Here is a 72,089-nt window from a genome sequence, read left to right on the forward strand (position 1 = left end):
AGGAGTGGATGTGCTAACACCTGGTATAGTATATGTAGCTTAACAATACATATCATTGCATTATTTACAGCTCATTTTATGGTATTCAATAGCAAACTGCAAATTAACCCTCCAAGAGCCAGGCAGGGAAAATGCCCTGCTAGGTATGAGATAGCCAATGAAGGCTTTTCGCCCCAGAAGAATTGTTAAGAGTACATCCATAACTGTATTCATAAACACGGAAGTATGTTCATTACAGCAGGGATGCCCACCAGAGCCAGCTAATTCCTCTCCCAGGAAATCTGTTTCATAATGATATCCCTTACCACACCACACTTGCACTTATGCTGATAACGCAGGTTGTAAAAAGGACTTAGGACAGGAGCAATTAATGTACGGGCTCCTTAACCTCCTTTATTAGAGTACACCAGGCACTGAAGGGACCCAGCGTTATGCTGCTGGTGATACCATTTCATGCCGTCTCAGCCCTGTCTTAGTTCACAGGCAGTCACATTCTGGTTTGACCTCTCTGGGCACTTATTCAGCTACAGGCAAGTAGAGGAGGGAGCTGGCAAAATGGCCACCAGCAAGGAAGCTTTCTCCCACCTGAGAAGAGAAATCAACATTACCACACTGGCCTCAGGACCAATGGTACCTTCTACTGACCCCTGCTGTCCTCAAAGACCTGATGCTAAAGATGCAAAGAAAGCTTAGTCACTCTGCCCATGAGGGGCAGGACCCAAACTGGAGAACCCAAATCAGAATTTTAGATTCCTAGATGGGGCCCCAACTCCATCTGAGTCAGTATTTCCACACAAAAGCCATCATTAACAAGAAATCATTAAAGATTGGTCTCTGAGAAGTAAAGCAATTACAGGATAAATATAAATAAATTCAAAAAGGAAAAGGGGAAAGAGGGAGAGAGGTAAAGGAGGAAGAGGTGGGATGGAGACTTTAGACTGACTGTCAATAGAAGTTTCAAGTAAGAGCCTTGCTAATCAGAAATATCTTCTCCCGCCTAACTCACGTGAATGGAGAAGTAAATGCATGTGTTGGACCAAAAGTGAGAACATTCTTACTAACCTGAAGTTTTCCAAAAGAGAGATACGATGTAATTTGAGAGCAGAAAAAATCCTATGCTACTTTGCTCCCCAAACACCAGGCTGTGTAGAAGAACCCCACAATGTCTCATGGCTCAATTAACCAGTAAACATTATTAGCAGGTTAGCTACATTCTGCTGGTAATTAACTTGATAAATTAAGATTTGTAATTGAAAACAAGACATTTTACTGTTCTCTAGGTTTTATTGATATTTTTCCTAAAGAGAAAATGCAGCTTTCTTTATAATACTCATTTCTGTTTCAAAGAGATGACAAACCCAAAGTTTGCTGAGTTTGGCTCTAGACAACAGGCTTCCTCAGATCCACTGGGCAAAATATCAAAGACCAACCATCCCTACTTCAAACATGTGGCATAAAATAACATTCAAATCCTAGGGCTGTGGACAGTGGCTTGTAGATAGAGGCTTTCACTATAATTCCCTCCTTCTCTGTTCTTTTCTACAATCATGGACCAAATGGGCTGTGGCTAAATATTATAAAAACTGGTGTGGTATAAAGACATGTGTCCATGACCATTCCACGGGCGCTCTGTGTATGAAGAATGCAAAAATAGCTGATTGGAAGCTGAGGTCTTTTTCATCAAAACTAGTCACAAACAAGGTGATTTCTTGGGGCTATTTCCCACCCAGGGGGTAGGGAAAGTTATTTTGAATGACCAGAGCCATTTCTGAAGGGTAAGAGCAAATCCCTATATGCAGGGACCCAACTGCTTGCTCTCTGAGGTCTGAAATGCCCCCAGAGCTCTCAGCCTTTCACAATGAGTGGAACCAAGGAAAAGTATCTTCCTCTGAAACCTGCTAAAAACATAGCAATTACCCGATGCAGAGGTGGCATTTCAAACTCCTATTCCAAAGCATTGTTTCAGGCATGATTTCCATTGTAGAAACTGTACTAATAGAAACATCCCCATCAATCTGAATGTGAGATATTTCATATAATGTATATCACCTTGCTGCTGCTTGCAACCTTCTGCCAGGTTTTTATTTTTTTCTTTCTTTTTAGGAGGTGCTTTGAGGAGACCATACCATGAGAACAATACACAGCTGCTGCTGTATAGAGATATCTAATTGTCAATATTGTAGAAATTCTACAGCTTATTACGTGCATTCAGTCTAATTCTGGGCAAATTGCCAGTCACTTCAGGGACAATCAAGTGAGCCACATCGCACGTGGTACAGCATCACAGCTTTAAGATACCCGGCTGTTTTGCCTCTGGCCAGAGTGTGTTTGTACCAGTGCTACCGAGTGAAGGGGGGTAACTACAGATAAAATAAAATTTGTATTTTTTTTCAAGTGGGCTACATTTCAAGCCCAGATGTTAGTAATGAAAGATTCAATTTAAGGATTTAAATTACAAATAAATAAAGTATGAAACAGATGTGATTTTTAAGGAAGTTCAAATTATCCAGGAAGAAAAATATCTCTGTGCATGACAAAGTAATAGGGATTGTGTTGAAGAGTCTGTTGAAAGCAATCTGCTAAGCGCAATTCACCCTTAGGACAGGATTGGTTTGGAATGGGAAGGACTGGTGGAGCTTGTCATTAAACAAAAATTGTGTTTAATAAAACTTTATAACCGTGATTAATCCTATGAGGCCCTAAAGGAGTTTGCAGTTTCTGATAAACACATTTTCCTTGTTTGCAATGGTAATGATATTTTGGAGTGAATGGAATAAGAACAAAAAAAAATTCTAAGGGGATAAAAATGGAGGGTTTGGCAGGTACCACCTAGGCAGAAATTCCAGGGACCCCTAAGAAACACAGACCACCCATTAGGAGACTACTTTAATAATTATGTGGCACATGCGCCATGAAGGGACATCAAAATAACAGAGAAACAAAGCTATCGAGCAAGCAGGAATGAAGCGCATCTTTATTTATACAAACTAATAAGGCTTCTTTCTTCCAAGCTGACAATTAGATTTGCCTATCAAAAGGATGACAGTGATTTAAGACATGGTATCTCAGAGTGGGAGATTCTTCCATGAAAATAAAACCATAAGGGTTCATTCAGAGCTTCACTGCCCAGTAGAGTGGCCATTAGTCATGAGTAGCTATTTAAATTTTAATTTTAATCTATTAAAATTAAATAAAATTAAGGATTACACTTTCCATCATGTTAGTCACAATTCAGTAACTTAATAGTCATGTGCAGCTAGGTGGCTACCATATTGGACAGGATAAATAAAGAATATTCCATCACCACCAAAACTTCTGCTGGCCAGCATCGTTATACAGTAATCAAAGATTAGATTTGGATATCAGGGAGTAAAATGTGATCTGCACTTGGTTATCCTTGATCATCCCAACTCTCACCCATACTAAATATGTAGACACACACCTCTATGTACTAATGCATGAATAGGATGATTAAAAAAAAAACAGCTGTTATAATAAACTTCTTGGGCCCACAAGAAAAAACAACCCCAGATCTCAACCCTGATGGCTTGAATGTCAATTATCTTGAACAGGTCACTGAGGGCAAATGTGTCCAGAATCTCTTCCTTGAAGTATAGACATTGCATACGAGTCCCCAGCACCAGAGATCAGTCCTCAGCTGATCAGAGGCCCCAGAAATAAACCATTTTGTAGGAACCTAGAGGTGAGGAAACCCAAACTTCAAAGCAATAGGCCTTTAAGAGAAGAACCAGTTCAGGGGGAAAAAGAAAAAGATTTGTCTTTCACCATGGCGACGTGTGGGGTGGAAATCTTGTCTCCTGGGCATCTTCCCCAGTGCCAGCTGAGCACCACACAAAGCTACCCGGAAGCACAGCACAGCTTCTTTGTGTGCAGGGCATCACCCGTGTGCCACATGAACTCTTCCTGACTCTGTGGAACTGCCAGCAGCTATTTCACTTGGATTCTGGCTGTGACAGAAGCAGCTCTGCCTCCCTGGCATCAGATGGGAAATGTAATTGTATAATACTCAAAAGTCAAAACCTCCAGTATGCGCCAGAGCCATTACTGAAAAACTTTCAGAGCCTTCAAATTGCAAAAGCAGTTACAAAATGCACACATTTTCTCCAGAGTAAAATAGGTATTCCTCTGCTGTTTCTCACACATGCCCTCTGATTCCCTGTTTACGAAAAATGTTTGTTTCATGAGTCATGCATTGTTCTCTGGTATTTTAGGGTAATGCAAATGTTAAAAACACTCCCAGGACTTTGAAGATGGGTGGGATTTTAATAAAAGATCATCTAGTCTAAAGGTCAGAACCTAGGATCTACAACCCCAAGGTGATTTATGAGAAGATAAGAATGATTTGACTCCTATCAAATATCAAACTTCAGGGCTGGTTTTCTGGAAAGTGGTCCACAGCTACTGCCAAATCATCAAAGACCAAAGAGATGAAGAAACATTCATCTAGATCTTTTTAAATAATAATATTGGATCTCGAAGAAACAAAGCAAGCTTACCCTAAAATCCCTGTGAGTCTATGACTCAACCCAGAAACTCCTCCTCTGCGGTCCTGATGTCTGTGGTCTCTGCTACTGCAGACTTCAAACAGCCCCTTTCTCCCGGGTGATGGGAAATCCACATGCAAAACTAAATGTGGCTTGTGAGAAAAGCGAAGCACACATGAAGGTTTGGGGCATGGAAGAATTCAGTTGTAGGAGCGTTGTGTTCCACATTCCTATTCTACAAATATCCACTTTCCTGGAGAATCCAGTGCTGTTTGTAAATGTAATACCTTTGTTTTCTCCAAAGTCTAGAACTATTTCATTTATATGATCCAGCACCAGTTACTTTCTACAGACATATTTGTTTTATTTTAAAATAAATCAATATGTTGTATTTTTCCATGTCTTGATTTGGGATATAAGGTGTATTAATTTTTAGGAAATATGTATGTTAACACTATTGCTCATCAGTGATTTTTTTTTTAAAGATTAAAGGGGAAGATAGTCATCTTATAGTTGAAGTTTTTAGTACAATGTAAATATATTTCTTCAACATAGTAATGGCTAAAGACTCCAGGGCAATACACACAAACTCATACAAGTTCCATGGCCTTGAACAAGTCAACTATCTTTCTCAAGTCCTAGCTTTCTCATTGATATACTCTCTTTTTAGCCCTCGAAGCCGGTGAATATGATCTGAATTGCAAAAAAGAAAAAGTATCTTTGCAAATCCAATTAAAGATCATTTTAAAAAGATTGTGTGTGTGTGTGTGTGTGTGTGTGTGTGTGTGTGTGTGTGTGTGTGTGTGTGTGTGTGTGTGTGTGAACATTCAGAGAAGCAAGGGACTGTGTTCTCTTATATGCAGGTGCCCACAGAAGCCAGAGGCCACACATCCCTTAGAGTGGGAATTACAAACAGTTGTGAGTTGTCTGTTACAAATGCTGGGAGCTCTGGAAGAGCTGTAGGCACTCTTAACTGCTGAGCCATCTCTCTAGTATTAGTTCTAGATCTTTCAGTTCTCTTATCTTGGCTTTATACATCACGAAATCCAATGGCAAGTGTCCTTTTATTACACACACAGAGAGACAGATGCATTGAGAAAGTAGAAAGAGCCAAACACAACCCAAAGAGCACCTGGGACTGGCAGAATCTGTGCAAGTCAAGAAAGGATCCTCCCTAGAGTCTTCAGGAGGGAGTATGGCCCACTGATACCTTGATGTTGGACTTCTGGTCTTTGTTACAGTGAAAACTACACTATGTTAAGTTTCAACTTGTGCTAACTTGTTATATATACTAGCCATAGGAAGCTAAATCATCCATAATGCTGATAAAATACACTACTGGATGTTGATAAACTCTTACATAATTTATTGTGGTTGGTTTTAATGTCAACCTGCTACAAATTACAAACATCTGATTAGGGAGCCTCACCTGAAGGGTCCATTCACCTCAGTTCATGTGGGAGGACTCACCCAATTGTGGGCGTCACCTTCTGGGAGCAGCCCAGATAAGTCTTTTGCTGCCTTGGTCTGCTCAGTGCTGAGTTGATCTGCTCTGGTGCTGCTGCTGATTCCCTCAGTGATATCAGAACCAGCAAGTCAAGCTTTCATCATGGACTAGGGACCAGTAACTCTCCAGGAACACTCTGGGTTTCCAGCATCAGACTGGGACTACTGAGGCATTCCACCATGTGGACTGATCAACAACTTGTTGTAACCTCCCCAGTGAGAGACAGCATGTGGGTAGACTTCAACTGTTGAGGCACACAACCTCCAGGACACAGTAACTACCCAGTCCTTGCTCTCAAGTGTGGCTCTGTTGCTGTTACTATTTTAAAACTGACTTAATCAATTCATTACTATATACATGCATATATACTAACCCCAGTACTTTTATCCTTTGGAGAATCCTGACTAATACACTATTACAACATAAAAATTAGGGTGATTCTTAAGCAGGTCTCACAATGTTAATTTAGAATTAATAAAACTGAGAAGAACATAATCCAAGGACTAGATGTCCTGGACAGCTTCCTTACTTTTAAGTCTACCTTTCTCTGGGATTGCACCAGGATTTCCACAGTCCACAGAAAGGACAAGGTCACTTCAAAAACCCACCCTGTACTCTCCCAGTTGGTGTTATCTTGTTCTTCAAAGGGTACAGATTTAGGGGAAGTCTCCCTCTCTCTGGTTTCCATAATAAAGAGGGGCTGAATACTGTCAGTCAAAGCCAGAGCAGCTCCCCAGTCAAGTAAAGCTGCAGCAAGCTGAGGAAAGAGTGGTCCAAAGGGGCTCGCACAAACTAAATCCAACAGAAGCACGTCCCTTTTGTGGGAGCTTAGAATACATTTTTTTAATCTATTTCACTGGGTTTCCAAGTAAGTTAAATAGTATCTTCAGGAATCTTTACAGGCCATAAAATGGCATCACTAATCATAGCCAGCAAAGCCAACCCAATAGCCTTTTCTACTGTCCCTCAGCTAAAGCCAAAAATGTGAAATGTCACATGCTGAGATAAAATAATGTCTGTGAAATGGTCAACACAGTTTTGTTACCTACTCTAAGGGTTAAAGAGCACTCAGAACCCCTTTGCTGAGCTTTGTGTGCAAGTCTTCCAGCTTCTGCACTATTAACTCCTGGCTTCTAATTAGTGTAGAGGACTGCTCTGTGACACTGGAACTGGTCCACCTTTGTGAAAAAGCTGGAAGCTTCAGGACATTTCTACTCTTGCCTCCCATCCCCTGCAGACACTTTTCATCTGGGGCCTACCTTTGTAAAAAATGTAATGTTCCTGAATCCAAAATCTAATTACCCTAGAAGCTCTTAGAATCTTACTAGAATGAGGAAGGTGATAGATAGATAGATAGATAGATAGATAGATAGATAGATAGATAGATAGACAGATAGACAGACAGAAAGACAGACACAAAGAGATTTGTCTTTGATGACATCAAGTTTCTTTCTTTCTTGGGAAAAACTCCTATTGAACAAAGCAATGAACGGATCCAAATAACTCAGTCTTAGCAAAGGGCACAAGTAAAACAACAGAAGAAGAAGAAAGAACTGTCTGTCCTCTACGGCTTGTAAACTACTCTGTATTAGTTACTTTTCTGTTCCTTTGATAAACAGTGTGACCAGGACAACTTGTGGAAGGAAGAGTACTTTTGGGTTTACAGTTCCAGAGGTTTAGAGTCCATCATTGCAGCATGGCTGCAGAGCTGGGAGCTCACATTTCAAACTACAAGCAAGAAGAAGAGAGAGCAGACAATATGACAGGAAGTCTTGAGACTCTTAAAGTCTAACACACTTCCTCCAGCAAGACCAAACTTCCAAAATAGTGCCATCAGCTGGGGACAAATGTCCGAACATCTCATTCAAACCACACATTTCAGAATTAGCCTCAGCACATTGCAGAAAGTAACCAGTTCTTGGCATTTGAACATTTAAAACTCTGAATTATGATCATTGGCCCCATTTTGTGCATGTATCACAATGTCACCAACTGATAATATCTATTCTAAAAAGGGGGAGATCTGATGGAACCTCCTAGAAGTCTGCCTCACTAAAAACAAAACAACAAAAACCCTGCAAGCACTTAGCTTGGTCTTTTTGCTTCTTGGTCAGTAAAAAACATGCAGAGAACCGGGCCTAAAGGAACACACCTGTAATCCTATCTTCAGGGAGGTGCTAAGACAGGAGATTCACAAGTTGTAGTTTGAGCTTCATAGTGAAGGACTGTCAAGAGAAAAAGCAAGAAAGAAAACAATTTAGCATGGTTTAATGAGGTAGGGAGTTGTCAGTATGGCCAAACAGCCAACTGGGGTAGAGTATATATAAATAATTTTGTGGAGCTTCTAGAAACACAAATAAAAGTATTTGTTAAAGCCCAGCAGTCCGAGTTTGATCCCTAGAATCTGTTCCACAAGCTTGTCCTCTGTCTGCCATGTGTGCTGCGTGTCATGTACCCACACACAGTACACACAACATGATAATAAATAAAAATTAAATTTAAAATGGTGTTTGTAAACCAGAAGCAACAGGAAATGTGAAATTTCCCTCATTGCTGCTAAACAAATATGAGTAACATTTGAAGCTTTGTGAAAATTCAGGGCTGTCCCAGGCCCCACACTGACACTGACCTAACCAAGAGTCCTCCTCTGCCTTCCTTCTTACTCCTGCCCCAGATCCCTGGAGCATCTCACCGGAAGGCATCTAGCCCCTGTGATTTGGGGGCCCTTTAAGTGGAAACTGGGGAGAAAGAAGAGAGAAGGGGGATGGAAAGAAGAGAAAGGTCATTGTTGGCTAGAGCTAGAGGGATTTCTACTGACCTCAAAAGCAAGCTTCTGGACCAAGTGTGAGAGAGGAGGGGTTCAAAAGAGACCCAGGCAGCTGGCTTTAGATACTGCTGATCCCACAATTCAAATAGAGAGCGGGATTCTTTTAATATTACTTTTGGCTTTGGAAATATAATTCTTGAACAAGATATGATTTCCAAACTGGGCCAGATGGGCCCCTGGATTTACAAGGGTTATTAAGTATAGCTGGCTGGACTGAGGAGTTGAGCTTATCAAGGTATAAACAGAAATTGTTTTATTTTTCTAACACTACCACCAACTGTATTCTGACAATCACCCACTTTATCTGCAGATTAGTGACACCTTTAGTTGTGGCTCAGCCTGGTGGCATAACTTCGCAGTCTCTCCCTCAACCCAGTTGTAAAATAGTCCTACCTGGGTTGTAGGAAGGTAGTCTTTATTTATGTTCAATCCATTTTTCATGCAGAGAAGTCCTGAGATGCTGATCATCTGTAAGGAATACTATCTGCTCTCTTTCTTATACGTCTTTCTTTCTGTTCTGTTCTTCTGTTTATTCTGCGTTGTTTCATCTTGAACTACTATAACAAATTGGCTGTCTTTTTGCTGGCCAAAAGCATAGGGGCTGTTCCTGGATGAGGTGGCTGATCTGTCTCCTGGACATGTGTCCTTGTGCCTTAGTGAGCCTGTAAGCAAGCTCCACCATCCCCACTAGTGAGGGACTCCATCCCCAATCCCCTTCATGCCCCTTGCCTATAACTTCTACTGATTCTCAGCAAATTCTATCTAGTACATGAGTCTCTTTGTCCTAGTCAGAAGAAGTCTCAAGACAAGGCATCCTTACTCTCATCCAACTCTGCACTTCCAATTATAGGACCTAGAAACATGATCCCACTTCAGCATTGCTGAGAAATTAGAAATTCAAGGGAAGGGCCTGTGATGATTTGAATGTCATTGGTCCCCATCAGCTCAAAGAGAGTACAACCATTAGGAGGTGTGGACTTGTTGGAGGAAGTTTGTCACTGTGGAGGTGGGCTTGGAGGTCTCATGTGTGCTCAAGCCATGCCCAGTGTCTCAAACCACTTCCTGTTACTTGCAAGTCAAGATCTAAGTATCAGCTGACCCTGCCTTTTGGCTGCCAGAAAACCACCTAAGCCTTCCTGCCAAAATGGTTATTAGTGCCATGCAAAGTTAGAGCCCCAACCAACTATGTGTCCCCAAAGGGAGCCAAAGGTCCGGCCCTCAAAATTTCCTTCCAAGAGTTAATATCTGCCATGTGATGCTCCCCACTCCCACCAAGCTTACCCCAGTTTCTGGTTCCCTGCCTCTTCTCTTCCCAGTAATTCTTGAATCCCACCCCAGAGATTCTTAATTAGTAGGTCTTGAGTACAGCTGGGCATCAGGATTTTTAAATACACTATTGTGCACCGAAGGCTAAAACACATGGCAGGAAAGCATTTTAGAAATAATGAAAAAGGTATTATGCATATCTATCCACATCTTACACCACCAGGTCACAAAGACCATCAGCACATTTGCAGAAATGTTGACCACAGGGAAGGTGGCAGAAGGATGGCTGTGTCATTAATCCTCAAAATCAGAAAGCAGCTGTCGAAATTCCGCATTAGCAGCACAAAGTCTGGCAGATGTTCTCCCTGATCATCAGGTGCTTCCATTTCATTAAGAAAGGAAGAGTAGCACTCATGTAAAAAGTAAAGAACAATACAGAGACAGCAAAAGAAAAAAGGCATACAAATGAAAATACAACAATTTGGGTTAGTGTTGAAAACAATTCTCTCTGCTTCTGCATGTCTGCTTCCACAGGTGAACACACTAGCCTCCACCTTTGAGCCCTGAACTAGACTGCAGATAGTCCAGTCAGAATCTCCAGGGTTGGGCTTATCTAAACTTTCCCAGCATAGCTCACTTTCAGTTAAATTTGAATAGCAGATAAATAGCAACGGTAAATGGTTAATGTACAAAGATATTGTAGCACAAATCTTAGAAGGTTTTATTAATAAAAACAAATCCAGGGCCAGATATTGGGATAAATGTGGAAGATCAAAGACACAGAACAAGCCACAGCTAACCTCACCTGGCCAACTTCTCAGCTGATCCTGTTTCCTCAAACTGGAAGCTTCTGAGTCCTCATTTAAATGGATCTCAGCTCAACTGCTGCTCAAAAGCCTAAAAGCTTAACCAGCCAAAAGTTTCTAGTTTCTGGTCCTCACGCCTTATATATCTTTCTGTTTTCTACCATCACTCCCTAGGATTAAAGGCTCACTTTCTGTGATTAAAGGATTGAGTCACCATGCTTGGCTGTTTCTAGTGTGGCCTTGAACTCACAAAGATCCAAGCAGATCTCTGCCTCTGGAACGCTAGGATTAAAGGTATGAGTGCCATCATTTTCTGGCCTCTATGTCTGTCTAGTGGATGTTCTGTTCTCTGACCCCAGATAAGTTTATTAGGGTGCACAATATTTTGGGAAACACAATATCACCACAAGACATGGTGCAATTTTGTGACATAACATACTAAAAGTTATGTAATTTATCTGAAGTTTTCATGTAACTGAGTAATACTGAATTTGATCAGTTCTTCTGAAGTCATACTGCAAACAAAAGACAGATCTAAATGAGATAGATTTTAACTTAGGCTTCTGTGATCCTGAAGTCCTACCTACTACATTCTCTCATTTAAAAATGTTTGTTTGCTTGTTCATTCGTTTTTAAAAACAGGTCACCTAATACAGACTAGTCTATCCTCACAAAAGCTATGGATGAGGAATCAGCATGATGGCCTTTGCCAAGAGTTTTGACTACACTCTGACACAGGGTACCAACTTATCAGAGGAACAAAAGTTCCTCCTGGACTGACAGTCCTACAGCTTTCATAAGCGTTAAATCAATTTAAAAATATAGAGTTCTCAATGGAATTACAGCCCTCTAATTCAGTTGCCTGTTACTTATTCTGTATTAATAATCCCATTCTATGGCCAGCCATTGGATAGAGACAGTTGATCTTATAAAATTTTAAACTAAACCTGTTTCATTCCCAGGAGGGCTCAGTGTGACAGAACATATTATAGAAGATTGACAAGAAAATATTTGGATAGCCAGGACATTCTCAGGAGCAGAATAAGAGATTTAAATGATTTACTTGGCATAGGTGATACTTCTAAGAATGGCTGGCATAGGAAACCCAGTCAGTGACTAAGACATCCCTCAACCCATCGTTTAGGGAACCTAACCGAAGCCATTGGTCTTTAACTTCATCAGCTCCCATTTAGATTTTCATTAGTGAATATGTTTCCTCACCATCATTTCCTGAAGATGAAGCTTATTATAAACCTGAAACCCTCAGGTCTTAGAAAGAGCAAGGCTGAGCTCTTATGCTACTTTTAAGGAACTTTGTGGTCCTAAGGGGTTTCTGGGTCTCTCTTAGGGTGCTCTAACCAGTGTCTTTAATAAATCACCAGCTCTCTGGGCAGTGGTGGTGCACGCCTTTGATCCCAGCACTCAAGAGGCAGAGCCAGGCTGTCAGTTCGAGGCCAGCCTGGGCTACCAAGTGAGTTCCAGGAAAGGCACAAAGCTACACAGAGAAACCCCGTCTCGAAAAACAAAATAATAATTATTAAAAATAATAATAATTATTAATAAATAAATCACCAGCTCTTTACACAGCCCTGGAGAGCTAGGACTGATGCACAGAAGACATTGGGAAGTTGTCCTGCAAGGAAATGAGAGTGGCGTGCTCATGAGGTGCCTCCCTTGAGAATGAGCCCTATCTTGCTCTATTTGTAGCACAAGAATTAGTTCCCCAGACATACTTTACTATGAAGACATTGTAGTCATTCTTCAAGGGAAATGACAGGTTCATAACCTTGCATGGACTGTGTTTTATTAATTCTTAGAGAATGTCTGTGCACACAGAAGGTGTGAGATCTTGGACATCTCTCCAGCTTACTTTTCCTTGAATTCTGAAAGTATATGCACGCACACACTCATACTTACCACATGGGTGTGTGCAGCCCAGTCATTGTTTCAAGAGGGGCATGTGACCAGAGATGAGCCAATTGGTGACACTCCTTAAGATGATTCTCATTGAAGACAGCAAGGGAGGCTGCAAGGACAGGAAAGCAGAGCTAATAGTGATTATATATGCAAATATATGGGGAGGGGATGAAGGGGGGGAGGAGAGATGAGGAGAGAGGAGGAGAGAGGAGGAGAGGAGAGGAGAGGGGAGGGGAGGGGAGGGGAGGGGAAAGGAGAAGAGAGGATGTCCTCTGGTTTAGTACCATGCTTCAAGGAGCCAGTTCCTCCAGCATCCTTCCTATAAACCCCTTCCTTATTTTAGCTGTTTTGAGCTCTCTCTCTCTCTCTCTCTCTCTCTCTCTCTCACTTGCAACAAGAGGAATCCAGACTTCCGCATAAAGAAAAAGTAGCATTTCCACTTTATACATAAGAAAACTTGAGGTACCAAAGGTTATATTATATGACTTTGTCATAACTTAAAACAGCATTAAATTGATTATGTTGCTCTCTACATGAAAGTCACTACACACTTTCCCCATAGCAGTAACTTCAGAAACTTGACAGGCCACTGGAAGAGTGCATTTATTGTGTGACCAAGTCTATATATATATGTCTATGAAACAAATTTCACATGCTACCACCTTATTAAGTGTGATGCACTCTTTTATTTTATATTCTATTTCATTCTTTCAAATGCTGTTTGTGGCCCACTAAATTCATTTCATCTCTCACTAAACTGATTTCATAAGCCACTAGTGGGTTCAAATTTGTAACTGTTTAAAAAAAAATGTACTATAGCCCCTTTCACAATATAGTGCTAATTAAATAACCCTTCTCCCCACTATAGATTTCCCTTAGGTGAAACTCTAGAATATGTAGATTTTCTTCTGTTCATATGTAAACTGCAAGTCACTCCTACCTGCAATGATTCTCGAGGTGAGGCCTGAGGGAGAAGAAAGAGGAGGAGGAAATGGATCACAAGCCTAAGGCAGAGGTTTCCCACCAAGCCACCAGACATAAGCAGGATGAGAGTCTATTATATCGACCTGATCTATGTCTATCCATTTTAACATGGAGCCAAAATTTAACTTGCACATTATCTTATTGAAATATTTTATGATTATTGTGTGTATACATATATAAGATCTTATAAGTGTCAGGTATGCGGCAGCATGTGTGTGGAGGTCAAGAGACAGCCCAGGGTTTTGTCATAGATATCTCTTTCCACTGTAGGTTCTGGTGATGAACTCAGGTCATCAGGCTTGCAAGGCTGCACTTTCACCCCACTAAGTCATCTTACTGGCCCTAACTTGGATAACACCTTTAAAACACTCAGGTTTTAAACTTTAAAGACATTATATGTTCAACAGTGTTTTTGGTTTTCTTTTTCTCTCTTTCTCTAAGCTTCTGAACTCACTATGGCATTACCATTGACTAGATATTCAGATTGAAAGACCACTCCCAATACCAGATGCTTACTTCAGAATGTATTCCAAACCTCACCAATGATGCCACTGGGAACACGCAGGGATCTCACTTTCCACTGGCCTTTACAAGAACCTCCTGTGTTCCCCTGTGCTACTATGGTCTAGTCTCTCACTACACGGTTGTCAATATAACCTTTGAAACTAACTCTGACAATGCCACTCCCCACTTGAATTACTACAGAGTGTTCCCTTCATCTCAGGAAAAAACCACCCCAATTAGCCCAACCCACTCAGACTCTTCTATCCCCTTCCCTTCGGTTACAGTAACTCTTGGTCTTCAGTTGATGATGCTGGTTTATGAAGGGGTAGATGTTGTAGATTATTATTTTAAGGTGTGTTACTTTTGTTTATATTGCATTTGTTTAACTCTGCGAAGCGTTGTTACTTTGCCTGTCTAAGATACCTAATGGTCTAATAAAGAATTGAACGGCCAATAGTGGGGCAGGAGGCAGAATAGGCGGGGCTGGCATGCAGAGACAATAAATAGAAGGAGAAATTTGGGAAGAAAAACAGGAAGATCGAGGAACAAGACAGGAAGGAAGAGGACTTTAGGGGCCAGCTACCTAGCCACCCAACCACCCAGCTACACAGCCAAACATGGAGTAAAAAGGAAGAAAAAGGTATACAGGAATAGAGAAAGATAAAAGCCCTGAGGTCAAAGACAGATGGGATAATTTAAAGTTAAGAAGAGCTGGCAAAAAACAAGCCCAGCTAAGGCCAGGCATTTACAAGTAAGACTAAGTATCCATGTGTGATTTATTTGGAAGCTGGGTGACAGGCCCCCCAAAAGAGAAAAAACAAGCAATTACAGGTAGAAATTTTAGAAGGTACAGTCTCCTTGGAGAAAACAGGTCACTGGGAGTGGGTCTTCAAAGGTTGTACCTACCCCAGCCACCCTGTTCTTATCTTTTTCTCTGATTCCAGCCCACCATGAGGTAAAAACCTTCACTGTGTATCCCCATGACCATCTTTTGTTTCAGTACATAAGGCCAAGCAAGTGTGGATGGAACCCCTCTAAAACCATGAGCCACAATAAATCCTTCCCCCTGTGTATTTTTCTTGTATGTTTAGTCACCGTAACATGCACCAGCTAACACAACCATCATCCATCGCTGCACTTACTTCTGTCTGAAATGATACACATACTTGTCTTGCTCATAATATTTCCTCTTCAATGGACTATAGCTTCTGTGATTGCAGACACTGACTATTACTCTTTGGAGGGGTCACCACTGCAGCTATTGGTCAAGCAAGGTCAAGTTTACTACATATTGTAGGAAGAGATCTAATGCCTAGTGAAGACTTAGTAACATGTCAGAAAAGAGAGGGAAGGATAGGATAAATTAAAAATTTCAAATTTAATACCAGGACATCAGCATAGGAGTTCTTACAAAAATGTTGAGCAGAGTTTCTGACAGATGGAATAGGGATAGTGGACACAGTGAATGAAGGTTTTGATTACTTTAAGAATAAGCGATCCTTTGATAACCTAGTCAAATAAAAATATGAAAATATTTACTTCCACTCTGATAAGATCTAGTTTACACGTTGTTATTTAATATAAAGAAAGAAGATTTTCAGATTGTCTAGCAAAACAAAAATGGTTTTTGCAAATTTATCTTTCTGGTTTTTAAAAAAAAAAAACTCTGGATTTTAATTAATTTGTTTTTAATCCTGTTAAGCTGTAAGCCCTATGAAGTTCTAAGTCTCACAAGACTCTTTTCTCTCTGAGATGATATTATAAAGTGTTTTACATAGTACCTAGCTCATAGTAGGTACTCAATAAATATTACTTGCTGTTTTTCTGTGATTGTTATTAGTAACCTGCTAGAAAGTCCAGGTGGTGCTCACAACACATGCTGAATTGATAAGTCCCATAAAGAAATAACAGCTAAGTCAACGATGAGAGAGTGCCTGTGCTCATTGTGGACTGTCACATGGAATCATTACGAGGAAGAATACTGGAAAGAATATCAAAGAAATTATTTTTAAACATCTTAAACATCCATGGAAGTGGGTTAAACGGCAAGTCTCAGTCCCTAACTCTTTCCCCACATCTGGCTATCCTTGTGTTATGACTGATAGTGGGACCCCATGATAAAATCAAAAGTTAAAAATGGAAAATGGCAAAAAAACAGAATTCTTTTTTAATTTTTTTTAATTTCATTTTTATACGCATTGGTATTTGACCTACATGTATGTCTGTGTGAGGGTGTCAGATCTCCTGAAACTGAAGTTACAGACAGTTGTGAGCTGCCAGGTGGGTGCTGGAAATTTAACTCAGGTCCTCTGGAAGAGCAGTCAGTGCTCTTAACCTCTGAGCCATCTCTCCAGTCCAATAGAATTCTTTGAAGGAAAATCAGATGTGAGGTGACCAGACCCTTCCATGGACCATAAAGCAACTTCCTACATGACTCATTAAAACTGCAGAAGAGAGAGACTGAATGTTTTCAATTAAGCAAGACTGGTGAGTAGAAACTGATTTTGTATTTATAAAAATGTAGTATGTGTAAATGCTATACAGAAGTCAAAGAATAATCCTTAGAGTTAAATCTCATAAAAGATACACAAGTGCCCATATTAAATCAAATGCTTATTAATTCATTAATGAGGGAAGAGTGAGGAAGACAGAGTTCAGAGAGCACTTTGAGAAATGAGATCTGTACTGGTACTTAAAGAGAAATCATGAGGATGACACTGTGGGTCAGATACAAGAGATTAACGTTCACAGGGCAATGAGAGTCATGGCCTTCAGAGTTGTCTCTGCTGCTAGACAGAAATTATCTGCATCTCTGCCACATGTGATCTACTCACTCACATGGAGTCTCACTGGATTTGAGCTCTAAAGTCAGCGAAGATAAAGTCCCAGGATCATTAATTGTCCTCAGGTCACCTTGGTCGGTGATGTCTGTGTGTGACACTGGAAGGATATTTCATATATGAAGATTTGTTGGATTGTCCTATGTAACTAGGGGCTGGATAGTCCAAAACTGGCCATCTTCAGGCTGCTCAGAGCAGCACCTAACTCCTTCTGAGACTCTGGGAGCCTCAGAACTAGTGACATGGCCTTAGCGCAATGCTGAAACCCTGGAGCTCCTTGAAGAGCTCATGTGAATCTGATTCAAAAGACTGAAGGAGAGCCTGGTATCCACGGAATAGGGGGCTTTCTGTTCTGCCATCCAGGCCTCCAGCCTGCTGGATGGTGAGGCTCATATTCAGAGCTGCTCTCTTCCTCTAGGTTACAGTCCACATGTCAATCATCTCTGGAAACACTCTCACACAGAAAGTGTGCTTGGCTAATTTCCTAGACGTCTTTTGGTCCAAATCATGGCTATCTATCAGATAAAGTAAAGACGGTAAGGACCTGGACCAGAATCCCAGCCTTCAACACAGTGGTAGAAAAAGATAATTATAATGCACCCAAATCCTATTTGCTGATATAGGAAAATATTTGAAGATAGCCTTGCTCCATGTGAAGAACTTGCTTTCCAGATTCACAGAGGCAAACTAGACACAAAAGTAAAGGCCTTCAACACACGTGTTCCCCATGCCAAATTTGTGTTCTTTATATTTCCATAATTTAATATCATTGATTACTAATAGCCAAGGCAATAATGCTATGTCACACTATATACTCAGACATCTGAAACATGTAAGGTCTAATTGTATGCATGTTTAGCATCTGCAGGCATGAACTTCATCAATCTTTTGGTTTCTCTCAGTTATTTGATCCACTCTTGGAGCAAAGGGGCCCATTCATGATAGATATAAATATTTACATACAGCAATATTTTTATCTGTGCTCCATCTGGTACATCAGCACATAACAGGTGCCAATTACTACTTGACAACCAGCATTAGTGAATGTTGAATGGTATTTTGCAGTGGGGGATCTTCCAGAAAGCCATGGTGCAGCAAACATGGTCTGAAGAAAAGAACGCCTCCTCTGACCCAAAAAGAGGCACATCACCTTCTCTGCCCTTGTTAATGTGTCTAGCAAGTTAGTGCTACTCACACCAGAAATCCTTATCCACGCCTGTACTGATGGCTGAAACTTAACTGTTCAAGACCTTTATATTTCTCAGCTGAGGTTTAATCCTTTGCCATTCTTCAGTAAGTAGCAAAGTTCTCACCCTTTCTACAGAGTCCAGGGATGCTCCTGTAATGTTCTGGCTCCTTGATGGTAGAGTAAGCAGAAGCTTACAACTCTGAAGTCCTCAAAGAAACAATCCTAACCATACCAGATCTAGGTCATATCAATGACCTGAATTCTCATCATAAAACCATCAGCTGGGTAATTGAACGGCACATCAAAGACCCTGAGGTTTCCCCCATCAGTTCACCACAAGCTAGCACACAACTGAGCTTCTGCAATATCCCTACCACCATGTTGTCCATACGTACAAACACATTCCACATGAAGGTTGTTTAAGACTGCAAACAACTATAGAACATTACTAGGGTTTTTTTGACAAGGTTTCTCTGTGTAGCTTTTGCGCCTTTCCTGGGACTCACTTGATAGCCCAGGCTGGCCTTGAACTCATAGAGATCCACCTGCCTCTGCCTTCCAAGTGCTGGGATTAAAGGCGTGCGCCACCACAGCCCGGCAAACGAGGAATAACAGACCATGATAAATGAAGACCACATGAGAACAGGAATAGGCAGAGTGCTCGAGAGGTCCCCAGAAGTCCACAATGATATATCCTCTGTAGTCTGATGGCAATGGTGGAGAGAAAGCCTGATCTAACCTAGTCTGGTGATCAGATGACTAAACACCCTAACAGTCGTCTTAGAACTCTCATCCAAGAACTGATGGAAGTGGATACAGAGATCCTCAGCCAGGCCCCAGGTGGAGCTCCAGGTGTCCAACTGTCGAGAAAGAGGAGGGACTGCAAGAGCGTGAATTGTTGAATCCAAGACTGCAAAAAGCACAGGGACGAATAGCCAATCGAATGGAAGCACATGAATTATGAACCAATGGCTGTGGAGCCCCCAGCTGGATCAGACCCTCTGGATAAGTAAGACAATTGAATAGCTTGATCTGTTTGGGAGGCATCCCAGTCTGTGGGACCAGGATCTATCCTTGTGCACGAGCTTGCCGTTTGGAACCTTGGGCTTACACATGGACACTTTGCTCAGCCTGGAAGGAGGGGACTGGACCTGCCTGTACTGAATCCACCAGGTTTAAATGAATCCCCAGGGGTGTTTTGGTCCTGGAGGAGATGGGAATGGAAGGGAGGGGCTGGGGGAAAGGTGGGGGCAGGAGGGGGGAGGACAGGGGAACCCATGGCTGATGTGTAAAATTAAAACACATAATAAAAAAAAGAAGAAGAAAAAGACTGCAAACAAGAGCATTGGAAACCAAAGGGCAATGGGCTGTACATTCTTCAAGGGCCATCTGCTGTTGCTGCCTCTGCCCAAATCAAACATCCAGTGAAGCTCTGCATGGCAGCTGGGCCACCACCCCGGGGGACTGTGAAGTATACATGGTGTCACACGTCCTTCTTGTCTTCCCCTCAAACACTCTGGAAGGATGAAAAAGCAGGTCTTCCTAGGAGTGTATCAACAGTGATCACACCAATAGAGAGCAATACCTTCTCATGCATTACTCCTTGATTCTCACAGCAAGCCCGTCTCCTGGGCCTGAAACAGCAGTCTAAAGCAATGATTCCCACAATGGCCTGGTGAGGGGCTGCTTTCATTTTCTGTTTCTAATATATTAGAGACATATTTTTGTAAAATAGTATTGGAAATACTACTTTAATTACATTATTATGATACCATATAAAATATAAGCCCAAGTTTCTATTACTATGTTCAACAAAGCTATGCTATTTTTCTTCAAAATTTCTGAGTATTTGCTATTTACTTAAAAATATTACACAAAGGACTAGTGCTGGTCAGAGAATAGTATATGAAGTGGGTCAGGTCTCAAATAGTGCTGGCAGTCCCTCAGACAAGCTCCTTTTCTTTCTCTCTTGAGAACAAGCCTTGTACATGGAAACCATAGCATGCCTAGGTTTTGTGAATCCAGCTTGCAAGTAGTGTCTCATTGATAAAACATAGAATATATATGGAAAATATACACAACGCACAGAGAGAATGTACGAGTTCCATCCCTGTGATCCACATGATAGGAGAGAACCAACACCAACATGTTATTCCAACCCCAAATGTATGCCATAGCACACACTTGCCCACACTCATACACTTGCATACCCCCCACAAAACTAACAAACAAACATAAAAAAGTTACAAAGGCATGCTGAAATATTAATAATATATACACAATGGAGTTTTATTTGGCTATAAAGAATAATTAAATTATTATCATTTGCAAAAAAAAAGGTTGGAACTGGACTTGATTATGCTAAGTGAAATGAGCCAGACTTTAAAGGACAAATATTCCATTTTCTCTTATATGTAGAATATAGGCTTAAATATATCATATATATTTAAATATATGCCATGAAAACCAAAAAAGCTCTAATGGGAAATAAATGGGTCTAATGTAAGGGGAAAATAAGATAATTAAGAAGGGGTTAAAAACAAAACATTGCTTATTTTCTTGTGTGGAATCTAGATTGAACTGTGTGTGTGTGTGTATATATATATATAATTCACATGCACAGATACAATATGAAAGTAGGCTGTCAGTGTGGATGGAGAGGACCAACTATCTATAGGGAAGGAGGGGTGGGAAGGAGGGGGGGGTGCCAGCAAGTTATGATGGTATATATGGATGAGAATATTCTGCTAAAAGTCACTATTTTGTATACTAGTAAAAATGTGTTTTTAATTTATATATCACTGCACGACTGAGCACAATAGTGAGTGCAGACTCACTTAGGTCCAAGGCAAGTCTCAAAACAGAGTCTCCTGCCTTCCAGACGAACTCCTATTCTCCAGTACAGCTATTTCCAACTCCAGGCCATAAAGACAAGGGATTTTGTGTTCCCACCCATGGCAGATGTTAAGCAAGGCTTTTGAGAAGGTAGAAGAGGTAGGGTACACCTCCTAGTCCAGTGGTCAATTTTAATCCATCATCAACCAGTTCCCAGTTCATCAAAACTGCCCTTTCCTCTTCCTGGGCTGTCATAGATTTCCATTTCTGGGAATGTGGATATCTTACCTACTGGCCCATCCCGAACACCTCCCATACGAGGAGACCTTGCTGCCTCTGTCATGCCGTCTTCCAGTTCCTCATAGCTGAATGTGTTGCAGTCTCTGTGCTCGATTCCCATGACCCTCCTCACAGTCTGGGTAGCTCACAGCACACCCTCAGATTTGTTTACTTGAAATGTAAACTTGGGATTTGTAAATCTATTTTGATCTAATTTTTTTGTAAATAAAAATTAAGCTTAGATGGATATGACCTAGTATAATTTATTCTTTCCTGCAACCTGAGGTCCTATTTCTCCGAGGAAAGATTCTTTCATTACTGCATTGTCCCCATCACACTGCTCCCTTCTTCACTGTTTATAAAAACACTTCTGGGAAATTAAAACAAGATATGCTATTTTCCAGGGAAACCACGCTTAGGCAGACAGCACTGTTTTAAGCGCGATTGGAAACTCAAAAGCTAGTACAGTGATTAGCAGACATTGTGTAAATGGTTAATTATGATGATGGAGATGATGTCTAAACCCACCTACTCATCAGGAAAACGGAGAGAAAAAAACCATCAATTCAGAGACTGCAGACCCGGCTCAGGGGATGATGCTATCTGATCAGCTTTTAGGGAACTTCAGACCCCCGTCATCTGTCCAACTCGGGCCTGGACAGCCGTGGGCACCTATTTTTCACATTTGATTTGGACTGGGACCTGAGGCTGAAACCTGAGATCATTACCCCTTCTGCTCAGCACCCTCCCCTGCGCCTGCCTAACTCTGTTATTTCTCCTATTAATATCTCATCAACATCGGGCAGGTGCTTCCGGGAGGTTCTTCATTAACAAGTTGTCAGTGGGACAGAGTCAGATTCCCAGGGCTAAAGAAAATCTGCAGGCAGGCAAAAACTCTGAGAAATGATTTCTCTTTCTATGGGGTCTGTGTTTTCTTATCAAACTCAGTTTTGGACTGACCCATCTGACTTCCAAAAACTTCCCTGGAACTTCCCACTTCAGCCAGAGCTTGCTCTCATGTTAAATCTGTTTTTATGCTTCATGAAATATCTGAATCAGCAGTTTTTAAATACTCAATATATCTTTAAATGCCAACAGACAACAAGTATAGCAGGTGTTTAATTGTGGTTTAAAGATCTACATTGTTCACATTTTACAATCACAATTAAAATTAAGCAATAACACCAAAGGAGTTCCGGTACACAGCAATAATACTTACCCGTATAGTGAAATTGATAAGGACCCAGATATAATGGTGCCCATTGTAGTAACCCTGTGGTGACTGATTGCTATTCTGCTGTTAGCAAACAACCAAGAAATACTTTATTTTTTCAGAATTATCAATTTGTTTCCAGGGTATGTGAACAATGGAAACCTTAAGGGAGAATGCAATAGTTAGCGAGGTATTAAAACAGTTATATAACTAATAAAAACGCTAAATCAACTTAGATATGCAGCAGTGTGTCATTTCCATTTTAATAAAAAAGTACATTATTCTCTTCCCGAAATTACAAAATTTTATTTTTTTTACTCTGTGCCAACATATTTGGAAAGTAAAAAAGTCATAAATCTATGGTTTCTGGAATTGTCGTTTATGCGATTCTCTAGTCCTTAAAAAAGAAAGAATAAAAACAGGCATTTTCATAAAACGATCGATTTGAAAAATTATTTGCATTCTCTGCTTGCAATTTTTTTTTCTTTGGGAGGTTGGAGGAGGAGCACAGGGACTTATAAATAAAACACATTTGATTTTCATAGCATCCTTGTATGGTGTGTGTGGAGGCCTCTGAATGCCTGCTCAGAAAGGCCTAGGATGCTTTACTGAGGAAGGTGCCCCATCCTCCGCTGTGTAGGCTACAGGATAACAAAACTCAGGCAGAGGGTCAGACTCCTGTTAAATTAAGCCCAGGCCTTGGCCAGATGGGAGACAGTCTGGACACAGAGCCAGAGGACTGTGAAAGCTCTCACATTTATAGGCCTGAGCTGCCTTGGAACTCATGGCTGCAGATCTGGGCAGAAATGACCACATCTTACCCTGGGCAGTTTAGAAGCACTCAATTCTATCACACAGAGAAGGCCTATCAACAGGAACCAGGGACGGCTCCCAGCACCCTTGATAATTCTTGTGGGTGTATTGCCCAGGCTGTGAGTGCCTTCCCACAGGAAGGAGTTAACCTCTGGAAGGGCCTGGGTGCAGCATTTTGAAAATGCAAGATCATTTCATAAAACCTGAATAAAGGTGAGAGGAAGATCTGAGCCAGAGAGGACCTGTGAATTCATCCATGGAACTGAGCCTCATTCCAACAGCAAAGCAGAGAGCTGAGGTGTGATCCATGAATATGTTCTAGGCCAGTTGAAACCAAACCTCTGAGAATAAGGCATAAGCCCCTGGTACCTCTGGTCGTATGTTTCTGTGTGTGTGTGTGTGTGTGTCTGTCTGTCTGTCTGTCTGTATGTGTGTCTGTGTGTATGTTTTTTCACGTGTGTGTCTCTCTATATATGTCTCTCTGTGTCTCTCTGTCTCTGTCTCTCTCTCTCTCTGTGTCTTTGCCTCTGTGTGTGTGTGTGTGTGTGTGTGTGTGTCTGTCTGTCTGTCTGTCTGTCTGTTTCTATGTGTGTCTGTGTGTATGTTTTTTCATGTGTGTGTCTTTCTCTCTCTCTATGTCTCTCTATGTCTCTCTGTCTCTGTCTCTCTCTGTGTCTCTGCCTCTGTGTGTGTGTGTGCCTACTCGTGTGATATGCATGTGTGAGAGCATGCATGCCATGGGATATGCACAGGTCAGAGGTCAGTCTTGTGTGCTAAGTCCCTTTACCTGCTGAGTCATCTCATTTGACTCCCCATAGGTGATTCTGACACATCAATGTACATCACCAAGGAATTTGAGTTGAGTCCTATTGTATTAAAATTAGTGCATGTTTTATAATTTTATTCAATGAAACTTTTTTGTGTTATTAGTGATATAATTCTCCTCCCTGTTCCCAAATATTCAAGTGAAGTTGTAAGCCATGTTTATTCTCTGACTTAACTGTTTGGAGGGTTGTGTAAATTCTAAAGAGACAAGAATCTAACTCAACATAAATTTAGAAACTAAGTCTCAGGGGAGTAAAGTCCCTACACCTTCTGCCCGTACACCACCACCTGTTCCTCTGCAGCACACATGAAGGGAAACTTTATGATAGAATATTCTTGATACTTTTTTGGGGGTGGGAGTTGGTTTTTAGAGACAGGGTTTCTCTGTGTAGCTTTGGAGCCTGTCCTGGAACTCACTCTGTAGACCAGGCTGGCCTTGAACTCACAGAGATCCACCTGGCTCTGCCTCCCGAGTGCTGGGATTAAATACCTGTGCCACCACCACCCAGCGATACTTTTCAAAAGAACATTAGGAAATATGAAATGGATGAGTCTGATAAGAGTGCACCATAACATTGACAGCCCCTGGTAACTAGCATATATTTGCATAGTCATGCATTCATTCAGCAAATTTTATTGAACGTTATATAGGCAAGCCACTGACTTAACTACTTTTAACAGACGTAAACCTGAGCTAGGACCTCTGTCTTCCTAGGTGATCAGGCTATGAAAGTGAACAGCATGAATTGAAAAGTACAGTAATCAAGCCCTATGGTGGCTACCCAAAGGGACTCAGGGTCTATAAAAGCAACAATGAAGACGATCATAAACTCAGGAAAGAGACACCTGTGCTGAGAGCATGAGGGATGACTAGAAGTTTACCAAATAGAGGAAGGAGCATCCTTCACAGAGAGAAGGGCAGTGCAGAAGTCCAGTGTGAGTGAAAGCAAAGTGCTCTGGAAGACTTGAGAGGGGGTTACAAGGCTGGAATGAGGGCAGAAATAGCGTAAGAGCAGACAGCAGGCAGCTACAGGCCAGGGAATTTGTGAATAGAATCTTATTCACCATCTTATATAGAACTTGTTTGACTCCCATTTTATAGATGAAAAACCAAGGCCCAGAGTCCAGCTAGCATGTTAGCATTGTTAGAAAGTAACTGGAAGTCAGGCCAACTGGCTGCCCTGCATTATCCTTTCTCCCATACCATCCCAGGGACCCTGATCATAAATACCAAGACACTCTAAGCATGATGTCTCTATGTCTTCGGGTGAGTCACATGTTCCTTGTGCATCACACCAATCAGCATTGTGCTCAAGGCCATGAACTACCATCTACCAGCCATGAACCGAGCAGGGAAGCTTAGTCAACAAATTGGGCTATGAATAGCCAAGCACAAAGGAGCTGCCAAATGTCAGAGAGACAAGAACCGACAGGCAGCTGGCACAAACCTTGCCAGGCACAGTCTCTTCATAGTCTTACAGTAGAAACAATGAGGATCTTTCCTTATTTCAAATAATGCATGTTCCAGGGCTGGGGTGTAGCTCAGTTGGTAGAGCACTTGCCCAACATACACAAAGCCCTGGGTTCCATCCCCAGCACCAATAAATGAAGCATAGTGACACATGGCAGCAATCCTAGCACTTGAAAGGTGGAGGCAAGAAGATCAGATATTCAGTGTCACACTCAGCCACATATTAAGTTCAAGGCCATCCTGAACTACATAAGACACTGTCTCAAAAGCCAAAATCATCAGGGTTGGAGAGATGACTCAGTTGTTAAGAGTGGTGGTTGCTCTTCCAAAGAACTTGGGTTCAGTTCTAAGTACCCACATGGCAGCTCACACCATCTGCAACTTCAGTTACAATGGATCCAAAATGCCCTCTCTTACCTCCCTGGACACTAGGCATGTCTGTGGTTCACAGAGATACATGTAGAAAACATTTACAAACAGTAAATAAATATATATACTTTAAAACAACTAAATTAAAAACGGTGCAAATTCTGAAGAGGGAAGTGGGCAGTCAGTGACCCTTGTCTCAGTCAGCTTGTCCTCTGTGACCCCCATCATCACTGCCCACCTTATCCTCTGGTGACCTCCATCATGTCCTCTGTGACCTCCATCATTGTCCCCTGTGACCTCCATCATTGTCCTCTGTGACCTCCATCATTGTCCTCTGTGACCTTCATCATTGTCCCCTGTGACCTTCATCATTGTTCTCTGTGACCTTCATCATGTCCTCTGTGACCTCCATCATGTACTCTGTGACCTTCATCATGTCCTCTGTGACCTTCATCATGTCCTCTGTGACCTTCACCATGTCCTCTGTGACCTTCATCATGTCCTCTGTGACCTCCATCATGTCCTCTGTGACCTTCATCATGTCCTCTGTGACCTTCACCATTGTCCTCTGTGACCTTCATCATTGTCCTCTGTGACCTTCATCATTGTCCTCTGTGACCTTCATCATTGTCCTCTGTGACCTCCCTCATATGCAGACAGGACAACCATCATCAGAAGAGAAAGTTCTGGTTGTCTTGTGTCAAGTGTGCCCCCAGACAACTGTGTGATATCAGGTCACAATGTAGCAGGGTCACAGGACCACTCACCTTCAGCAACTCTCTGGGGCAACAAGACAACCACATAAACCTTAGACTAATTAGAATTTTTGTTTCTCAAAATAGGCCTAGGATCTCTTGAATGGTGGTTACTGGAGTGAACTGGAGTTCTGTCAGTAAGGACTTGGGGAACTTTGTCTGAGATGAATCATCTGTAGTACTTGCTCAGAAGTCTCACCATCTAGGCTGCAGGAATGTGTTGCATCAAGCTCATTGATAGTGCACTGGATATCATCAATGTGACCTTCATCATGTCCTCTGTGACCTCCATCATGTCCTCTGTGACCTCCATCATGTCCTCTGTGACCTGAAGAGGGAAGTGGGCAGTCAGTGACCCTTGTCTCAGTCAGCTTGTCCTCTGTGACCCCCATCATCACTGCCCACCTTATCCTCTGGTAAGGCGGTAGACAATGAGCAGAGAAGAAGGGCAGTCCTGGATCTAGAGAGCAGGACCTAACTCTAGTGACACCACAGAAGGTGTCTGCCTTGCAGTTGCATCCCTGGCTATCCAGTGTCTGCCTAACTGGTCCATACAGGAAGGTCAGTAACTCCTCCAGGCCAGACAGCCTTAAATCTAAAGGTGGAATTTGTATTATTCCAAGGGAGTATGGTTTAAATACATAGTTCCCAACTGGGGTTGCTATTTGGGGAGGCTATGGAACCTTTGGGATGTGGTAACCTAGATGCAAGTCACCAGGAGTGGGTCTAGGAGGTAACATCCACTTCTAGTGATAGCCTGAGCTCTTTGCTTCTGGGTCAGCTACCACTATACTCCACCACTAATAATCAAGCCAATCTTCATGCCTTTCCTGTCATAGTGGACTATAAACCAAATAAACCCTTCTTCCCTCAAGTCTCTTCTGCCAGGAATTCTGTCACATCCATGAAAAAGTAATTAATATATTTACTAATCAGTGGGAGGAAAATCATGATGTACTCATGTGCCTCATTTGTCTCTGTTCCATCCCAGGTGAGGGTGGAGCTAGGGACCTGCAGGAGTCTGGGATGAGACAGTATTGGAAGCACATCCATCCCTCTCCAAGTAGCTCATAAAGCAAACAGGCTTGGAGCGCCCTGTGGCTTGGTGGCAGGTGCCTCTGATGCTCAGCATCTAGTGAGAGCCATAAACCTCATTCCGGCATAAACGATCTGCAGATCTCAATAGCAAACAGGCCGTGCAGCCAGCCTATGTGCTGGGCTTTGGAGTAGCTTTGCATCCCATCTCTGCAGACATCTTCTTGTTCATAAGCCATTTATAGTTCCTACAGATGTGATATGAGTTTATAAAAAGCTATCAAGTACAGGACAGTCTTCAGGGGAGGGTAACATACCTGTGGAGGACTTTCTTGTCTGCTCTGCTACTGACTAGTATTATGAGAGACTTCACCTCTCCAAGTCCTAATTTCTTCATCTATGATATGGCAATTATTTTAGAGAATGTAAGAATTGGGTGAGACAGGAAAATGTAATGGAATCCAGCTACTCTTACAAAAGCTACTACTTGGAAAGGTCAAGGACTTTTCCAAAGGTCAAGCCATAGCTAAAGAAGTCTTGGTGATATTTTAGCTTTTGTATATATATTAGTCAATTCCTGCAATTGCTATGCTTCCTTGTATGCTATCTGTGCTTCCAAGAACTCCTAACATTGTATTTTATCTGAAATACCTATCAAGCATCCAAGGTCAAACCATTTCCTGAATTAAGGTAAATTAAGCTCAGACCCTCCTTTCTTATACAGTCTTAGTGGTATTTATACTAATATTATAGACTCTTAACATTTACCTAACCATCTCTAGGAATGTAATTTGAGCACATAAATCCCCTTTTTCTGATATATTAACCAATTTTAGCTCTTAGTTGACCTCCTCCTTTACCATTCCCCTTTTGGGTTGTAAAAGAAAGCCTGATGGTCACTGCCTGAGGAAAACTCTTGTCTGCCTTTATGACCCAGTAAGAATTCAAGCCTGGTGACCTTGCTTTAGCTAGAGCACTGCTATTATGTGGGTGTATATAACTGTAAACCCCAGAGACTGAGGAAGGATTTTTGACTGGAGAACTAGAAAAATGAGATGGAAGATGAGGAAAAGCCAGATGGGTAAAAACTAGATGAGTAAGAATGAGATGAGAGTTGTTTAGATTGAACTGTTTAGGGGACCCCAGGCAGTGGGATTGAGACCCATCTGGGGTGCATGAGCTGGCTTTTTGGAGCCCAGTGCCTATGGTGGGACACTTTGTGCAAACTTGGTGCAGGGAGGAGGGGCTTGGGCCTGCCTCAAATGGAATGTACCAGACTCTGCTGACTCCCCATGGGAGACCTTGCCTTGGAAGAGGTAGGAATGGGGGGAGGGAGGTGGGAGGCAGGGGGAGATCTGTGGTTGGTATGCAAAATGAATAGAAAATCTCTTAATAATAATTTAAAAAAGAAAAAGAACAAGATGAGAAAGACCAAGATAGGGCAGAACTAAGATGAGACAATTAAGAAAGAACTTAGAAGGGACAGCAGATAAATGTAGAGAGAAATCAGGCAAGAAAGGAACTAGGCACAAGAACAGAACTGAAGTTGTGTAGATAGGATTTTATCCCCGAGGAATAAAGTAGAACGACAAAGAGCTTGGTGTACTGAGATTCTTTTCCCCAAAATAATTCATGCCATTCATAGCTTCTCTTCTGAGCCCCTGGGAAGAAGATTATTAAGGCTGGACCAAAATAATTTTTGAGAGATAACCTGGGCTCCTGATGAGGGTTGTGTTTGTACATGGCCTCCACAGGAGACCTGTCTTTCTTCTGTTTTCATACTTGGAAAGGGCTCATTATAAACTCTGCCTTGGTCAGCTCCTTGCTATTTCTTGCCCAAGCAGTGGCAGCCACCCTCCTAGTAATAACTCCCCCAATAAACCTCTTGTGTGGAAAAAAAAGGGGTGAGAGAATGATGAGTAGTCACAGCAACTTCTCAGCAACCATCAAGTAACATCAGCAACACTGGGAAAAGCGCTGCAGCAAAAACAATAGACCAAAAGACATGCACAAAGTGGGAAACTCTCAGGAAGGGAAGTTCTAGAGTCAACAAACTCTGGGATCACAGAGCTGAGAGTTCTCAAAGACAGCCTAGAACTTCTCATGCTGTAATCTAGGAATACTGGAATCTTCTAGAGCCTCAGAAAGTTAGAGGTTAGCATCCCTAGAAAATTTCTAAGGACCCTAAAACAGTATGTGTGTGTGTGTGTGTGTGTGTGTGTGTGTACACATATATGTGTGTGTATGTGGATATATGTATGTGCATGTATGTATATGTATATACACACACACACACACACACACACACACACACACACACACACACACATATTAAACCAGTCCCCAAATGGGACATTTCTCACTACCGCCAGTCTTTGAGACTTCACTCACACATCCAATAGACATTTATTGGTACTTACTATGGTCCAGGTACTGTAGAGGACCTTAAAGCCTTATATCCAGCATGTCCTATTCATAATTGCTTGTCTTGACACTGTTAGACCTTATAACAGCACTTCAGTGTAAGAGAGTGGAGAGTCTGTCATGCTCAGTGAACCTACTTATTGCTACAACAATGCTTCCATCAAGACTTCAAACACCAGCAGATTAAATTTACATTGACTCTCAGTGATCTGAAGATTGGCCCAGAACCATTTGATACATACTTGGCTTGATTCAGGGTGGTTTTGTTTCTGGAGCATCAGGCCTCTTGTGTTGTTACTTTTGTGTCCCTGTGACCAAATTATCTGACACAGACAACTCACAAAGGAGAAGACTTATTTTGGCTTGTGGGTGTTTCACTCCACTTCCAGGGTGTTTCAGTTCTTCACAGCAGGACAAGCATGGCAGAGAGACTCCACTTGAGGCAATGAAGGCATGAAGTTGGGGGAAGGGGGCTATTCACATCCTGGAAGACAGGAAGTAGAGAGCACAGGCCCTGGGGCTCAAAAGCCTGCCTCTCCAACTAAGCCCCATCTTCTAAGGGCTTCAAAGGTTCCCAAACAATGCTACCAGCTGAGGAACAAGCATTCAAAACCTGTGCCTGTAGGGTCCCTTCAGACTCAGATCATAAGGTCTGAATGTGAATATTCCCCATAGGTTTATGTGTCTGACAGATATTGTTTTGGTGATACTGTGGGTCCTTTGGGGCTTGTGACCTAGCTGGCAGACATAAGGCAGGTTTATGGGTTATAGTTGGGCACTGGTTCTGGTCCAACTTCTCTGAATCCTGATCTTCTAAGATGCAAGGTGTTCCCCAGGCTTCTGTTACCACAGACTCTTCCATGGTTTTACACCAAGACAGACTGTTGACTCCCAGACTGTGAGCCAAAACCACAGAAACAGAAGACACTAAGACACTAGTGATAACCACATCCTAAGGGCCATGGGAGAGACCCCGGAGCTAATGAAAGGACCTTGCAAAATTTGGTCACTTCATCTACTGTAATGTTTCAGTAGCCAAAACAGGGTTATATGGAAGAACATAGTTTGGGACGGAGATTGTGCTGACTTCTCTCAGCATGGAACAAACGAAGGCATGAGGTAAAGAAACTAAGAGTTGCCATGCTGAAGTGACCCCTGGCTCTGACTTCAAAGCCTGATAACTTTCATTACAACAGCCCTCCCAGATAAGCAAGCAAGTTTGATTTTCTGTAAGATTTCATAGAAATGTAACCTAAGTTTGTAAGGCAGTGTAGTGGTAAGCACTCAAAGCGTCAGGGAAAGATATGAAAGTGCTGAAGACATCTAATTGGGTACAAATGTCTCCTGATTCAACATGGGAGAGATAACCAACAGTGAAACCCAAAGGCAACCAACAACAAGAGTGGAGCTTTCCGCAGTTTGCCTAATTTGAAATCAACCAACCAGAGAGAAGGCGATTATGATCAGTTAGACATTTTGTCAAACTTCAAACTGTAATCTTTGGGCAAAAGCAGGAGAATAATTCACTGCAGGAGTTTAACAGAGAGGTCGGCAAAGCAAAAGTCTGACAGGAGGGTGGCATCCAGTGGTTAAGGGGTAATTTGCAACATTCAGTCACAGTTCCAAGAACCCAGATATGGCTGCTGCTGGTTAACCACATTCCAGCGGAGTCTCAGTAGACTACAGGAAGTGGCCTTAACCAGCCTGGGACCCATAAAAGGAAAGAATTCACCAACAAGGACAAAGAGAGGTACAGGCAGACTCCTCCTGGAAGGATACAGGCTCTTCCTGAGTCCCATCTCCCCTATCCAACCAATTCTATCAGGTTGCTATTAGCTCTAAGCCAATCACTCGCTGAGCTGTGTCTCACTAATGTGACATAATTAAAGAATGACAAGACCACTGGATGACAAGTTTGATAAGGATGCAAATTGCTGATTTCAAACAATAGTTCTCAAGGAGGACAAGAACACTAGCATCCCTGGGCACTTAATGACAATGCAGATTCTCAGACCTCAACACAGACTTCTGGAATCAGGAACTCTGAGAGTAGAGCTCAGTATCTACCAGGTCATTCTGAGTGACTGTTGCAGAAAACAGTGAGTCCTGAAGACAGGAGAATCCCTAATGGAAGTCCATCTCCTGCTGGACATTGAAGGAGATGGAGAATGGGAGAGCCAACATATTGCACACACTGAAATAAAGAAGTTGTCAAAAAGGGTGGCTCACTTGAGGGCCAATGAGGCCAACGTCTGGACAGAAGAAGTGGGAGCATCCAAGAGATGGGAAGAAACAGACCAGCTAAATGTGGTGTCTTTAAAATTGGGAACAAAAATGTTTGGACTCAAAAAAAAAAAGTTTTTACTGGTTGCAATACAAAAATGAACATTTTTGCTCTGGAGAATGAGTATAGCAAGAAGATAGGAGAGACAGGGAAGGGGTCAGTCCCTCAGGTATGGCCCCAACTGGTACCTTCTTTGAAAAGATATTATTTGGGCAGTAAAGCAGCATAAAAGCAAGAGACAGCTGCCCAATCAGTAATTGGAACACACATGGTCAGAAACCATTCTATCTCCACTGTCTCCTGATCCTATATGTACAGATGTACAGATCTAGGTGCATTGCCATGGGCCTAAGCCAGTAAACACGCTCATTCATACCTTAAACCATGTTTCCTCCCCTCCTCCTTCTCTTCCTCTCCCTGCCTCCCTCTTTCTTCACCATCCTTCTTATCCCCTCTCCTCCCCTCCTCTAACTGCTCTAGTACTTACCTGTTCAGGAAGCCACTGGAACCAGGTAGAACAGGAAACAACAGGTGTTCCTGCTGGGGATGGACTCCCTAGTTCATAGCAAGGGACCAGAGACAGGCGGGTGGTTCTGTGTAGAAGTGCGACCCAACACAGGGTGGCAGAACCTGTTGAGGTGAGGGGTTTATACAGAACCATACCATGAACAACTATTGGAATTCGGACAGAGAAGAACAAACATACAAGAGAGTGCTCAAGCATGAGAAGCCACAACACAAGCAAGGTGATAAGAGTGCCCCTTAAGAATGTTACTCTGTATGCCCCACCAAATCCACTCAGTGTTGGGTTTTTCACTCTTCTGCTCTTTGCTCTTTTGGGGGGGCCCACCACAACACAGTTCCCAAATGAATACACTCAGACTTAATTCTTACTTGTACATGCCTGGCTTTAGCTTGGCTTGTTTCTAGCCAGCTTTTCTTAACTTAAATTATTCTGTCTATCTTTTGCCTCTGGGCTTTCATCTTTCTCTATTTCTGTATGCCTTCCTTCATTTCTTTCTCCTTGGCTTGCTGTATAGCTGGGTGACTGGTCCCTTGCACCCTCTTCTCCTCCTTTTCTTGTACCTTGATCTCCCAGATTTCTCCTTCTATTTATTCTCTCTACCTGCCAGTCCTGCCTATCCTTTCTCCTACCTTGCTATAGGCCATTTGGCTCTTTATTAGACCACCAGGTATTTTAGACAGGCAAAGCAACACAGCTTCACAGACTTAAACAAATGCAACATAAAATGCATTACATCTTTGCACCATTAAACAAATGTTTCTCAGCATAAACAAATGTAACACACTTTAAAATAATATTCCACAACAACAAGCAGGGTTCACATGGGTTCACAGAGACTGAAGCAGCAGTCATGGGGCCTGCAAGGGTCTTTACCAAGTCCTCTGCATATGTGCTATGGCTGTTAGCTTGGTATTTTTGTGGGACTCATAACAGTTGGAGCAAGTGTATCTCTGACTCTTTTGTCTGCTCTTGGGACTCTTCTTCCTATTGGGTTGCCTTATCTAGCCTGGATATGAGGGCTTTTGCCTTGTCTTATTGTATCTTGTTTAGTTGTGTTTGGTTGTTGTCTCTTGGAGGCCTGCTCTTTTCTGAACGGAAATGGAGGGGAGTGGATCTGGGGAAGAGGAGAGAGAGGGGAGACATGGGATGGAGGGAAACTGTGGTCAGGATGTATTATATGAGAGAAGAATCTGTTTTTCAATTAAAATAAAAGAATGGTGTTCTGGTGCAGTATACTGAGTCCAAGCTGGCAAAGAGGGCTGACATGTAGGGAACTCCCAGAGAAAAATAGAAATAAAAGTCAGAGCCCAAGTGAGCGGGGGAGACAGACCACATCGAGAAGACATGGCATAACTGAGTTGAATCATAACACAATAACACACAACCCACAGATTGTCATCCAAAAAGCTCAAAGGCCAAGAAGGTTCACAGAGACTGAAAATTATCCCAGATCAAAGGTATTTTAAAAGTCATGTTACTTAAAGCTACATGTAATACACCATTCTGAATTAGATCACTGTGCAAAAAAGCATGACAAGAGCAGACCAAACCTGAATGAACCTGAGGACTAGCTGGCGGTTGCATAGCGTGTATTTGTGGTAGTCATCTTATACTTAAGTAAGAAAGTCCTCAGCTAGAGTTGGCTCAGCAGTGAGAGCATTTGCTGCTCTTGTCAAGGTGCCACCTCCAATACCCAGTACTCACAGGAGGGATCACAGCCATCTACAACTCCACCCCCACAGTCCACACCAGGAGGCTCACAGACACATGTAACTCCAGCTCCAGGGCATCCAACACCCTCTCTGGCCTCCTCGGGAACCAGACATGCACATGGGCACATATGTACATGCAGATAAAATACTTATAAAAATAAGTAATTCTAAAATGTAAATCTAAAATTCTAAACATAATATTTATTTATACAATCTAAATGGTTGACCTAATTGTGTATATACATCTGTATGTGGAATTGTTGCAATATTTGCAAAGTTTATTCATGAGACTCATTACATTAATAAGTAAAAAATTACCTTGACAAATGTCAATGTTATATGATAAAATTTAGCATTAATGCTTAATTTAAACAAAGTCTGTTAAGTCAGAAATAGAAGCATTTCTTTAAAAACCTTCAAATTAGCTACCACAAAATGTATGCTGGTGACGAAACACTAGATGTGGCCGATTTCTACAAAGAACAAGAAAAATATATTCCCCCACAATTACCATTGCTTAGTGTTCACTGATGCTATGTACTAAGGATATAAATATCATTAAAAAACAAATGATGATCATTTTCAGATTTTTGTGCTACTTGGAGAGCCAAAGAAAAGTGGCCATCAGAATTAGTATGAACTATCAATATAATTCCCAAATCTAAGACTCTCATACACCAACCCCAGTCTTACAGCTATAAAGGTAGACCCCACCTATTTTGTTCATAACTGTATTGTTAGCATCTACCAGAGTCCCTGTAATAAAGAAAATAGGAAGTACTTTTTTAACTAATTTGAGTTCACAAGTGCAGAAACTCTGAGTAGTCAACAAGTATTTTCATTCTCCACAAAGAATTGGTTTCCAAAATAATTGGGTGATCATCAATAGATGCAATAAAAAAATAAACAAAACGTAACACCTATGTATAATTTTCAGCAAACTAAAAATAGAAGGACATTTACAACAATCTATAGTTAGCATTGAACTCAGTGTGAGAAGACTGAAATCTCCACATAAGATCAGGAACAAGAGGACATCTATCCTCACCACTCCTCCTATTCTATACCAGTGCAATAAGTAATGACAAACAAATTACTAAACAAATACATAGCCAAGTTATTTACTTGTAAGTTCAACAACATGATTATGTAGAAACTGTAAAAAAAAAATTAATTGTTAAAAGCTTCCAGACATCATTTGAACTCAGGAGAATTGCACTGTATTATAAGGTTCACATAACTCTACACTGCCCACAGACTTCGGCTTCCTTGCCTGTAAAGTGGAACACATAACTAAATTTTCCCAGATACTTCAGACTGTATGTGAGTTTGTGTTTACTAGACAGTGTGGAAGTTACAGTTTCAGCATGCAAGTAATCTCCCACAGTATCATGTACAGCGCAGAGGCTTAACAAAAACAAAGAGTAGCTTCAGGACTACCGTGTACACAAAAGCAGATAAGGATACTTGTGAAGTTGGTGTCAAGGAAAACTATGGGTTGTGTGGATTAAAATAACCTAGTTTTTGCTGCCACAAATAGATACGATCTGTGACTACATTCTAAGGTCCACAGGAAAGGGACATATGGGCACATTTGAAGCTCCCAACTTGAGTTTTGTGTTCAGTTTTGAATGCCATTCTCAGGCCCATTGAGAAAACCAGGTACTTCCAAATTGACTATTGAACAGTTTGGGAAACTGTGCCATGAGCACAGCAAGTATATTGACTTAACTGTGGCATAACAGTAGCCACAGATATGCAGATATCCACCGTACCATATGGACATAGACAACTTTAGAGGGCAAATCCGAGACCATGGAGTGCTTACTATTAGAAATAGCAGTGAGTGTTACCAAAGAACTACTTATCTTTCTGGTAACCAGTAGTTAAAATATAATTCCCATGTTTATAGAGAAGGAAAATTAAAGCTAAAATTATGGTAGTTTACTAAGATCTCAAAGTTAGCCAGTATAGAACCACACAGATTAGCTATGATTTAAATCTTATTCTTCTGACTCTGTATAATGGCTCATCATGGGTCTTACCCATCAAATAGAGGCTAGCAAATCCATGACCTCTGGCTCCAGGATTTGGTTCAGTGGCTGGGACCTCATAGGTGAATCTGGTACCAACCAATATGCAAATGTTATGAAGCAAAAAGTTAGTCCATAGCACTGAGCTTAGACATGGAAGGTGCTAAATGTCATCATGTAGCCAGCTAGCGCTCCCCATGAGCAGGGCAGGGCGACGGGTGTGAGCAGCTGCTATTGATGCTTGTTGCCGAGTGTTTGAAAACCCACTGAGGATATGGATGCCAAGAACTCTTAGAAACAGAAGACAGAACAGCCATTTTTCCCCATCAATACAAGATACTGTTAGCCAAATGCAGGCTTTGGGTTTGGTTAAGAAACACATGTCCATCATACTGTCCTATTGGTAAGTTGTGATTGTTGACTGGGGTGCAGACATTCTTCAGAGGATTATACTAGCCACAGCTTGGAAGTTCAGGGTTCCCGACCATGTATGTGGTGATGCCTTGTTCTGACTGCTAGGTCAGCCAATGAATGGATTTTTAAATGATTATTGAGTCTCTTCCAACAGAACCTCATTAGCTACGACCATTGTCCCCTTGTATCTTGTCAGTGAATTGGGTTTTCAGTTCAGTAGAAGCTTAGAATTTTCCTACTCATGCGGGCAGATTAAAACTCTCAACTAACTCAGGTGTAACCTGTTTAATTCACCATCCACCTAATTACTGCAGATGCTCATAAACCAGGCTGGCGGGAAAGGGTCTGCCACCACAAAAGAACAAGGAATCAGGCCTCTTGGTGCCCAGGAGAGGAGGCTCTGCATGGCAGACACCTTAGAAAGCAACAAATGCTCCAGTGAGTTTGAAAATCTATGAATTCTAAGCGAGAGGGAGAAATGGTAGCATGGTCTTTGTGCATTTGAGGTCTGCTTGGAGCAACTTCGAACGCCATTTAGTGGTATAAGAAAATCACCTGTTTCCAAATGAGATCTGAATACCAGGTTTTTACACAATTCAATCTTTAAAACCTAGTGTTTTTCACTAGAAATGAGCAAATGATAGAAACTAGAATCAAGGACATTGTTCTAAAGTGAACCTTCTGTCCTTCAGATAGGTTAACTTTGAAATAGGAACTTAATTGCAAGTCTTTTGCTCTAAAGAACATTAATTGGATATATCTTATTGTGGGGAAAAAAAGATTATGTTTCAAAGGGAGATAACTGAAAAATACCAGACTTTTGTTTTGACAGGTCATTTTTCTCAAAGGCTTACCCAGAAAATAAATTACTTGAACATACACTTTAAAAAGAATAGAGAACTAATCTTAAAGGACCAGTTAAAATATTTCTCTCTCTCTCTCTCTCTCTCTCTTTTTTTTTTTAGTTTTTCCGAGACAGGGTTTCTCTCTGTAGCTTTGCGCCTTTCCTGGAACTCACTTGGTAGGCTGGCCTTGAACTCACAGAAATCCACCTGGCTCTGCCTCTCAAGTGCTGGGATTAAAGGCATGCACCACCACCGCCCAGCCTAAAATATTTCATTTTTTTTTTAAGCCAAAAAGATTATGGACTAAATGAAAGTTTCCAGCTTGACAGAGAATAATACTATTCTTCCCTGTGGAGGGAGAGCTCCATGAAGTGTCTCTTTATTTTGTTCATGGTAACAAAATCTTCACCATATCCCTACTAAGCCACTGCTGTGGAATGGGTTTGGAAACGTGTCTTGGCCCTGTTGTGTAGTAACACAACATATTTTAGCCCTGCATCATATTTTGGAAAGTATAGCCAAAGGAATTGAGCAGGGCAATAAAGAAATTTTGTGTACTCCTGACACCATACTAAGCCTGACCTTGGGAAGCCCCCAAATCCATTAATTTCTGAATCTGTAAATAACAGTGCCTGCCTCTTTGGAACACGCAGCCAACTGAAGCTGTAAGTGACCTTACCGAACAGATTAAATTCTCCCTGTCTCCTCCCTCTCTCTCACTGGTAAATCTGTAGACTCCCTAGCCATTGAGGAGAAAGATTACTCTAAACTCTTTGATCAACTTTGTTTCCATCTTGAGATAGACAGTTTTGAGAACTCTGTCCTGTAAAAAAATACCACAGTCTTCCCAGAGAACATCAGCAAGAATTCTCTCAGCAACCTTAACACAGGAAATCCTTCAAAGTTTATTCTCCCAAGTCAAGCCCTAAAGGGCTCACGAAGAAGAAGAAGAAAACAAAATGAGACATTGGTATTATTTGTTCTTGCTCTTTTGGGGGGCCTGCTACACAGCTCCCAAATAAATCACACGTGGAGGTTTATTATTACTTGCAAATGCCCAGCCTTAGCTTGGCCTGTTTCTTGTCAGCTTTCCTTAACTTAAAATTACCCCACCTATCTTTGGCCTTGGGGCTTTTATCTTTCTCTATTCCTGTATACCTTTTCTTTCCTTCTTACTCCATGTCTGGCTGGGTGGCTGGGTGGCTGGGTGGCTGGCCCCTGAAATCACCCTCCTTCCTCTCTCATTCCTTCCTCCTCTGTTTATCCTCTTTACATGCCAGCCCTGCCTATTTCTCTCTCCTGCCTCACCATTGCCATTCAGTTCTGTATTAGACCATCAGGTATTTTAGACAGGCACAGTAACACAGCTTCACAGAGCTAAACAAATGTAACATAAACAAAAGTAACATACTTTAAAATAATATTCCCCAACACAACGGATTTATGGATTGAATGTTTGGGACATTTTATACACTTTACAACCCCTTTGAAATTCATTTTCTCTAAAGAACTAACAATTGCAGGAAATAAGTCTTTTAAACTTTGAATAACTTGGAAATTTGAAAATATGTTTGACCCTTTCCTCATTGTGGCTATTAAAAATCTCCCTCTGTATGTCACAAACATGTTACATTTAGGACATGCTTGCTGAGCCACTTGGTATCAAGTGTCCTTTCACCGCCCTCCGGAAATAAGTCACTACTAATCTTCACACCTATGGAAACAAGGTCTCCAGGTAGGTTGGCCAGTAACCCTCCTACCTCTTTCTCCAGAGTGCTAGAATTATAGGCCTTAGGCCACCACACTTAATCATGATGCATTTATTCCCCTCTTTAACAACTTCAAACTAATATCCTAGCAGCTAGGTAGTGCAAGAAGAGGGTCCTCTCTCCACAAAGCAGACCTGACTTAAGCTGAACCTATTTGGATCCTCCATCCATCTTCAAACCCTAACAAGAGATGGACTGGGATGTGGGGAACTGACTAGGTAAGACATGGTTTCTCAAAGGAAACAAGGGCTGTTACCAGAAGAGAGGAGAATAAATGATAGGCTTCAGACTGTTAGATAACAAACTGCCCAGTGAGTTTCTCCACAGATGTCACGGAGTTTTCTCAGGAATACCAGGAACATGAAAGATAGCCATAAATCTTCAAGAATAGGACTCTGAAAATGGATATGCTTGTTAGGAAATTCATGATTCCTTCTCAGCCACAGACATTCCTGGTCAGAATCATGCCTGAAGCATACTCTGCAGAGATAACTGATTCAATTATCAAAAAGGTTGCTAGCTGATACATTAGATGTGTGTGTGTGTGTGTGTGTGTGTGTGTGTGTGTGTGTGTGTGAGAGAGAGAGAGAGAGAGAGAGAGAGAGAGATTCTGTGTTTCTCTGTGTCTAAGCTTGTGTATTTGTGTCTGTGTTTATATGTCAGTGTGTTTATATGTATATGCCTGTTTATCTCTGTGTGTGGGTATCTGTGTGTGTATATGGTTATGTATCTCCCTGTGCGGGCATGTGTACATGTCTCTGTGTCTCTATGTACCTGTTTGTGTGTATCTATGTTATGTTGTGTGTCTCTGTGTGTGTACTTTTACACCCTCACAGTAGATTCTAAATTTCTATTTTCCTGTGAGCCAAGAGGAAAGTTCCAGGATGTAATTTATGGAGAGTCAACTATTATGCTGAATACTTCAGAGATTGTGGAATTTGATGTCTTTTCATAATGGTCCAGTACTGAGGAGAAGGTAGAGGAAGCAAGGCTGTATAGTGAAAAGGATGTAAGCTTTGAAGCAAAATGTACCTCTGTCTTTTCACCTAACAGTAGTTTGTGAGTATCTCAAGGTGACAGGGATTATTCTGTGCCAAAGAATCACAAGTAAACAAATACAGAAGTCCCTGACCCCAGCTAACATACACTCCAAGAGAACCTGCACTCAATTTTTAGATCAATAATTCACCAGCTGTACAAACTTAATTATTATCCTCTGTGAAGAAGTTGTTGTGACTAACCATTCTGTGTAAGGAAGCAGAAAGACTTGCTTGGGAATGAGAGCTGGCATAAGAAACAGGCAATAAGTGGTGACTGTTATAATGCCAATTTACACAAATGGTAAAAACCAGAGAAATATAGTGATACATTTGTTATAAAAACGAGAATATACAAAATCACGTATAAAATAAATAAATTCTTCCAGTAGACAAAAAAAAAAAAAAAAAAGAAAGAAAAAGAAAAAAGATAGTCATTATGCTTCCTATAGTAAAAATGGTGCAAACCAGAAGCAGGAGCAAACATCCTCATGCCTCCACATTTCTGGAACACCCACTGGCTTTTGTCCATTCATTGTTGTTTGTTGTGCTGGGCTGAAGCCCAGGGCCTGTGCACACCGTACAAGCTCTCTGCATAGCTACAACCACTGTGTTGGAAATGCCCTCCCCAGAGAAGAGTCCTCTGACCTCTGCTCAGTCCTCTTAGTTCTGCAACCGAGCTCTGACTTGACTCTACCTTGCTGAACACATCAGTGTAAATAATCAGACAGTTCAGCTTTATAAAGGATCACGGTTACTCCACAGAAGTGAAATAAGCGAGATGAGAGAAGACCGGAAGGAAACCGTTTCCGTGGCTGCGTAACCCCTGCAATAGAACAGGAATAGCTGCTGAATACTAGCTAGTCCTACAAGTGAGCAGATTATTGAGGTTTTCAAAGTGGCAGCTTTGATTGGAAGATTCACCTCATTGACTATCTAATTCATTCCTAATGACATAATCATTGGTGAACAGTAAATGCAATTCAGAGGGTCAGAACTCTCCTATTAGTCATTAGCTTTTATATCTGGAGTGCGGTTTTACTGCTGAGCCTTGGATTTTATTACTTAAAAGAAGAAGAAAGTATCCCCATTTCTAAGGTGATGGTTATTAAAGTGCTACCACAAACTGTACATGGTTATTATAGCACAAATAGAGAGCTGTTTGAAACACGCACAAAACACATTTAAATCTGTATCACTGAAAAAAAATTTTCACAAATAAAACTCAACTAGAGATAAATTAATTACCTTATTACACTCCACAAGGAAAACAAGCATTAGATACCCTGCTGCATTGTTTGTGGTGAGCAATCAATATTTTACTGTCTAACCATATTTAACTTTGCATACAGATCCAAATCCCTTTCTACTAGGAATTCTAATACAATACTCTGAGCATAACTCATGGCCATAGTCGGGTGAATTAAAGATTCCCTGAAATGCACCACATGAAGGAAGTCATATTTCATCTGCATCTATTTCACTTATTCATTACCTAATCTTTCAACTCCCAACTCTCTCTATGGTCCTTTATTAATTTAAACAAACATACTCAGTTTGGACTTTTCTAGTAAAACATAAATTCACATTCTTACCCTAGCACAGATTATTAATAAATACCCAAAATGTATATAGTGAGTGCTTATATAAGAATATGTTCCTAAAATATTGTATTATTAATTTTAAAAGTGTTCTTGCTTGTAATAGACCCCTTTGGAAGCTTACTTATAGATTCAATTACCTGTAACTAAAATATTGATTCTCCTTCTACATTCTGAAGATAGATGAGATTGTGTCATAGTGTTTGGATTTCCAGTGGGCACCCTGAAAGCCTTTTAAATGTGCCTGAGAAATTGCTGAGTGGCAAATTCAAAAACTCTTTAACCATGGGGAGTGTCTTAGTTAGTGTTCCTATTTTGTATGATGAAACACCATAACCAAAAAGCAAGCTAGGAAGGAAAGGGTTTCTTTGGCTTACACAGCACTGTTCATCATGGAAGGAAGTAAGGACAGGAATTCAAACAGAGCAGGAGCCTGGAGGCAAGAGCTCATGCAGAGGCCATGGAGGGGTGCTGCTTAGTGGCTTACTCCTCATGGCTTGTTCAGTCCGCTTACTTATAGAACTCAGGACCACAAGCCCAGGGATGGCACCATCCACCATTGCCTGGGCCCTCCCACAATGATCAGTAGTGAAGAAAATGCTGTACAGCTGGATCTTATGGAGGCATTTCCTCAATTGAGGTTCCCTCCTTTCAGATGGCTCCAGCAGGTATCAACCTGACATAAACTAGCCAGGACAGGGAGGATATATTTTCATGACTATTTATGGTGATTTTAACTTACAATTGGTTTTCAAAGTCGCCATACATGGAATGTGATAGAGGGGTGTGGTCAGTCCTTTGCTTCCTGCCATATCTCACTTCCTGACAAAGAGCAGGTTAATGGGAAAACGGTTTGTTTTGACTCACAGTCTGAAGAGACACAGTTTGCCGTGGAAGGGAGGCCGTGGATAACCCTATGACCACACACAGGAAGCAGAGGATAGATAGCAAGTAGTACAGGCTGTAAAAGCACAAGAGCTGTCCCCAGTGACCAACTCCCTCCTAAGAGGTCTATAAAATCCCAACAGCACCACTAGCTAGGGACCAAGTATTCACACCGCGAGCCTGTGGGGCCATTTCATACCACCAGGGACTGGTGGTTAAGGAGACAGTACTGAAACAGAGAAATTCTGTAACAGTGATGGGTTTGTTTGTATTTCAGTACACATTTCCACATATGTAATATATATACACAGTTATTATATCATATAATAATAATATATCATATGTGTGTGTGATGCATGCTAGGAAAGTAGATACAGGAAATCTGATTTTTGTGTTATCTTGAAGTTACTAAACTTCAATTATAGATTATAAGAGTGAATGATGTTTCCAGTACTTTACACTTAATGTCTAAATTTAACCAATGTTTTCCTCCTTGTCCATGACTTCTCTGTTTTATGCATTTCAAAGTTAAATATTCTCTTCCAGTATATGTCTAAGTAAACTTTATAATCTATACTAATATTGGATATTTCTAAGACTTAACATTGGAGTTTAGAGAAAAGCAATATCTCTTGTTCCGTTCATTGAAACTGCACACAGCAGTGTCCTGCCTCATCTGGAGGAAGTAAAGACTCCAAAGAAGCAAAAGGCAAAGTTTTCATATAATGGAGCTGAGTGGACTTGCTACCCAACGTTAACATGATTATTAACCCAGTCCCAGCACTAAAAACAAACAAGTTATTTGATAGGAAGAGCAATTCCTTCATATAATATTAATGATAATATTTTAAAATCCTCAGAGGCAAAGACTCACCCATTTATCAACGGGAAGTCCTTTTGCACATCTTCCCAAAGGCATAGCATTCTTAATCTATGCTTTTTCAAAAAAAATAAAAAATATCGATGGCTTTCATTGGAGGGGAAATGTGGGGGTTTGATGGAACAGGAAATCGCTATTCCTTTCTTTCCATGTCTCTAAAAAAATAATAAGTAAATACAAGTAAAGATTATGCCAAGAAGCCTTCTGGAGTAATTTAGTCTCAGTCCTGACTGAGGCAATGTTCACAAACATCAGATTTGATCACTAAAACATAACAAGCACCAGTTGTTGTAAATCCTCTGCTACCTAAAGTTCATAGTTGAAACATAACTCATCACACTGTCTCATGCCATTGGGCATGATTCATGGTCCTTTATCTTTAATTTACAGAAAATATGGGTCTATAGCTGAACCCATAGAGGTTGCAAAACCTATAATCCTAGCCACCTAAACTGAGGAGAAAAATCACAAACTCAAGGCCAGACTAGGCAATTTAGGAAGATGAACCCCTGTGTGGGATGACTCATCCCTAGCAGGCTTGAGGCCCAGCCAAGTAAAAAAGATACTTTCTGAGAGCCAGCCTGGGTCTGCCTAAGGGCCTTAGCAACAGCAGCTGAAACATGATCTGGTGATGACGTGGACCAATGAGAGATAGCCATGTCACACCAGTAGATGCATATTCATCAGACCTCCCCCCAGGGAGGGGTGGAGGGTGTACAAGGCTTGCCTCTAACTGAATAAACCGAGCTTATTGTTTCCACATTCTCCTGGAGTCTGTGTCATTGACTCTGCGCCTACTTGCCCCTGCCCCAAAAGGAACACCAGAAAGAACCCTGCTATACCCCTGTTTCAAAAAATAAAGGAAAGAAGGGAGGAAGGAAGGAAGAAAAGAGAGGAGAGGAGAGGATGGGAGGGGAAGGGAGAGGAGGGGAGGGGAGGGGAGGGGAGGGGAGGGCTGGAAATATAGCTCAGCAGTGAAGTTCTTGCCTAGCATCAAGTGTTCAGTTCTCACACTACAAACAAAGCCTACCTTCAACTGGAACCTCTTATCATGTTTTACCAAAAAGCCTTTAACAACTGACCATATTTTATAGACTTTTCCTAAAAACTATACCTTCCACCACAACTCTGCTTTTGCCTATGGAATCCCTAGTCCACATGTAATAACAATCCTAATATTTCATTGCCAGTATTCCAAGTAATGGTGACCTTTTGTGCCATTCTGTTTAAATCCTCAGCCAATAAATGAAGTGTGGAGAGTGTCTGAAAAGTCACCATGAACCCCACAAAACTCCCAAGTAAGATTTTCACCAAAATTTTAATATATGGCATCCAAGGTTAATCATTTTCATAAGACTGGTAGCACACTACAGTCCCATTTGTTATTACTAAGGACATTACTTTGGCTCTTCATCCAGATGCCCACAAATCCTTCTGGGCCATTTTCTTCAGAGTGACATCCTCTAGCACTGTGCGTCTGTCCTAGTGGTTTGAAAGTTCACAAGTATAAATGTCAGCTCCTTTGTCAGAAGTTGTGGAAAGCTACATTTCTAAAGACAGAAGTGTGGCTTTAAAAAGGAACAAACATAAGATATGTTTGTGACTACAAAGCATGATTCCATAACACATTTGATAAAGAGAATATGAAAAAAAAAGGGCAACCATTCTCCCAAAATATTCAGAAATTTTTCAAGGAAATAAAAACTACAGAGTGCTAATTGAGAAGGTTTGTGATCAAACAGTAAGAGAAATTAATCTGCAGAGATAAGGGAATAAATCAAAACCAGTGGCCACAAAACCAAGGGAGACTTTGGATTTCAGATTGCCAAGGACTATTGGGAAAAACCAGAGAGAATCCCCAGGTTGCCTGAAGCTGAAGAAGAATCATAGGGACATCAGATGTTCCACCAGCAGCATGAGCTAATGATCCTAACAGGTATTTCTTTTAAGTTTAATAGAATTGATTTGAAACCAAAATAATAAGTGAAGCAAAATAGATGTATTTTTAAACAAAATGCTTATCTCTGTGAGTCATTTGAAGAAGAGGAGGAAGAGGAACAAGGTAATAAACAGACACACACATACACACACACACACACACACACACACAACCAAGAATCCAAGAATCCTAATTTCTAAGGCAGGAATCCAGTAAATGTGTGTCCTAGTGGGAGGGTTGTGTGACAGAAAGGGGCACAGTAGTTCATGGATAGGCAGGAAATTAGGGAATGCAGGAAGAATCTTTTAAGAAGGAAGCATTTCCTGATGAAAAAAAATTAATAGTTAAATCCAAGCATATGTTTATTTTGTCATGGCTAGGAGGAGAAAATCTATTAAAACTTTTTTTAAAAGGTTATATAAAAAAAAAAGCATGATTCAATATAAAGGATTAATACATGGCATGATTTTGAGCAGTGGTTTTAATGCTTAAGGTTCAACCATCCCAGTACCTCAATATAGCTCCTCATGTTGTTGTGACCTCCAACCATAAAATTGTTTCCTTGCTACTTCATAACTGTAATTTTGCTGCTGTTATGAATTACAGTGCAAATATCTGATATTTCCAATGGTCTTGGGGGCCCCTATGAAAGGGTCATTTGATCTCCAGAGGGTCTCAACCCACAGGTAGAGAAGCACTGATTTTGAGCATTTAAGGCTGGTGATCATGATAAGCTGGAAGGACTATGTGGAGAATGGATTTGGGTATGGCACTGGGAGCCTGTCTTCAGTGATCACTCACCCATCAAATGCTGACCCTTCATGTCCTTATCCTTCTTTCTTTTTAAAATGTTTGTATTTAATTAAAATATAATTACATTGTTTTTCTTCCATCTCCTCCCTCCAGTCCCTCCCATGTGCCCTCTTACTCTTTAATTATTATTATTACATCTATAAGCAAACAAATATGTAAATGCAACCTGCTGCGCCCATGTAGTGGTGCTTATACACATATTTTCAGACCTGACCATTTGGTAAGGTCCCTCAGCCTCAGAGAACTATCTGGCCCAGTGTTTCTTCCCTGTAGGGTGTCTACAGCCTTAGTTAGGAACAGTCACCAGCATCTCCTGCCATCCCTGTCCTTCTCACTGCATTACAACCTCTCCTTCCTCTGTTCCCATCTCGCCTCTTTCTTTTCCTTTCTCGCTTCTCTTTGAGTGCACCTCCCAAGAGCACTTCCCATGGGCTTCTCCATTTCTGACTGTTCTCAAGAAACTTGATTTAAGACACATATTTAGGGCCTGGGAAGTGACCCAGTAAAGCACTGGGTATACAACTATAAAGACATGAGTTCAGATCCCCAGGATCAGCCAGATGTAATCACACAAGCCCGATGCACACAGTGGCCAATAATGTCTCAAACAATGCAGAAAGCAACTCCCAAAGTTATCATCTGACTTCCACACATGGACCTTGGTCCAAACATACACACTCACACACGTGTACACATGACACACATGCACACACGTAATGCACTTGTGCTCACATATGCATTCCCATACACAGAGATGGGGAGAGAAAGAGAGATTGTTTTACAAGACATCAGTGTAAAGCCATTCTCAGAAGACTGCACACAGTTCTGTCCCTGTGACTGTAAATAAGATTCACATGGTTTTTATGACTTTTCCTGGAGAGACTTGAAAAAACATCAATTCACCCCTGACAGCACACCAACAGCAGAGCAAAGGAATCACCCATCCCAAGAGCAGCTTGGTGAATAGTGAGGTTTTGGGAGTCACTTGCTGGTCATGGGTAACTCAAGCAGCTGCATCACCAAAACCCTGCTCCAGTGTGCAGGCAACTGCACCCAGTCTCCTCATCACCCCAACCCCTGCTTATGCAACCTCAGAGAAGCCTTGGGAGGCTAGTAATTTTCTTGTGGGTTCTTTTTCTTTCTCTCTTTAACAGATTTTTGTCCGTTCATTTGTTTGACAGTTTCATGTATTTATATAATGAACTTTAGTCATTTCCATCCCCATTCTCCTTTCTCATACTTCTTTCTCTTCAGCTGACACACTTCTCAGCAAGTCCCTTCCTGTGCCGATTGTGTGGCCCACTGAGTTTGATCAGTTGCTTGCCTCCTACATTGGTGGGAGGTTACTCAATGAAGCAAGGACAACTTATCTGTGGCTACACCACTAAAGAAAACGACATCCCTCCCCAACAATAGTTCATTGCCAATATTTCTGGGAGGGTTGAGGCTTTGGAAACACCAGCCCCCTTCATGAGTTCACTTGGTGCAAGCTAAAGTCATCTGAGAGGAGAGAACCCCAATTACAAAAATGCCTCCATAAGACAGATACAGCTGTAGGGCATTCTCTTAATTACAGGTTGATGTGGGAGGACCCAGCCTATGGTGGGTGGTGTCATTCCTTGGCTGGTAATCCTAAGCAAGCCATGAGAAGCATGCCAATAAGCAGTACTCCTTCATGGATTCCGCATCAGCTCCTACCTCCAGGTTCCTGACCTGACTGAGTTCCTATCCTGACTTCCTTCATTGACTGTCTATGATGTCAAAGTATAAGCCAATAAATCCTCTCCTCCCTGACTTGTTTTTGGTCATGGTGTTTCATCACAGCAATAGTGACCCTATGACAGTCTTGATCTAAAGGAAACAGTGACACAGCACATGAAAGAAAGGCAAGAAAAGAAATGAAGAGGCATGAGAGGCCAGAGAGTGAAGAGACCTACATACTACACATTAGGATGTGCTCAAAGCCAATGTGGCCTGGGTGAATTAACCTCTATGTCTTCATTTGATTATAAAACTTGGGCTTTTGTTAAGAACACCAAGATAGCATCTGTGTAAATGCTTTGATGCTTTGTAATGAGACTTGGGTGTAAATATTTTTAATAGACTTCAGTTCACAGTGTACATGGCTGCAGGTCTGGTAGAGTTGGCCAACTATGAGTACATTACAAAGACTAAACCCTCCATCCTAAGGGACTACAAAAGCCCATAGCCAGTGGAGCAGAGGAGGTGACTCAAGAGCTGCCTCCTGGGAAGTTGCCGCCTGCCCCATTCTCCATGAATTTCATGTAAGTTTGTGCTAATGGGACTGAGAGAGGATGGATGAGGGAGCAGGCTGAGAAGAGTTGATAAGAAAGGAAGGTCTCCTGTGGAACTCTTTAGGACAGTGACACAAATGTCCCTGCATCATGATGGCACCCACAGTTGAGAGACTGTTATCTACTACTGCCAGGAGGAGGATGTAGCACTGACCCTGAGAGCATCAGAAAATGTGCTGCGCTGTTCCCACCAAGGAATTCTGCAGAGTGGTATTGGAGATACTCTCCAGAAAAGTGGGCCCTGTGGAGAGCAGCCCAGCCATGGCCACAGAGGCAGTGAGCCATCACAAGAGAGGGGGGTCTAAGCAGAAGAAGCCAAAGAAGGAAGTAAGAAATGGGAAGGTCTGTGGTACTCATCACAAACATTATGGGCCTCCCAGTGATGAGGGCTGGGCCTTTCCCTACAGAGATCTCACACTTCAGATGAGAGGAAAGTGAGAAAAATGTGTGCTGGTTAGTTAATGCCACACCATCTCAGCCAGGATTCATGTAGCCTGGAAAAACACATAATAACCATTGTTGTTTACAGATAATAGCAATCTCAAAGGAAAAATGTCCTTCATTTCTTATTCATCATTGCCTAGCCCTGCTGTCTATGAATGACTGTGAATAAATGTTGACTGAATGAATAAATAAACAAGCATAGGACTCTCACATCCTGCCAGGTTTTCCTGAAATTACCACATGAAAGATGTGACTTTCAGGCCTCATGAGTAGCACATCAAATTCACAATCAATGAATAACAAGTGAATGAAATGAATATCTAAAGCTTCTGGAAGATTCCAGAAGCTTTCAAACCTCCATGAGTGTCATCTGTAAATGTATCTAAAAACTCCTCTGGAATCATAATAGTTTCCATCTGTAACATCTCCTTGGGGTGGTAAATGTCATATGTTACCATCCCCTGGGTGAATAGCGTATCCTCCCCCTGTGCCTGTCTGTCTAAAACTCTACAGAGTGTTATTTGTCATTAAGAGTGTCTTTCCACAGGCATAATCTGGGTGTTCACATTCGCTAATCATTCTGTGTCTGCCCTGAGCAGCACTAAACCCCAAGTAGCTGCCTTGGCTCAGCCATGCTGTTCTTACCGACTTTGCTGAGAAACACATGCTTTGACCCAAGTCATTAAGGTTATAAATCACAACATGCAAAATCTTACCATCTAACCACATTCCCTCCAAAGGCAGAGGTCACATCAAATGGCTTTTTCATTGTAATTAAAATCATTGTCCCAAGTAAAACTGCCAACTAGATTTCCCATGTCTTTCTTGGCTGGACCCCAGAATTCATTAAGAATTGAGACTCCTCTACTCAAAAGGCCCAGGATGATACATAACAAAATAGAAGTTTAGGGTTTGTTTTTAGAAGGCATAAGTTTGCTGATAATTGTATAAATAACAAAAACTACTTTTGAAATAAAATTCCCTGCATGTTTTAAACTGAGAAAGATCCTATTTATTTCCTCCCCTTAAACATACCTTGGGAAGAATATTCTGATTTTATCCAATAAATATGGCTCAGCCCTTTTTTCTCATCAGACTTTCTTCTCCTGCTAAATTTCCCTACGTACAGTGTAATATTGACATTCTCAGTGGAAATACTGTCTATTTCTCTGGTCTCCTATAAGCTTTTTATCATTTGCTTCTCAATGTCAGACAAAATTAAATCTTCTAAAGGCAGACTACACTCTAAGACATTTTTCAGCTAAAAGCTCCATCAAGACAGTTTCCCAACTTGTTAATGGAACTGAAGCACCGGACAGGTAAGTGCCCCAGGTGCTGTGCCATTGCTTGCTCGTGCTGCCTTCGGCAACGCCCCCAGAGCAGCTTCACAGGCATCGAGGAAGCCTTTCTGTTTCATAAATCATTAAAAGCTTTCAGAACCTTTTGCATGAGCCAGAGATTTTTCTTAGAGTGTTTAGTTAGCATCAATAACAATGAAAACTGGCAGGACAACATCTTAAGAATCTCAAATATCATGTCGTGAGTACTGACTGCTTCTTACTGGAGAACTACTAAAATGAGAACAATTTTAACACCCTCCCAACACATACACCTCTCTCTCTCTCTCTCTCTCTCTCATAAACACACACACACACACACACACACACACACACACACACACTCCATGACATTACAGCTAATCCTGCCTTTTTCTTACAGATATTATAACAAAAATTATAACTTTCAATTTCCTTATATGCAATAGCTATAAGACAAATTACGTGACCATGTGTTATACATTATGACTGCCGTCAACTTGGTGTATTTGACAATGGAAGATTCTTCTCAGTAGCGGCTTTTCATTAGAAAATATAAGGTTTTATCAAAGAAGACAACCTGGCCTTATTAGGACTCAGTGTTTGTTTGTTTGTTTGTTTTTCTTGTAGCTGCTCAGGCCAAAATCTGAGACTCCTCCTTGATTTCTTTCTTTTTTCTCATTCACAACCAACTGATGACAACCTTGACTGCCCTGATCTAATAAGGTCACAATCCAACTTACCACATCAACAAGCACAGCCTTCTTCATCCAAGCTTGTCATAGTTGGCTTTCTATTGTAATAAAGACCATGATCAAAAGCAATTTAGGGAGGAAAAGGTGTATTTGGCTAACGAGTCATACTCTATCATTGAGGGAAGCCAGAAACCTTGAGACAGGAGCTGATGCAGGGACCATGGAGGAACACTGCTCAAAGGCTTGCTTTTCATGGCTTGCTCAGCCTGCTTTCTTATACACTGCAGAACCACCTGCCCAGGAATAACACTACTCACAGTGGGCTGTGCCCTCCCACAGCAATCATTAATCAAGAAAATGCTCTCTTAGACTTGCCTATAGACCAGTCTGCTGGAGATAGTTCCTCAATTGATACTCTAGCTTGCATCAAGTTGACAAAAATCTAAACATCGCAGAGTTGACCTCTCAGATTTCTCCTTTAATCCTCTGTCATCTACTTTGCATCAAAATACACAATCTTTTAAAAAGACCATTCATAAGTCCTAGTGAAGAATGTATCATTGTTGTTTTGCTAAATGGACATGCCATCAAACTGCCTTCTAAATACTTAGGCTTATATCCAGAGATCAGTGCTGTCCAACCTTGGTCCCCAAGCTTCTGCAGAGTGCAGCAGTCAATGCAGAGATTCATAACTGGTTGAAGTGCTGAGAATAAATGACTGTTGGATGCTCAGCCAACAGTAGGACATCTACATCACCCATCCAACCCCCTCACCAAGGATCAGGGAACATTGTAAAAGAGGGGGAAAAAAAGTGAGAACTAGAGGGTGGGGTTGGGGTGGGGAAGAGCCTGTGAAGTGCTGTCATCTGGACATGACATGGCTATTGCACTCATGAATTCATTGTAGCAATATGATGACCTTCACAAGCTCAAGCCAATAAGATAGTGAATATTTTATCAAATAACATTAATTGAACAATGTTCCTGAGCCTTGAAGAGGGAGTTTCTCCCTCCAGGAAACACCTCAGGGGTATACTCAGAAGTGTGTCTCCTAGTTGATTCCAGATACCTTCAAGATGACAGTCAAGATTAACCATCACACATAGCAAATACAATTAAATCTCCGCAAAGCTTGTAGTTCCCATCATTGCTCATCTCTTGGCTGTACTCGATGACTCACTGTCCCAACCTTGAAGAGTTAGTCCTGTTTGGCTCCAGAGTCTGGATCCAACCCAACCACGCCCATGAAAATACTGGCCCAGAAGCTTCCCAGAGAGACCATGTAACACAAACCCCAAATAAAATTCCTAGCCAGTTGTTCAGTGAGAAAGAAAAGATAGGAAGAAACAAGCCTAAATCACTCTGCCTTCATCCACTGCCAGTTTTGAAATGTTGATATCCATACAGTCTCTCTGCAATTGTTCTCAGTGTCTGAGTGTTATAGTTTGGAGCTAGAGTGTTCAGTTTCATGTGTTTAAGACTTAGTCACCAGTCTGTGATGCTATTGGGAGGTTGTGAAAACTCCAGGAGACACAGTCTAGGGGGAGGAAATCAGATCACTGGGGGTCTGCCCTTGAAAGAAATAGAAACCCAAAACCTTGTCTTTCTTTTATTTCTTCATGGCCACCAAAGGTGAGCAGCTTTCTCTACCATGGGTTCTTTATAATAGGCATTTTATCACAGGCCCAGAAATAATAGAACCAAGCACCAGTGGACTAAGAAATCTGAAGCCATAAGCTAAAACCCCTCTTTCCTTCATCACAACAGCAGAAGGCTGACTACACAGCAAGCTATCAGCTTTCTTCCTAGGCTGTAACCAACTCAAAATTCACACCTTTTATTTGTTTTCCTGATTTCTTTCTATTTTACTTTTCCCTCACTTGGTTGCCCTGGGATTGTATCTTACAAAAAAATAGTCCATTTTTCAACTCTATGTTCTAGAGAATCAAAAGTACATTCATACACACACAAACATACACACACACACATATACCCTCTTAGAAAAACATTCTATTACACACTCACATAAACACATGCTCTCTCACACACATACAGACTCACACATACACACACAGATACTCACAGATACTCTCAAACACAGTCTCACATACACACATGTACTCCCTCACACACATTTACACACACACACACACACACACACACACACACACACACACACACCCCTTTTCCCTTGGTCTAGACGAGACATATTTATATGTAGGGCATATTCTAAGGGTCATCCATCTTCTCTCTATGTAAACCTAAACAGAATGTGCACATCTTCAGCCCTAAGTCCACTGCACGTGTCCTCACAGACACCCACCCTGGGGTGCTCCTTCCCACATCCCAGCTCCTCCTCCTGGTGTTTGTAGTGATGCTCTTCATAATGTGTGCAAGGCTTTGTGGTGACTTTAATCCCCACAACAACCCTGGAAAGTATCAAAACAAGCTAAAAACTCATTCATGTTGAAGTATTTGTGATTTACTGTGTTCCCTTCTGGAGCTATTTGTCTGGATAAAGCTGACCTCGTCAACAGAAATGAATCACTCTGGCACACTTTCATGCATGAGGAACAAGGGGCTCCACGGGACAATCAGGGATGTTTCCTTCTTCGTGCTCCTGCGCAGTTCACAGCCCCACACAAAGCATGGAGTTGTGGCTTTGGAAGTAGCTTGGCATTGTTTAATAAGGATGTGTAATGTAAAAGCCGCTTGAGGTCAGACAGGTCTTTTATTTCTTGGTATCCTATATTTGCTTCTGAATTTGATGTCAACCTCTATTTGTTAAATGCACTCATACTAGCATCTTCAGTTTCTACAACTGTGTCTAGAGTAACAAGGCATCCATACAGAGAGAGGACCCAGGCCTCTTTAACTTTCTTGAGATTCAATAAATTGAAGCTCAAGATATCCAGGTAAAAAACAGTCTACAAATTACGTAACTGAATGTTAACTACACTAACCCTGGCAAAAAGAATGCTTGTCCTAAGATTTCTGTAAAGAAACTCTGACATAGAAGAGAATAAAAAATTCCCTAACTCAAGTGAATAAGGAAATGATGGAAACAACATTCTTCCCTCAATACATGCTGTTTGTGTAACACATTGTAAGTAGATTCAGTGACAAAAAAATTTGGTTCAAAAAGAATTTTAAATTATTCTGAAGATGATTTAAATACATGGGCTTGCATACATTTTCATTAATAATGACTTCACTGCCTGTATAATTGTATCCTGACACATTGATTAATGATATAGATATACTTTGAAACAATGGTAATGATAACATGAAGTGATCACAATTTACAAAATATTTAACAAATAAATATCTAAAACATAAAGATACTGTGCTATTCCAATGATGTTTAAACTTAAGCAATATTTCATTCATTATTTTAAATAATTACAGCAAACAGGTTAAGGGGAGATTTGTGTTGTTGAGACAGGGTTTCACTATGTAGCTCAGGCTGGCCTCACTATGTAGGTAAGGCTGGCCTTTAACCTGTACCTTTCCAGCCCCGGTATCTCAAGGGCTGGGGTTACAAGTGTGAGTTGTATGATGATATTGAATATAAAGTTTGCCCTTAAGAGCAAACCACAAAAGGAGATACATGGCTACAGAAACCCTGACTTCTGCTTTGCTGAATAGTAAGGTGCTGTGTACAAAACAATACAGCATAAGACAAATGAACACTTTAGTCAGGATTTCTCAAACCAATTCTTTCAAACAAGTTCACTGGAATTTGAGCCCATTTTCATAAGATGCATAGAAAACACTCCCAATTTTTTGCAAAAGATGGGACAAATTACACAGCAGTATAAGAATTCAGTTGGTAATTTAAATGAAATTATGGACATTTCTGGCTCGTTTTGTGTTTTACCAAGTCTCAGCACATAGTTCTCACTTGGTGGTGGGTTTGTAATAATAAAACAATGAAGAATTCAGCCAGACACAGTGACATATGACTGTCATCCCAGCACTTGGAAATGGAGGCAGGAGGCTCAGGAGTTCAAGGAAAAGGACAATGTAGCTTCAGCTACATAGGAAATTTGAGACCATCCTGGGCTACATGAGACCCTGTTTCAAAACAAGGAAATAATACAAATAACAACAACAACAACAATAATAAAATAGATGAAGAATTTCATTTTGTTAAGTAACCAAAGTTTAAATACGTGGATAAGGCACAATCTCAACAGTAAACAGTACTTTGATGGTAAACTGTTAGAACCAAGTGACTCTTTTGACCAAAATCTTAAGGATTTTGGCTAAGTTTTCTGAACACTCACATGCTACATTCAGCATTGTTCACCCTGATGTATGCAGTCAAGCATTGGCAGCTAAGGAGTTGGAGCCAGGAGTACACAAAATGTTTCCTGATACCAGTGAGACATTCAACTTTGGTTTTTAAAGAGCACTGAAATGGAATTGACTCTTTAAAACAAACTGAGATGGAGGTAACCATGGCCACATTTTCTTCCAAACATAGATGTGAGGAAAGTGCTGGGAAGAAGTACAGACATGTGAATATGAGAAGAGAAGTATCCAAGTAGTTATCCTTTTCTGTGATGGAAACAGGGTCATTCTAGGCATGGATGTCTCAAGTATATTTGTCAAGTGACAATAATTAAAGTAAACATAACCTATCCTTTCAAGGTGACAGTAGTGTTTCAATAATAAATAGGAAGGAGCTGCCTGGAAAAAAAAAAAAAAACATTTAGGATAGGTGTGTGTGGATAGACGTCCACTGTTAGTTGATTTTGGTGACAACAGAATAAGTGCATCCATTGTCTAAATTTTAAAAAAAATCTCACATTAGTGCATTCCAAATGTTTGAAAACATTTTTAAACTTCCTTAAGACTCCTTAAGCAAAGAATTTCAGTGGAATTCAGATGGGAATCCTTCCAAATCAGGCTTACTGTTTTTGTACAATACATTCTTCAGAAACAAAAAGAAATCCAGACACTTTTCAATAGTTTAAATATTAAGAAACATCTATTTAAATGAGTGTATCAAAGTCTTAAAAAGTGACATGTGCTCAAATACAAAGCAATCTTTAAAAAGACTTGCATCATTAATAAAATGAAGCAATGATGCTTTGTTTCTTCATTAGCTAAGCCTTCGACATGATAGTTTTTTCTATAATTGGCAAGTGTGGTGGTTAGAGAAATGAGGAACCCCATAGGTTCATATATTTCAACACTTTGTCACCAGGGAGTAGAACTGTTTGGGAATGATTAAGAAGTGTGGCCTTGTTGGAGGAGGTGTGTCACTGGGAGTTGACTTTGAGATTTCAAAAGCACATAGCAGGGCCAGTCTGTCTGTTTGTCTCTCTCTCTCTCTCTCTCTCTCTCTCTCTCTCTCTCTCTCTTTCTCATCTCTCTCTCTTTCTCCCTGGCTGCCTGTGGATCAGGATGTGAGCACTGAGATCTATCCCTGCCTACCTGCATGCTTCCTATTATGATGATAATAGTCCTCTGAAACTATAAGCAAGCTTCCAGTTAAATGTTTTCTTCCATAACAGTTGACTTGGTCATAGCATCTCCTCAAAACAATAGAACATTGACTAAGAGAGCAAATAAATAAATATGTTGAAGTCAGGTGGTGGTGGTGCATGCCTTTAATCCCAGCACTCAGGAGGCAGAGGCAGGCAGATCTCTGTGAGTTTGAGGCCACCTTGGTTTACAGAGCGAGATCCAGGAAAGGTGCAAAAGCTACACAGAGAAACCCTGTCTCAAAAAACCAAAGTAAATAAATAGATAGATAGATAGATAGATACATACATACATACATACATACATACATACATACATAGATGATAGGTAGGTAGATAGATAGATAGATAGATAGATAGATAGATAGATAGATATGTTGAAGGTGTATAGGCAAAGCATTTTTAGTAACAAGAACATACAAAAATCTTGGAATGCCTCATTCCTGGTATCAGTGTTAGTCATGAGGCATTTGGTGAAGCCCTACATCCAAGGCAACATACAAATGCAAACTGCAGGGCTTTCTATCCAATACCTGCTGAGTCAGAGTGTCTCAGAGCAGGGGACAGGGATGTGGAGTTTACAGACTCTAGAAGTTACTCTGATGCATTTTGAAATGCATTTGCTCTGAAACAAATCTGATCCAAATGCTTATATTTAACAGTTGCCTGGCACTGAATGGAGACCAATGTCACATCCATGTAGTGCTCCCTTCTTGTCCTGTTTCATGATTATTTATAGAGTTGGATGCACATGATACTCTTTCTCTGTTCTCTCCCTAGCTTTTGCTCTTTTCTTCACTTGAAATTTCTCTCAGCCTTACTGTGCCTATAACCAAAATCTCCACAACTTTCAATTTGCTTCACAAATTGTCTATTCTAAGACTTGCAAAATATCAGAAGAAAAATGAAGCTACCTGGCAATCCTCCTCCCCTCCTTACATTTCTCATGTATTTCTTTTTACTGCCCAGAGCATCTCATTTGTTCATTTCCTCCTGGCATTTAACTCCTATTATATTGCTCCGTGAAATCTAGTTATTTGAGTACTCTCCAAATTTTTCAACAATCTGCAGGCTCCTTGTGGAGGCTCACAAAGGTTTCTTAGTGAGATCTGAGCTTGCTTTACCAAGAAAGGCTGCATTAGAGGATTGCTTGGCCCTGTGCATGGTTACTATGTGATTGGAAAGTTCTACACCTGGCTGAGCTGGGGAGGGTCTTTTGCTCCACCCCTTGGCATTCCTATAAATAGCCCTTTAGAAGAGATAGAAGGGGCCACTGGATAAGGATCCAGGCCCTCCTGAGGCTGTCCTGTGTTTCTGTCTGTTTCTCTCCCCTCTATCCTTCTATCTAAATATTTCCCATTTCACCCTCCTCAAGAGTACCCTTGTGGGGGGGGATGTGAGAGTGGGTCTCCCACAGATGGCACCCAAACGGGGACCAGAGACTTGGCAAAATGAAGGTAGAGGGCCTGTGGGAAGTTTGAGCATGTCCAATCATGCTGTAAAACTAAGGTGGTGAGTATTCTATTTTGGGAAGTGAAAGTAAAATGGCTGAAAGATGCCCAAGTGAAAAATGGGGCTGCAACAAGTGTATCTCTCTAACTAGATTTCTTTCTTTTTTCTCTTTCTCTCTTTCTATCTAAAAAACTTAAGGAAACATATAAGGCAGAATATATAAGTTTAGTGTAAGAAATTATGGTAAGAAGGAAAAATATAAGGTAGAATATATGAATATAGTGTAAGAAAAAACTTAGGATAAGATAAGCAACAAGACAGAGGAACAGTGTCCTTGATTTTCCAACTATGGGACTATGAACATAGACTCCTGGGAAGAATTGGAGTCATGAAAAAATGCTATGAGAAAAATGGGCAGAAAAAGATTCCTGTGGAAGCTTTTGGCCTGTAGACAGCTTAAATCTATGTCCTGAGTGGCAGAGTAAAGAATTTTCCCTGAGGTGGATTTGGATGAAATAAAATTCTTCACTTCACTGACATTGTTACTGTACGATAACATCCTACCATCAGAATTAGTTTCCTGTTAGCCATGAAGCTGAGAATTGGGAACATAAGTCTTGGGGAAAATTTAGTAATTGTTCTCTCAAAAACTGAAAGCTTTTCTGGTCCTTTCTTCTCAGATTTTTTTCTCTTTCTGTGGAGGCAAAAATTAAATTCACCTGGAATAAACATCTATCAGAATGGGAGAGTCACTTGTAACTGCTCTAGCATAGAAAAAAATCCCCTGGAGCATCGCAGATCCTTGCTGTTAGTGTTGATCTCCACTTCTAATCAGCAAGTGGGAAGCAATTAGCAGAGGGCCAGGGACCAAGCACCTCTGAGTTTCAGTGTGTTCCACGGATAATGGGGTTCCTGCAGTTGCCAAGCAGTTTCCTCAAGGGTGGAGCCATGGCGGAGACAGTGCAGGAACCACCCACCCAACCCTGAGCCCTGAGTCAGTAGGTGGAGCTATGCCATGCATCTGGCTGTGAAAGAAGCTCTTTTGAAGAAGCTCTCTCTTTTTTTTTTTTCCTAGCAGGGAAAAGATCTTTCTGAAAAAGCTCTTTTTCCAAGTATTCTCATTCCTTTTCACTGAGGAAATGGAGCAAAGTTGCTTCTGGCAACAAGCGCCTGTCTGAGTGCACACAGACAGATGTAACCTGCTCCTAGGGCAGTGTCAGGTGAAGGATCTGATTAGAGAGGTACACCTGTCAAACAGTAATGCAGGTATCCTAATGCAAGTTTAGGGAAGATAAAAAACCTCCCTTGGTAAAAGCAAAAGCTTAATTTTGACTTCAATACAAATACAGACCATGTGAATGGAAGTTTTCTCCTGAAAGGCAGCATGGAAAATGTAGTCTGTTCATAACAGCATGATGATATAGAGAAAGACAGCTTGGGAAATGTAGTCGGTAATGTAGTTTGTAACAGCGTGACCATATAGAGAAAGGCAGTTTGGGAAAGGAAGTATATAACCAAAATGCTGGTACTACACTGCCCAAAAACCATTTTTTTCAGTCTCCGTCCCCCTGCAAAAGAAGTTTTTTTCCAAACGATGTTAGAAAGCTTAGCCTTACCTACTAGGAACTAGAAGCAGGCAAACAGCTTGCCTGTCAGGAGGCAATCAAAATGCTAATACCATTTGTCAACAAGCCACTTTGAAACGCTCATGATAATCTTAAAAAGCAGCTTTTAAAAATTAAAAAGAGGGAATTTTACCCTTAGTCAAACCTAGAGCCACTGATAAATTAGGCTCTGACTCCAAACTCTCAAGAAAACTTTCAGAATGATATCAAAGCTGATTATAAACTCCAAACTTTAGAAATGATTTGTGCAATTTCTGTCTTGTTAAAAGAAAATGTAGGTCAGGCGGTGGTGGCGCACGCCTTTAATCCCAGCACTTGGGAGGCAGAGCCAGGTGGATCTCCGTGAGTTCGAGGCCAACCTGGGCTACCACGTGAGCTCCAGAAAAGGCACAAAGCTACACAGAGAAACCGTCTCGAAAAACCAAAAAAAGAAAAAAGAAAATGTAATAGTTCAGTTAATAGAGTTTGATTTTGAATAAGTTAGTACTGTTAAGAAATTCTTTCTAGATGTCTATTAAAGTTTGTAAAATAGTTCTATAGCATTTCCTTTTGAATATAAGTTCATAAAAAGTATAAATAAGTATAGTGATATTCATGTTAGTTGTAAATATGTATAGTGATGTTAAGAGGTTCTTCTAGATAAGTTTTTAAAATAGTTCTATAGAGTTTCCTTTTGAATATAAGTTTGGTAAATAATTATTTTAAGAAATCTCTTCTAGAAATGTGCTAAAGTTTGTAAAATAGTTCTATACAGTTTCTTTTTAAAGATAAGTTTCTAAAATATTCCTATAGTGTTTCCTTTTGAATATAAGTTGTAAAAAAATGTAACTGTTGAATGTACATTTGTAAAAAGTCTAAATATGTGTAGTCATGTTCATAGTATAATTGTTTTTATTATTCCATCAATATCTGTCTTGAAAATTAGATAATATTAATTTTTAAAGGAATATGTTTTATCTTCAGATATATTTGAACACGATTTATGGTAGTCCAAAATATAATTTTATGGTCTCAATGGCCCCTGGAAAACTTAAGCAAAAATGTCATAATTAGGGGAGCTTTTCTGTCTTTTTCCTGAAAGTTTTTACTCTTCTTCAGTTTCTGATTAGAAAGGGGTAAGCCTCCCACAACTGAGTTAGTTTGTATAGAAATTCTACCACTACTTAAACAGCTAAAGGTGTCTCTATAATTAGCATGGGTTTTTGTTTACTTGAGTGGATATTTTGATCTAGGAAATGGGCTTGGTACAGCTAAGACTGCTTTAGTCACCTTAGACCCATTCCAAAGAGGAAATTCCACTTTATCATCCTCTACTCCTTTATTGGGAGGTGTGGCAGCTATGGAGATCACTGTAGAGGTTTGCAAGCTCAGTAGGGACCTGAGTCAGAGCTGAGTTAGGCTCTGTACCCCCTCCTGCCAGAGGCTGTTAGTCAAAGATGGGCAACTTTCTTCTTGATAGCTTCTAACCTAAACCAGTGTATGCTTGATAGAAAGTGAATCTCCATGATGGGTAAGGAAGATTATTCAATAAGAATGGCCTAAGACAGGCATAGTCTATCTGAGGGACCTGGGGGGCTCTATAATGTATCTAGAAGGTGGAATTGTGGAGGCCCACAAAGGTTTCCTAGTGAGATCTGAGCTTGCTTTACCCAGAAGGGCTCCATCGAGGATTGATTGACCATGTGCATGGTTTCTAGGTGATTGGAAAGGTCTACACCTGGCTGAGCTGGGGGAGGTCTTTTGCTCCACCCCTTGGCATTCATATAAACAGCCCTTTAGAAGAGACAGAAGGGGCCAGTGGATAAGATCCAGGATCTCCTGAGGCTGTCCTGTGTTTCTGTCTTTCTCTCCCCTCTATCCTTCTATCTAAATATTTCTCATTTCACCCTCCTCACGAGAAATAAAGTCTCACTGTCGAGCTCTGCCTACCATCTTCATCTCTCTCTCTAGACACTGTCTCATTGTGGAGAAACTCAACCACCCACAGGCTACTTATATGTTTCATGACTCTCTGTCTTGCACACATGTCATTTGGAGGTGTATAAACGTTGCTCCTTACTAATCGAGGTTAGGGGCTCAAAAAAAGAAAGCAAATGAATTTTTAATGTGTGTTTGGGGGCTTACTGATTCCAGACACTGTTCAGAGTGCTTCAAATGATTGTCTCATTCAGTCTTAGCAGAAGCTCTGCTCTCTGGGCTCCTATGTGCATTTTACCAGATGAGGAAGCTGAAGTGCAGAGAGAGCTAAGAGAGGGAGGGGTAGAGCCACAACTGGAGTCCAAGCTGGCTGGTACAGAACCTGCACAATCAACCTTTACATCATCCTGCTAAGAACAGAAGGTGCCCCGTACTTAAAGGCCATCCATCTATTAGGTCCAAGGCACTAGTTCTCATGTGCACACGAAAAATTATATGCATTCTAATTGATCATGATACCAATTTAAAAGCTGGCCTTTTATTATGTATGTTCAATTTAAGTCTAGATCAAAGAAATCTAAATTGTGCTTCATTTGGGCTATAATCTTATATTCCAAAGCTTAAATGCTTATAAGAAAGCTTTATCTAATTTAAGACTACTAGCTCAAATATAAGCACAGAGTTAATACTACTTTTTCTCCAAAGTAATCAGTACAAAGAATTCTATTCTCCCAGAGTAAAATGTCATAGAACTTGTAGTAGTGAGCAATCACTAGCTCTTCTTTACAAGAAAAAAAGCCTTTGAAATATGTACCATAACCTCTGAAAAATACAATTATCCTCCCCCAAGAAATGAGGCATTTTTTTCTGACAAAAACGATGAGCAATTGATCTATAGTTCTTTTCTTTCTCAAAAAATTATTGTATATTGTGTAATGATCATTATAATTAAAAATTAAGATGGCTTGCAATAATTCCACCATTATTTGATTCGAAATCTTTATAAAATATTGGCATTTTCCAACATTTATTTTTCCTGTCTATGTTCCATTTAAGGCCAAATTTTCAAACCCAGCTGCCAAATTACACATATAATTACTGCATTTGCGCACAAAAATGTGATAATTGCTTACACAATTTCAGAGGCCAGCTTGAGGCTCCTTTCCAAATTTGTTTTACATGTACAGTGCGGTGTATGTAGTTTTATATAAAAATGGGGGAAGTAAAATTCATGGTTCATCTGGGTAATCTGTGAAAATGGGTATAAAATAAAGCCTTTCAATAAATGCCTGGGCCTGTCTTCATATTTTCCCCCAACAGGCCTTTATCTGATTCTTACAGAACAGCTCAAACTTCAACTGATATCACATAACGACAGTGGAAGTTAATACAGCCTAACATGACACCGAAAGGAGTCCAGGTGCCCACTCTTTTTGGGAGTTGACTTGTCATGGGATACTCTTGTCAACATCAATAAGATAGGTGTTGCCTAAGACCAACAATTTGAGTCAGTCAATATGACATCAGCATTGAGAGGGCAGAGTGTGTGGGCACTAATGGCTGGGAATTACCTTTTTATATTAATGATATGACTGACCATTAATAATACTGTCTGGCAAGTGCTTAATATTGATATATCCCATGATGGATATTCATAAAAACAATGTTGGGCTCAAAACAAAAAGGCAAAGGAACAGGATCCATGAAACCATGAATATTAATGATGATCTAAGATATTTCTGTTTCTTCACAGTGTAGTAAATTGTATTCTTTCCCATGTAAACCAGTGCCTAGACTCAAAAACATCTACTTCCCCAAATCAAGGCCTCTGGGCCTCAATCTGTGACTATGGCCAGATATCTTACTGGAACTGAGGAGCGGAGGTAGTAAAGGTAGATCTCTTGTTAAAGAAACCCTCACAAATATCACCTTTCCAAGACCTGTCTCAGAAACAACCAGCATGTCCTGATGATTGGTGTATATAAGCAATAGAAATGCATCACAAGCCAGGTTCTTGGTGATATTACTGAACTATTGATTAATAGTCATTAAACTAGCCCTCTGGACCTCCAACTACCTGGGCCAGCAGATTTCCTTCTGTGCTTCAGCCACTCTGGGTTTTACCTTCTATTAATTAACATATCCTCTACAATAATTAGTAAAGCCTTCTGTTTGTGCATTGAGAAAAGCTTTGATTTCCATGAAACCTTCTGAGAAGGAATACTCATTCTAACCCTGCCATGGTGCTTCATGTGCTATGAAATCCTGCAATAACTGGCCTGTGAAGTTCTCAGGTACTGTAGACTTGAAAGAGACATGGGGAGTTTGGCTGAGCTTGATTGCCAACACTTGGACTTACCAGTTGTATAAGATGACCAGACAGTGTATTGCCCAAATCAGGATATTGATGGGTGAAAGTGCCCCTAGGTCAATAGGCACCACATCAAGTGCCAAGAAAATAGATATATGTTTGTCTATAGCTGGGCTGCTTTGGACATGAGTCTGCTTACCAGTTCACACATCTGCTGCTGGAGAAACTGTCAACTTAATTCAGCTGCTGCTATAAGGAGAAACTGGTCCTGCCAGGGGGAGGAAACAGGTGATTCTGACTGTTAACAGTTCATATAAATATAGTGCTAAGCCTTTCTGAACAGAGAGAAGAAGTAGATTGGGGTGAGGGAGGTGGAGGGAGGAGAGGTGGGAGGGGAAACTGCGGTTTAATTAATAATAATAATAATTTTAAAAAAGATATCAAGTCAGCTCTTGATACCCAAGCTGTTAGGGAATGCCTACTCAAATGTATCTTCTCAGGTGAATAATGTTATCCCAGCCATTTTCTCTCTCTGTCTCTCTGTCTCTCTGTCTCTCCCTCCCTCTGTGTGTGTGTGTGTGTGTGTGTGTGTGTGTGTGTGTGTGTGTGTGTGTGTGAGATCAGTCTGGATCTGAAGTTACAAACAGTTGTAGGGCCTCTGCAAAAGCAGAAAATGCTTGTAGCCGCTGAACTGTCTCTCGCCTCATTTTAGTCAGGCTAAAGCAGCTACTACCAGCATCTTCATTTCACAACAGAGGAGACAGGAGCGTGGAACATTGGACAGATACAAGTTATGTAATGGGCCTCAGGTCAATAGTCCATGAAAGACACAATTGAAGTTTGAGTTAGTGGAGTAACTCCAAAGCCTATTTGTTGAGCCTAGAAGCTGTGTTTCCAATTCTACTTGCACTGTACTTCCAATTGTACCTCCCAAATTCAAGCATTAGAAATGACAGGTACAAAGATCTGGGGAGAACAAAGAAACATCAAAGTATACAGATTAATCAAGGGAGAAATCGTTGAGACTTGGGTCCTTTGTTGAGAGGAACTGGTCACATAGGGAAGGGGGAAGGACAATCAAATGGAATGAACGGCTGATTTGTCATTAAGATGGTTTTCACTTCAATTCTTACAGTGACCACGCTTCCACGTTCTTACTGATTGCCAAGGAATACAAACTTACATTTATAATACTTCAGCAACTAGCTGGACTCTAACGGTACAAATGTATGTGTACCAAACAAACCTGTGTCAGAATTTCACTCCCACTTTTCTTCTTTACCCGAAATTTCATTTTCTTTATGCTTTGATTGTGATATTAACTCCTTATAGATTTCCATAGAGTCTTTTTAAATGGTAAGGCATATATAAACAGTAATCAATCAAGAAGAAAAGACATGCTTTTTCTAATATCTTTCTCAGATTAATTTTTATGACAAGAAAACAAAATGGAGAATAAATAAATAAAAGATGGTATTTTCTCCGAACTGGGCTATGGAGTCCTCATACATAAAGAACCCAGTTTGGGAGCTGGAGACATGGCTCAGCAGTTAAGAGCACTGACTGTTCTTCCAGAGGTCCTGAGTTCAATTTCCAGCAACCACGGGTGGCTCACAACCATCTGTAATGAGATCTGGTGCCCTCTTCTGGCCTCAAGGCATACTTACAGACAGAACACTGTATACATAATAAATAAATCTTAAAAAAAAAAAAAAAAAAGAACACAGTTTGTTAATACCTTCTCTTGGTAAGACTGAGGGAAACACAAAATACAAATAAGAACAGTATGGTTTAATAAAGGCTGATAAATGCTTATGGAGGGTAGTGTAGTTGGTTGTTTTTACTCTTTGGCTCTTTTTACTTCTTTGGGAGACCCATCACCCAGCTCCCCAATAAATACACAGGGAAACTTATTGTTTCTTATGAATGCACAGCCTTAGCTTGGCTTATTTCTAGCCAGCTTTTCTTAAATTATCCCATCTATCTTTTGCCTCTGGGTTTTTACCCTTTTCTATTTCTGTATAACTTTCTTTCCTTCTTATTCCATTGCTGGTTGTGTAGCTGAGTGGCTGGCCCCTGATGTTCTCCTCTCCTCCTTTTCTTGCTCCTTGATCCCTCTCTCCCCAGATTTCTTCTATTTATTCTCACTGCCTGCCAGCCCTGCCTATCCTTTCTCCAGCTTTGCTATTGACTGTTCAGTTCTTTATTAGACCAAACAGGTATTTTAGACAGGTAACACAGCTTCACAGAGTTAAACAAATGCAACATAAAAGAATGCAACACATCGTTGCATCATTAAATAAATGTTTCACAGAATAAACAAATGTAAATGTCTTAAAATAATATTCTACAACAGGGTAGTTCAGTAATAGTTTTAAAAATTCCAAAGTCACAGAGCTACTGACCTAGTTTCTATTCATCATGCATCTATCCTGCAGATATTCTGTTCCGACAAAAAATAGTGTATGTGCAATGTTACTTACTTCAGCCCTGTGTTAGCTACTTTTCTATTGCTATATAAAACACCATGACCAAGGAAGGAGTGGTAAAAATTCCAGATGGGTAAGAGTCCATCATGACCGGGCAATGGGGCTGCAAGCAGCCAGCATGTTGGCTAAATCAGCACATGAATTTTGAAACCTCAAAGTCTGCCCCTAGTGGCATACTTCCTCCAGCAAGCTACCCCTCCAAAGCCTTTCCAAACAGTCACCAACTGAGATCAAGTATTCAAATACCCAAAACTACTGGGGGAGTGGCTCATTAAAAACAACAAAAGCCTCATTTCTACTAACGTGATACTGGAAAACAAATTAATATCCATCAGTAACACAATGGACAAATCAATTGTTTATTTCAGTTCTCAGGCTCTGTTCCAATCTTTGACTATTCATGACCTATGATGACTTGTGATTAAATTTGTCCCAGCAGAGTCAGTGACCCAGAATATCACTGCCAGTGGACTTTTTCTGTTGTCTGTAAGGTCACTGACGGTAGATATACTGCTAACAACCAGATGTCCTCACTGCTTCCACTCCATTCATTCAGCCCATATATTCATTATTTATCAAATCTTCACAGAATCTGCTCTATGCCAAGCTCTCAGTGAGGCAATTATGGGGGGCAGAGATCCATTATGCATATATTTACAGACTATGAGACTTTCTGCTTATAAGTGATGACTCAGAACACCCTTGTTCCATGTACAACAACTATTAGGTCTAAGATTCAAATGAATGACAAGCAAAAGCAGAGATTTCATCTAAATGCCACTCCTTTCATGTGCTTGATGATATAATGTGAATGGAATTCCATGTGAATAACCTGAAATTATGCAATTAATCACATTTGTTCTCAGTTTCAATTACTAAGTGACCCAAAGCTATTATTAAAGCATGTGGAAGATATGACAGTAGGCGTGTCAAAAGCTAAGGCCTTAATATTCTACTGGCTCCTGAGCACTGATATAAATCCAACTGCTACTGAGCAGGAGGTGATTAAGTGCAATGTCCCAGTCTACCACTCTCTGGGGATGTTTGGTGGTGTTAAATGAGAAGTGTCACTGTATTTTGAAAATAGAAATGATTTGTATTCACTTTACTCCAATCAGGAAAGGTTCATCCTGCACTGAAGGATATTATTATTGCAGAGAGAACAGTTTCTACAGATAATGCCTAAGTATTTAACCTTCCAATGTGAATATGCACCATGATTTCTTTATCCATGTACCAAGTCCCTAGCTTAATTCTGTAACTTAGCTATTGTGAATAGTAGAGTTTTGACACTATTTATTGGCCTTAACATCTGGCTCCCAATAATTAATCCAGTGGACATTTATTAATTTCCTCATATGTGCCAGGTACTATGTTTGGTACAAAACTGAACAAAGCAAACATTGTCTAATAGTCTGAATCTTTCCCTATCAGGTGCTTCTACCATTTTGTGATATGCTTGTATCAGCTACACACACACACACACACACACACACACACACACACACACACAGAGAGAGAGAGAGACATTAACAACAACAAGCCAGTTAGTTTATTAACGTATTGGCACTTATTGATGTCTTTTGTGTCAGTGCAAAATCTTATAAATGTTGCTTAGAATGTGCATATTGGGCCAGGACCAGGTGTTAACATTTTACACTGCTCCTAAGATGTCTAAGCATGCTACATCACAGTAAAAAACAAAAATGGTGGGGGATGAGTAGCAGAGGCTCACAAGCAAGGACAGGGTGGGTGCCAATCTGCCATCATCCAGTTCTCCCACTGCCCTGCTGCTGTCAGATCCACATAACACAGTGTGCATTCTAAATACATAAGTACAACCTGCTCTGTCCATGTAGGTTACTTGTATGTATGCATTTTTAGAACTGAGCATTGGTTGGACAAGCCATTGGCTGCTCTTTGAAGGGGAAGACTATTCTGCCCACTCTCTGCACTCTGTAGTTGCCTACAGTCCTTTGCGTAGGTTTGAGATCTCCTGAACTTCCCTCTTGACCATTAGCATGTCTATTGTATTTGTTGTCCTCAACTCCTTTAGGCAGCCATGTTGGTGAGACTTCATTGTTGAAGCTTCTGAGATTTCTAGGAGACAATCTCACAGCAAACTCCCTGTTTCTCTGTTTCTTACAATGTTTCCATCCCTTCTCCAGCAATATTCCCCAAGCTTCAGGTGAAGGAGTGTGTTGTAGATGTATCCATTGGGACTGGGCTCCATAACTCTGCATTATGATTGGTTGTAGTTTTCTGTAATAATCTCTGTCTATTGCAAAGAGAAGTTTTCTTAAAAAGGGGTTATCTGTGGGGGTAGGGGCAAATTTTAAGAGTATAGTTAGATATTAGGTTTAGTAATGTGACAGTTGTAAGTTCTCCTTCAAGATCCATGACTTCACTAACCTTGGGTCATTGACTAGATTTCTAGTAGGATCCATGATTACCCTCTTGTCGAGTGAAAAATATACTCTGGAATGATAAGTGGGTTGTTGAAGAAATTAAAGAGTAAACTTTAGAAATTCTATAATCAAATAAAAATGAAAATATGATTTGGGATACACAAAGGCAGGTCTGAGAAATCAAGAGTATAATTTAAGTAAGAGCAAGAAGTGATAAAAAGATACCAAAGAAAAACCTAAATAAATTGTTTCTTGGAGAAAAATCAATGAGATTGACAAACTTTTATTCAAATTAACTAAATGACAGAAAGAAAAGATAAAAATTAACAAAATTGGAGATGAAAAGGGAAACATAACAACAGACACTGAGGTAATCCAGAGAATCATAAGGACATACTTTAAAAAACTGTAGTCCAAAAAATTTTTTACCAGTTCCACCTCCAGTAGAGGGCCAAAATCCAAAATATTCAAAAAAATCAAGAAATTTGATATTAAAAAACCAAATAACTGAATTTTAAAAGTTGGATACAGATCTAAACAGAGAATTCTCAAGACAAAACTCAAATGGTTGAGAAACACTTGAAGAAATGTTCAACATCCTTAGCCATCAGGGAAGTGCAAATCAAAACTACTTTGAGATTCCATTTTACACAAGTCAGAATGGCCACAATCAATAAAAGAAATGACAGCACATGCTGGCGAAGATGTGGAGAAAGGGAACACTCCTCCATTGCTGATGGGAGTGCAAACTTGTACAATCACTATGGAAATCAGTGTGTCAGTTCCTCAGAAGGCTTAATATCCAACTATACCACTCTTGCGCATATGCTCAAAGGATGCTTCATCCTATCAGAGACCCTTGCTCAGCTATGTTTATTGCTGCTCTATTCATAATAGCCAGAAAGTGAAAACAGCCCACACATCAACCAATGGATTAATGGAGAAAGTAAATGTGATGTATCTACACAGTGTAATATTACTCAGCCATTTAATAAAAAAGAAGAAAAGAAATTTTCAGGTATATGGGTTGAGTTCAGGAGGAAAAAAGTCATACTGAGTGAGGAACCCAGATCTAGAAAGACAAACATGGCATATATTCACTTATGCATAGATGTTAGCTGTTAAGTCTTCTGTAAGCAAGCTACAAGCCATAGACCCACAGAGTAAGGGAATGAGGGGAGAGATGGAGCTCCCTAGGAAAGGGAAGGTGGGGGGCAGAAATGTGGAGAAAAGATGGGATAAAGAATGAAACACAGGGAGAGACAGCTGAAACTGTCAGTTTGTGGAGAGGAACCAATAGCCTTGACAATAGCCTGGACTGTATGGCCACAGAGCCTCTTTGGCCAACAACTAGACTAGATGTAAAACTAAGGGCCATTTGAGGGGTGAAATGAGAGAAATGACTCTCAAAAGTTGTCCTTTGACCTCCACACACTCATCTCAACCATACAAAATTCCCTCTCTTTCTCTCTCTCTGTCTCTTTCACATACACATGCACACACACACACACACACACACACACATTTTATCATATGTAATGAACTTTTTCAATTTTTTTTTTTTTTTTAGACAAAGAAGAGGTAACATTCTTCAAACTATTCCATAAACCAGAAAGGAAAAGGGTACTACCAAATTCATAGTATGAAAACAATATTACTCTAATGTTAAAAAAATAAACATATAGGAAGTTCTAAATAAAACAAAACTATAAAATAATTTCCTTGATGAATATAAAAATAAAAATCCTCAATTCTTGCGAACTGACTTGAACAATACATTAAAAAGATCATATGCGATAATCAAGTTGGCTTCATTCTAAGGATGCAAGGATAACTTGATGTCAATGATCAGCAAAGGTGAGACAGCACATAAATCTAATGTAGGGACAGAAATCCCATGACCCCTCATAAGTTGCCAAAAAAAAAAAAAAAAGGCTTTTAACAAATCTCAACATCTCATCATGGTAAACGCTCTAAAAAACACAAGGAACAGATGGAACATTCCTCAACATAAGAAAGGATGCATACGGCAAAACTATAGTAGTACCATACAAAAAGCATTTCCTCCAAAATCAGGAATAAGGTAATGGTGTCTGCTTTCTTTACACTCATTCAATGCAGTGCTTCATGTCTTAGCCAGAGCAATAATTTGAAAAAGAAATTTAAAAGCTACCAATTGGAAAGGAAGAAATTGAATTATACCTGTTTGCAAATGATGTGACCTTATACTCAAAGACCCTGAAGGCACCACCAGAAAACTTTTATATCTGATAAACACTTTCAGCAAAGTACACAAATCAGCAAAGTCAACATACAAAAATTAGTAGCTTTTCTACCTGCCAATGATAAACATGCTGAGAAAGAAGTACATAGGAGGCTGGGGAAGCAGCTTAGTGAGTAAAAGACTTGCTACACAAGCCTGCAGACCTGAGTTTGGCTCCTTAGCTCCCATGGAAAAGCTAGGTATGGTTGCTGTAACCCCAGTGCTGTGGGGCCAGACTAACTGACCAGCCAGTCTAG

The sequence above is a fragment of the Onychomys torridus genome, chromosome 18, assembly GCF_903995425.1.
Source record: "Onychomys torridus chromosome 18, mOncTor1.1, whole genome shotgun sequence".
NCBI lineage: Eukaryota > Metazoa > Chordata > Mammalia > Rodentia > Cricetidae > Onychomys > Onychomys torridus.